General features: G+C 35.7%; 1 pseudogene; it reads right to left on the bottom strand.

The window, feature by feature from the left end:
• Positions 1-39,073: 39,073 nt before the first annotated feature.
• Positions 39,074-50,739, bottom strand: LOC149538621 (putative formamidase C869.04 pseudogene; annotated as a pseudogene).
• Positions 50,740-72,089: the final 21,350 nt, after the last annotated feature.

Here is a 72,089-nt window from a genome sequence, read left to right as displayed (position 1 = left end):
TCAAGAATAGAGTATCAGAGTTTTGAACAGTGACATATCAGATCAAGAAAGGATCAGAACAGACAGAGCAGAACAAGGATCTAGAATCAACAATTAAGGATTGCAAGTCATCAGGTCAAGACATTCTACCATACTTTCTAACCATCGTATTGTGAGAATAAAAATCCTATGATGATAGGTTGGCTTAGCAACTATGTTGGTTTAGTAGCCATATTGTAGATCCTTAATAGGATTGTAAATCCTTTAACAAGGTAACATTCCAAGTGAACGTTTGTAAATCCTTTAACTAGGTCACTTTTAACAGGGTGTAAAGTCTTTAATAGGACAAGCCTTTCATAGGGCAGAGCATTGGAAATGGTTAAACTTTGTAACCTTAAATAGTTACATATTGTTGCAGTGATACTTTGTGGGTGTCATCCCCACCCTAGTTTTACCTTCTCATTTTGGAGGGTTTCTAGGTTATCAAATTCTTGTGTTATCTATTTTCATGCATGTCTCTTTACTTTCATGTTTATTAGATGGATTAGATTCATGTGAATGTTTTTAGTTAAAAGGTTTTGAAAAGGTTAAAGTTAGTTACTTCTGATTCAACCCCCCCCCCTCTTAGAAGTAAATCTTCACACTTGTAAATTTCAACAATTGGTATTAGAGCCAAGTTCTGACAAGGAGGAGCCTTACAACTTGGAGAAAATATCTAGAAATGGAAGTCTACAAACTTGGGAAGATCATAGAGAATCAGACAATTGATATACAACTTGCTTTATATGCTTTGGAAGAAGCTAGGGAGGAACTGAGAAAATCCTTAAAGAGAAGAAGAGAGATTGCCATAGCTGAGAATGATACACAATACAAGGAGATTAACACCTCAAAACTATTTACAAATAGAGATTCCAAAGAGTTTGATGTAGCAATAGCAGACCTGATGGAGAATAATAGAGCCCAAGTAGAAGAAATTAGAACACTCAAGATTGAACAAGAGTCACAAGCCATGATGCTTTGTGAGGTGTCTGAATAGAAGAAAAGAGCCATTGAAGATAAGGCTATGCTAGAAGAAGACAAGAGAAACCTTAAGAAAAGTTAATTGAGCTTTCAAGAATTTCAAACATGTAGCTAGACACCCTACGCCAGATGATGAATGCACACTATGAATTGAATATCAAGGACATTGAGATCTCTACATTGAAGATGAAAAATGAACAACTGCAAAATGACTTGAAAAGAGAGAATGAAATTTCAAAGAGCTTCAACAAATCTAATGAGGCCATCAAGTACTTTAAGTAGCTAATGAAATCACCAAGGGCTAGCAATGATACTTTAGGACTAGGATACATCAACACTAAACAAGGAGAGTCATCCAAGACTGCAGAAGAAAGAAGTAACAAAGGTAAGAACACTAAACCTACTTGTCATTTCTATGATAAAAAGGGACATACCTCTAATGTATGCAGGAGCAAGAATGCTCATCAACATGACAAACCTAAGAATGTGAGTCACTATCATAAGTGCAAAAAGCAGGGACATCAAGCACATAACTGCAAGACTAGGACTGTCAGAACACCAAGATTTGAAGGTCACTGCTACAATTGCAATAAGTATGGACATAGAGCTTTAGAGTGCAGATCAAAGCCTATGTAGATACCTAATCAGCCAGTAAGGGGAAATAACCATGGACATCATTACAATTGGGACTACAACACCAGGTATAATTGCCATTACTAATAGGAATATGGACACATTCCTAAAAATTGCATAAGAACACATTTCAGAGGAAACTACAATATATGGTTGAGCCAAACCACATGTTTCAGTTGCTTGAAGACTGGTCATATCAGCAGGAATTGCCCAACAAGGTCAAAGGGACCCAACTCAAAGAACAACAAAGGTAAAGAGAAACTAGATGTTGAACACATCAAAGAAGAAATGAATAAGACATGGAAGGAGAAAGATGGAAGTAGCACAACAAATGAAGGGATCACTTCACCTAACAGGTCAAGTGGTCACACCTCATCAAACTAAAGCAAAGAGAAGGCATGAGGGACTGATTTAAAAAGTTTCACCATACATCAATTCCTAATTAAGTAAGTATTGAAAAGAAGAGATCAACATGAATAGAGATGCAAAGTTAAAATTTCAAGTTTTCATTAGTGTTACCGAGTAATAAAAAGTTTCCCTCAGGAGTAGAATTCCAGTACAAGTTGAGTTGATTGTCAAAACAGTAGAAGCCAAATGAATAGTTGGAGCTAAGTTGGTAGTGGAAGTCGAGTGGAGAAGAATATTTAGTTGAAGCCAAGTAAAGGATACTCTTGTGGATGTCGAGTGTTGAAAAGCCAATGGAAGTTGAGTAATGTAGAAATCCTTAAGAAGCTGAGTGGATAGCTATAAATGCACTAAGCATTAAATGCTATAAAAATAAGGTATATTATCATGTTTTCAATCATTTTTCTTCATCACGAACGAAGAGCAAAGATGAAAAAGAGTGTAGAGCAACTTCAAAGCAAAGAATCCAATGTTTAAGCTAATTTTAACAACATTTCAACACGATTTCATCAATTTTGAGGTATTTACATTTGTGCTGAGTTACGCAGTTTCATATTTTCTTTGTGTACAAACCCTAGATCACACAATGGCTTCTAGCTCTAGGAAAACTCAGGAGAAGGAACCATTTGAAGTTTAGCTAGTGTCCAATGAAGTAAAACAACCAGATTTCTAGCCAATACCAGAGGTAGCATACAAAAATGACCCAGCCGGAGCCTTATCTATCATACCCCCTAAGGTAGTTATGGTTCAAGACATTAGGAGATGTTACAATTGCAAAATTGGAGCCATAGGAGACATCGGTAGCTATAACTACACTACTAACAAAAGAAGTGGACAAAAGTGCACCATATTTTGGAACTTATGATGTGGTCAGGTCAAAGGTGGACATGGAACTAAAGATTTTCTCCACTCTGAAGAAGAAAGATAAACTTGTTAAGAAGTTAAAGGCCAAATTTGGTGAGGGAACAATATAAGAAGAAGAAGAAGGTGAAGAAGATGATGGAGAGGAACAAGGATAGGAAAAACTTGCATTAACCCAAGGTATGGGGGAGGATATAGAAGAAGAGGAAGGTGTCGAGCAAGAAGTATCCAAGGCTGAGCCAAAGAAAAGAAAGGCACAAAAACAACCAGTTGCACAACCAAAAGAGAAGAAGAAGGCAACAAAGCCAAGCCTAGCCAAACTAACTACAAGGGCAGATACTAGGGCAACAACCCAAGTGGCAAAGAAATAAGGGAAACAAAAAGCCACAAAGCAAGGAGGGCCAACAAAACAAAAGAAGAGAAGAAAATATGTTGCACCTCCTAAATCAGACAAAGAAAAGATAGAGTCTGATGAAGATCAATTCAGATTGGTAAGGCATTCTACCAAGTCTAAATTGGAAAATGTTTGTAATAACATTAGATATAATGCAGATCTAACTGGTTTAAAGACCATTGATTTTAATAAGTTGTAAAAGGAAGAACAAAACATAGTGGAAGAGTCCATCTACACTATGATGACTAAGTTCAAGACCACCCCACTTGAACTAGACAACTCAATGCCTAAGGAGCTAAGCTCCATTGTAGAGAATAAATGACACTACTGCCTTAAAATGGAAAAGGAAATAAGGGAGTCAACATTAGCTCATGTAATGCTAGACCTAACTAAAGGTCAAATAAGCAAGGCTAACAAGAAACATGGGAGAAAATTTGCACCTAAATATAGAGCCTTTAGAATTCTGCAAAAGCAAATTGAACATGTTGTGCAGAAATCCACACAAATGTGGAAATTAATTTATGGATTGATTAAAATAAAGGAAGGGTAGGAAGACCCCTTTGAAGGAAGAAATGATGAAGAAGAAGAGGAGAATGAAAAAGATGAGGAAGGAGAGAAACAAAAAGAAGAGGAAACAGTGGAGAAGACACAACAAGGTGAAGAGGCAACAACCAGAACAGAGTGTCCAAGACACCCAAATGCCACCACCAAGTCCTCCACATACAACACCTGTAGCAACAGTAATTATCAAGGATGTTCTTGACACCTCAGGTCAAAACATCAATCCTTTGATTGTAGAGGATCTCCAAAAGATCCTTCACCAAACTATATTGCAATCACAACTATGCACAAATCCTATTTTGGTGAGTGTGGAAGAGTTGCACAAGGCTATAGCAGAAATTACAAGGAAGAAGGTGAACACACAAGAACCACCTTCACAACTTCCTGTAGCTATAGAAAACCAACCTAAAGAGCAAGAAGCACAAGGTTGATCATATAGTCATAGCAACAACAACTGATGAGGAGCCAACAAAGGAAAAAATAGGATAGGATGTTCCTATAGCACAAAGCCAAGGTGCACCTCCTCAAATCATCATTATTGATCAAGGTAGTAGAGAAGAGGAGAAAGAAGAGGATAAGAAAGAAGAGGAGAAGGAAGAGGAGAAAACCCATAAGGGAAGAGAACAAGAGGCAATATAGACATTGGTGAATTTGCCTACCTCAGGGACTCCTACCAAGCAGCCGAGCACTGATGCAGTACCATAGTAGATTTCAACACCAAGCTCGAGCTTCACCCAAAATCACAAGGGTGCTTCACTATGGAGACCCTACACTTCATGAGAAAATAGTCCTACCTAGTCATGGCTCTAGAACAATGAACCTAGCATAGATAAATGAAGTGCAAGAGGCACTGGAAAGAAGGAAGAAGTAGAAGATATTCAGAAATGAGTATAGATAGAAGCAAGCACTTGTAGAAATCAAAGACATATTCCTTGATTCATTTAGATTGCCAATACTTGATGAAACCCAACCCATCATGGAAAAATTGTCCAACATAGTGGACCGGGTACAAAATGAAGACCTTGATACAAACGTTAAATTATTAGAGTGGTCAGAAAATAAATTTCAAATGAAAGTTAATGAGAAAATATCTAGTGAGATAGCACTTTCACAAGTTGAATTGGCTAAGAAAGTTGAAAAAGTGAAAACGGTACTTGAGAATATATTCTCATTGTACTCCAAATTGTGTGACTCATCATACTTCACAGAAGAAACTAGCCAAAGGATTATGAGGTTGGAATGAAATCTCAAGATATCTAGCACACGGCTACCCAAAGACCCAACTCAAAGTGAGAAGCATTTTGCAACAACGCTTCACACTCAAAAGGAGTTAGCTGTATTAATAGTAGAAGAGGCCAATGTCAAGGCCAAATTGATATAGATTCAATCTGCCATTACCCCACATATAGAAGTACTCCATAAGAAAATGGCCTATGCAGAAAATGTATTAAAGAAAGACCCCAATATTTCTACTTTATAAGGCCTTGTACATCTTGCAGCAGAGATAGCCATCTAGCACAAATCACTAGAAATTTCCTTAGACAATTGGGATGCTTCTCTGAAGATGATCATGGAGGTAAATAAAACTTTTTTGGCTAAATATTCTATTCATCCTTAGGACCCTTTGACATAAGTGTCAAAAAGGGGGAGACAAAATGTTTTGGGGGAGATAATGCATCATGTAAATAAGAATGGAGGAATAATACATTATGTAGATATGGGGGAGATTTGCCCAAAGGGGGAGACAACACAATTTTGAACCTTGGAGAGATAAGGTAATAAAGTCAAAAGGGATGCAAGCACTATAAGAAGATGTGAAAAGGGGAGTAGAAGCAAAGGGAGAGTACAATACAAACAAAGTAGAAATAGGGTACATAAAAACAGAGGCAAATAGTATCAGGTACATCAACATAAGACAAATTCAACACAAGAGTCTTTGGTTATAGGAATGGAATTTTGGTTACAAAATTGGCACATCAGCTTAGGGGGAGTTATAAGATTTTGAGGTATATAGAATTTTGAACAAGTTTTTGAAGTTTTATACATATTCCAAATATAATGTGTAGTATACTCATAGAGATATGATTTACAATGCTTAGTTAAGTGTTTTTGCCACTCATGTCAAAGGGGGCGATTATTGGTCTCAGAGTAGTTTTGACAATTGAGTGTCAACACACAACCAATTTTCAAGGTGATGCCGAGTATAAAACAGAAGCCAAGCTATAGTGTGTGCCGAGCTAGAGAATTCAATAGGTGTCGAGTGAACTTCAGGTGTTGAGTGAACTTTAGGTGTTGAGTGAAGTTCAAGTGCCGAGTGATAAGTGATGTCGAGCAAAGTATAAATGCTGAGTCACTATATGTGCCAAGAATAGTATAGATTCTGAGTGAAACATAATTGCTATAGGAGCTCAGTGAGACAAAATTCTTATATGTGCCGAGCATCAACGACTAGTAAGTGTCGAGTGACATAGAATCAACATATGAGTTTGTGCCTTCACAAACTTAGATGTAAACCATTTTTTGAGCTGACATCGAATGAATCTCAAAGGATCTTGAAGATAAGATTGAATCTTTTGTATTACCTATGTAATCAACATGCAACCAATAAGAAAAATGGAGAAGGCATGCAACCAATAGGAAAAGTGCAAGAATTGAGTGAGAAATGAAGAGTAAATATTGATCATAGATTCATACCTAACCCTAAGTCTTTGAAGCCTTTAAAAAGAGGACAAAACCCCATTGTATGTGTGTATGAGGAAGAGTGTATGGGTGAATTATAGCAAAGTGCAGAAGGCTGTAAAGACTTAGAGAAGAGCAGAGCAACATTGTAGAATTCAGTTGATCAAGAATAGAGTATCAGAGTTTTGAAGAGTGACATATCAGATCAAGCAAGGATCAGAATAGATAGTAGAATAAGGATATGGAATCAACAATTAAGGATTGCAAGTCATCAGATCAAGACAATATACCATACTTTCTAACCATTGTATTGTGAGAATGAAAATCCTATGATGATAGGTTGGCTTAGTAGCTATATTGGTTTAGCAGCCATATTGTAGATCCTTAATAGGATTGTAAATCCTTTAACAAGATAACATTCCAAGTGAATGTTTGTAAATCCTTTAACCAGGTCACTTTTAATAGGATGTAAAGTCTTTAATAGGACAAGGCTTTCACAAGGCAGACCATTGGAAGTGGTCAAACTTTGTAAGCTTAAACAGTTACATATTGCTACAGTGATACTTTGTGGGTGTCATCCCCACCCCAATTTAACCTTCTCATTTTGGAGGGTTTCTGGGTTACCAAATTCTTGTGTTATCTGTTTTCATGCATGTCTTTAATTTCATGTTTATTAGATGGATTAGATGCATGTGAATGTTTTCAGTTAAAAGGTTTTGAAAAGGTTAAAGTTAGTTACTTTTGATTCACCCCCCCCTCTCAGAAGTAAATCTTCCCACTTGTAAATTCCAATAGATGGAGGCAACATTTACCTTTTAGACAAAGCAACAAAAGAAGGCCCTTTTTAGGCTGGTGCAGGATAAATGACTTAAACTGTTGGTGAAATGCCCAACACTGGAATTTATAGCGGTTGTGAAAGAGATAGTTGGAGAACTTTTCCAAAACTCCACGCATCATTGGAAAATTAACATGGATATTGTGGCCATTATAATGGCACGGGGATTTTGCAAGTCTAGTTGAGGAAGTAGAGTAGGTGATGAAAATTTTGTTCCATGATGATTTAATAGTGGGGATTGAGTCCCTTTTAGAGTGAGCTTGGCTAGGCAAAGGATTTGACCATAGTGAATGCTATGAAGACTATGAGGAATGTTTGAAGAAAGAGAGAGTGGGTTTCCTATGGTGGTCGAATGGAGTTTATAAGGAAATGTATAAAGAGAAAGAAAAATAGGCATGGACCACATTGATGATGGAAATTGAACGCTTCCTGGAGGAGAACGGGCAGAGAGTAAGAGGTTTCTTTATAAATCACCCTAGGAAGAGGAGTGTTGGTGCAAGAACGACGAGGGGAATGGTCAAGGAAAAATTTGGGGTAAGGATGGAAGAGTGTTGAAGCAGAAGAGGAAGAAGATTTTTGTCTAAACTTTGGGGTGATTAATTGACAAATGCGAATATGGGCACAGGAAAGGTTTTTTGTGTGATGAGGAAAGAAACCAAATAGGGAAGCTAAACAACAAGGAGGAATTTGAAAATTCGAGGGCAATTCAGTGTAGGCAGGGGAATGAAGAAATGAAATATTTGCAGATGAGGGTCATGAAGACAAGATCAATCGATAGAGAAAAAGTGAATTTTTGGAATAGTAAATGATGATTTTTTTGTTTTATGTATCCTATGGTGTCTTTTTGATGTATTCGATAAAGCCAAATTCTAAAAGGCTATGATGGTTTTGGGGTGGTCTTATTATGTTATAGGGGAGGAGGGATAAAAGATAAGAGACTTAAAATGTAAAGGGATCTAGTAAGATAGCAAGTATGTAGAGAGGGTGGCTTTAATGAAGCTTGTAAATATTAATCTAATGTTGATATTTCAATAATAAATAAATAAAACTTATTACCGACAAAAAAATTAAAATAAATATATTATTAAAGATGTATTGTGATTTAATAAAAGAGAGAAAATAAACTTAATAAAGTTTATTTTAATTAAAATGTAAAAAGTTTGCATATGAAATTAAAATTAAATAAAATAATAAAGAAAAATGTTTCGTGTGATTGCAAAACTTAAACCCTAAAGGGAGAAAGCTCTTTATTAAGAAATTAGAGCTCATTTCTCCACACCCAGGTTTGGAGGAGCCAATTTATGAGAAAGAGGGTTTTTCGAAAGGAAGGGAATTTTCTTGCAAGCTTTGAGCATCCAATCGGTTAGCATTAGATCAAGGTAGGATCTTGTGAGTTTTGTACAGTAATTTCCTCTTTGAAATCTCTCTATCTTCTTCATGTTTGAATGGATCTATTTCTAGAACTTAATTCGGGTTGAAACCCTTATGATGTAATTTATCGTTCTTGAAAACATCTGTGAATAAAATTGATATTGGAAACCCTTGTTTGATAGTTTTGGAGATTTGTAATTTAATTGTTTGGATTTGGGTTGAGGTTTGAAAAAGGAATACCAATAAATTAAATTTTACAATTTGGCAGTTTCTATTTATTTTCCTATCAGATCTGCGAGTGAGAAAACTTTAAAAAAAAATATTTGATATATAATACTAATTACCACAGTAATTGAAAATTACTGTGGTAATTGTATTATGATATTTATGTGTTTTGTTGTCAATGAATATATTCTTTTAAAAAATAAAATTTATCATTTTGTACGAGGGGGTTTCGGTTTTGATTTTTTTTAAAAAATTGAAAAGGGGAAATCGGGGGTCATGACCTCCCCCATCTCCCCTCCCATGTTGCAACCATAACTAACTACAAAGGTAGTCAAGGCTATTGACAACAGTCGTAGTTGCTGCAACAACTGAGGCTACCTAAGCAATCGAAGCTATTGCTATAGCAAGGCCGACAAGCCATAAACATTTTTTCATTAGGTTTTATTATAATCATTTTATTAATATATTTAATATAGTTTGTTTATTATTAATTAATTAAATTAAATTTAAATTATATTTTAAAAAATTAAATAATTTGTATTATATTATTAAATAGTAAATTTTATTTATTTATTTGATTGGTAAATGATCGAAACCTTATATTATATTAAGAAAATAATAAATAATTACAAGATTCTCCATTCTAATGGGCACTGGTAGGAAAGAACGGAGTAAGAAAACCTCCAGTCTAGCCCGAGACCGAAGTCCTTTATTATACAATAAATAAAAGGGGCATGCCCCAGTAAGAAAATTGATCAAATAATTCGAATAATGTTCTGCATAAATTTATACATTAGTAATTTTTAGTGTAAATAATCCACCAACACTTTGAGGAATGCAACCTTGTGTTTTGAGAAAGAGACCTAATTAAATAGGAAACAACACAAACTAACCACCAAACAATGTTAATTGTTAATCCAAAATAAAATGTATTCAAAATCCAGGATAAAATAATCTAAAAAGGGAATAAACTACTAAATAGCCAAACAGATCCGATGGATAATCCTCAAATTGAAAGTAAGAGTGACAAAAGATGAAGCAAAAAAACTACTCTCATAAGTCTGATAATAATATTTTTAGATTTTGCAAAGTGTTCTTGCAAGTAATTATTGTATCGGTGTTAGTTTTATTATAATGTTACCCAAATTCAATTTCAACCTTTGAGATCTTTGTATGTTATTAAATAATCTTATTCACCTGTGCCAAATTTTAACCTTGTAATTTAGGTTTAGGATTAAAGTGTGGAGATTATATAAAAGAAAGAGGATTGAATGCAAAATAATAGAGGACAAACCAGTCAAAAGCCAAACTAGACCTAATCAAACTTGAGTCAAGATAAACTAAATAAGGAAATTATATTAATATTGTCAGGTTTATGCAAAAATAGCCTATCCAACCCTGTTTTTAAAAAACTATCTTGGCTGTCTAGGTAGAGTGCAACAAGTCAACATCTACTAAACTTTATACATTACATAAGTCGCCAAGGAAAAATGTAGCCAAGCCATGCCTAGAAAACCTTAAACTAACTACATAAATATCAACTTGTAGTTATAGTGATGGGAGAGAGAAAAGACCAGAGCGAAGATGTGGGTTTCACCTGCAATCCTGATTATGCTTCCTGGTTCATTTCTTGAAGACCATGATAATCTCAATGGCTTCGTGGAGGTTTTTCACCCTAGAACACAGAGGAATTCATAGGCGTTCCTAGTTCTACTTGACTTGTCATAGTTGGGTAGGCAAAATTCAATTGCTTCCAAGTGAGAGAAATTCACCTTCGGGTGAATGTAGGTGTCAAAATCCAGCAAGTAGTTTGTGAGCCAATCCCTTGCTAGGTCCTCTATAATGGCTCGCCAGCGCAATAAAAATTGTACGCTAGCCTCCATTCTTGGCCATTCTCTGAAGAAGAGGATGTTGTCTCAGATAACCAAGCTAGGGCATTTAGGGCTTCTTGCTAATTCAAAGTTTCCTAACCGATACTACATATAAGCCTCAGGAAAAAGGATTTTTAGTTTATCGTCAATGTTGAAAACTACTTCCTCCAAACCTATCAACCAACTAAGGTCAATATAATTTTGGATGAAATGTAGAATTAAATTTTAACTCAATATCCAACCTCTTCCAAGGTACTAGTAAAATTAGTATCTCTGTTAAAAACAATAGTATTAGGAAATCCATGTAATCTCACAATCTCTTTGAAGAACAAATTTCCACATGTATTGTATATGATATCTTTCTACACAGTATGAAATGAGTCATTTTATAAAATCTATCAACAACAACAAAGATAGAATCATCACCCCCTTGAGTCTTAGGTAACCCAAGAACAAAATCCATATTGATGTCTTCCCAAGGTTCATAAGGAGCTTTGAATTATTCCCTTTGCAACTTGACAAAATTTGTAACCTCTCACAAATTTTTAAACCTCCTCATACATATGCGGCCAAAAGTATATTTCAAATATTAAACTTATTATCTTATCAATTTCAAACTGTCATGTAAGTCCTCTAATATGCTTTTCTTTTATAATGGTATCCCTCATCAACCCTCTACTTATATACAACTAAATTCCTTTGAATAACATGTCTTCTTAAATGAACTAGTCAACCCACTTACTCCAATTACTTGCCATGACTATTTTACAAGGTTTCCAAGGTTCTACAAAATCAATATTAGTTTCATACAAAGTCTTCAAACCATCAAAATCAAATACCTCAATCTTCATCTCTTTTAGCAAGTTTCTTCTTTTGCTCAATGCATTTGAAACTTTGTTTGACTATCCACTCCTAGATATTAGTACAAATGTGAAATTCTACATTTACTTAACCCACTTCATATGTCTCTGATTCAACTTATTTTGACTACCTAAGTATTGCAATGCTTAAGGATCAATGTATAGTACAAATTCCTTAGGCATCAAATAATGTATCCATTTCTATAAGGCTTGAACAATAGCATAAAACTCTTGGTCATAACCTAGATATTTCCTTTTAGCATCATTAAACTTTTCAGTGTAAACTGTAATAGGTTTACCTTCCTAACTCAAATTAGTTCCAATTGTATCCTGAATAACATCATAATCATTTTGGAAAACTTTAGTAAAACTAGGCAAAGCCAAATTGACAAATTTTCAACCCTTTTTTTTCAAAATTTTAAAGCTCTTATCGGCTCCATGTGTCCACTTGAATTCCTTTTTGTCACCTCTCATTATCTCTATCATCACATTACAAAGTGAACTAAAACTTCTAATGAACTTTCTATAGTAACTAGCCAATCTATTGAAAGATCTAACTTTACCAATATTCTTAGTTGTAGGCCAATCCAAAATAACTTTTACCTCTTCAACCTAGTTACAATACCCCTAGAGCATGGTGACATCATGAGAATCATTCTAGAACAATTACCACCAAGTCAACTTGTTCTCTGCTCCTTGGTCGGGAAAATATATTTTTGGGTTTTCCATTTTATTTAGGGAAGCATAGACATCTAGATCTACACTTTTTGGAGCAAAAACACACTTTCCTCTATACATTTCAAGGTGAGTACTCTGTCTTTTATTTCCATTTTCAATTTTAGCATAAATTCATACCATAATTGGGTTGTTTTCATACATTTAACATCTAGATTTACATTACATATCTTACTTAGTCAATTAGTTCAATCTTGCATTTACATGTACACAAATCACACATGAAATAAAGAAGTATTATTTTGCATCATATTCCTTTTAGTAATTCAAATTTAGCATTTGCACACTTCCCTATATTTGGGTCTTGCTAATCTAATTTGAATTCAATAAGGATTGTGTTTAGAAATCTTCCTTCTCCCCACACATGTATATTTAATGCTTTAGTGTGAAAAGTGGAGATCTACATCCTGTTAAAGTGCTTTCATTTCTCCCCTAAAGAATAAGTGTAATAGATTATGTAATGATTTGATTTTATCGATTAGACTTATATGACTGAAGCTAAAAATCAATAACATTTTGTACTTATATGTACGTATCTAGTCTATCCTTTGTACTCAAATTTATGTACTAGTCTATCTTGCCTCTATTCTTCTTGTTGTCATTTAATTCGATGTTTATGTGTATGCAATCCTAGTTCAATCAACTTATATGTTTAGTTACAATCATTAATCCAATTTTTATCCATAAATTATCCTATAGAATACATATTCAACTTGGTTGTATAACCTATTTTGTGTCTACTTGTTTGATTTTGTTCTCATAACTATGATTTATGTTTTTACTTGCAAATTTCAAACGAAACATTAAGCTGACTTAATATATCTTACACTTCGATGTCAATGTAGTTTTGTACAATTCTTTGTAATTTGGTGTTAAGTTCATGCATAATAAGATATCAACTTACGCTTATTTATACAATAAGAGTTATTGAATACCATCAATTTTCACAAAAAATAATTGTAACTCTACTAAATTAAACAAATAATTAACATATCTAATCACACCCCTATCACCTTGCAATTATTCTAGACTTTTCACACATGCTTGAAGTTTTTTATTTGTCTAGGTATACTTAAATATCATTAGATTGCTAGAAAGTTCATGAATGTAACAAATAATATTGCTGCCTAAAAGTTTGTTTATTTGGGAATTCATAAGATGGAATCTAAAAGACAATATATATCAAGTGTAGTTTTGTAATGATGTTGGAATTTTAAACTTGACCCAAAATAGGAAACTTGACCCAACATAGAGGAAAATAAACTAATTTATTTGAGACCATATAAAAACTCGATGTAAAATGTTGCTACATAAATTGGAACTTATGATATAAACAATACTTTCTTATTTTTCTATTTCATTAGAATATGCAATAATATAGTGTCGAGATTAAAGGAAAAGGTGCATGTAATATGATGCACTGAAAATTGGTGTAATCTAAGAAATGATAATTAATGGTAAGAGTAGCTAGATCTTGAACCCTACATACATTGGAATAAAAAATCACAAACAAAGTGAACCTGATTGACACAACCAAAGGAGAAAGGGTACCAATGTGGGATCTACACAAGGTAGGCTTTGAATTCCTTATGTAGAAATGATAAGGAAATACAAATTTGATCTATGAAAGTAGGTGCAAAGGAAATGAATAGAATGAACTCGCCTCGAGGTTAAAAGAGTAAAAGTAACCTTAAGACTTGAATTTGAATACCACCAAGATGTTAGAATTAGGTATAACTCTATATTTGGGACTTTGATGTATGTAACTATCTATTGTATGATTTTCAGCCAAAAAGTGCATGATGAGGTTCACTAGGTCGATCTATTTCTAGACAATGTTACAAAATTTGACCTCTTATCTATAGGTCCAAATTTGATAAAAAATTGTGAGGTCTTGCAATTATATCTAAAGATCCTAAATCCAAATACACAACTCTACAACATATTCATGTGCAAAAAAGTGAATGACAATTTCGACTAGGTCAACCTAGTTTTGGACAATGTTACCGAATTTGACCTATTCCTTGTATGTCCAAAGTTGATGATTTTTTTGAGGGATTGCAATTATATCTAAATCTCATTAATATAGATATACAACTCCACAACCTATCTTGCACAAATAAAAGAAGGAAAGAGGGTTGAGGAGATGGGGTTGCCTTAGTCAAACCCATATTTAAGAATCAACCTTGAAATGAAATAAATGTAGTGGAAAGAGTATTATCACGTAACCGAGATTAGATCCAAACAATGACATATATCATTCCATGTAGATGCAATTGTCTCTTAGAATGTTATCAAGTATGTTGATACAATAGCTTTAACTCAACACAAAAGCTAAAAGTAAATCATGTAAGATAAAACTTGATGTAATAGATGTTGTAATTTGTCATAGTGTTGAATTTAAAGAGAAGAAGTTTTGGGTGATGATTTTAGATCTTCTTCCTTGAATGAAAAATTATTTTCTTGACCTCTACTGAGGGAAAGAAGCTAGATCTATGGAAGGAAATTACTTGAATTCATGACATAGATGAAGTCTTGAATGCTTAATGGCTCTTGATGACTTCATTGCCCTTGAATGCTTAATTTTCTTGATAATTTTTTATTAATAGATGCTTGGTTGCACTTGGATCACTTGAACACACAATGTATATATTTCTTGCTTCTTGATTGTGAGATATAATTGTGGATGCATGGATGTGAAAAATTAGAGGATGTCTCCTTTTATACATATTTCAAGGCTCAAATTTCATTAAGGTCAACTATCATTTTAAACCTTTTAAAAAAAACTCACCATCAAGCTATGAGCTAGGTTTAAGCTCAAAAACCTAAGACAAGATTGACTTGGTCATTCTAGTCTATGAAAAGATTGACCTAGTAAGCCTAGTCAAGGTTAATTTTCCTTTAAATTTGTTAAGGTGTTGGGGAATATGATAAAAAATAGTGGCAAAAAACACATCTTTCTAGGAAATTAGAGAAATATTCAAAATCCAAAAATGAATGCATAGGTCCTATGTGGAAATGACTCATGTGTTATGATAAAAAAAGAGAAGCCATGCATACAAGTTATATCCCACCTTGAATTTAAACAATATTGATGGAGTGGCGAGACCTATATTCAAATTAAATATGCATTTAACAGTTATTTGACATCCTACCATGAGAAATACACTAAACTAGGCTCAAAATGGCCCCAAAATGAGCACAAATTAAGTGCTTACTTTTTAGGATGATACATTTAGCCCCCACTTTAGTGGGAGTATGGGACAAGCTCATGCTCTTGGTAAAGAAAAAGATAGAAGAAATAAAAAATAATGAAATAAAGATAATCATGATATGTAAATTACAAAGAGGTGAGATAACACTAAGTTTAATGACATAAGCCACCAAACCAAGGATCTTAACTCCACATCCATGCACAAAGGAAGGAAAAGAAAAAGGAAAAGAAAAGACACAAAACACAAAATGGGTTAGTACTAAAAGAGAAACTCCATATAACTAGTAAAAGATGTCTTGATAAAAAACTGCCCAATCCACTAATATCATAGTCGAAAAGTGATTGCAAATGCACAAGTGATTACACGAGAAGAACAAGATCATTACCAAATATGATACAAATTCCATGGTCTAACCAACTAGTATAACCACTAGAGCATAGAGAAAGATACCATGAATCCAAAATACTGGCAAATCATGTTATGCTAGGTTATTTATAGCTAGAGAAGGGACATGAAGGATAATTGATAGTCTAGAAAATCCTTGAAAATTTTGCACATCGCACAACTTAAAAATGTCTTGTATATTGGGTAGCTTAAAATGTTTTGCTCAGAGGGGCAACTTAAAATTATTTTTTGCACAGAGTGGCTTAAAATGTTTTGTGCATAGGGACATCTTAAAAATGTTTTGCACATGGGGGGAGTGGGACAGGGGGATTAGTCTTAAAATTTTATTTCCATGTATATCTATTTTGCATTTAATGTACAAGAGAAGTTGTATGCATGCCCTCTCCTTATGATAAGAACTCATAAGACATTACGATGAAGAGAATCAATGATACATACTTTCAAAAAAGAGAAGATATCCTTAAAGAAATAATGTATGTCGTTAAATTAGCTAGGAGTGTTGACTCTTATGAGATAGGAAAAGTAAAAGTCATTAAAGGATATTCCACTTATGGGAAGATATGCTAGAATGGAAGATATATTGGTTGCAAGACCTCAACCTTCAAGAGGAATTCTTGAAGAAAGATAACATTTACAAGGCAAGTGAGGAAGAAGAGAAGAATTCACCTCTTTAGGCCCATATTTCTAAGTGAAAATTGAATGAACGATGACATACTAAATGAAATTCATAGCAAGCTAATATTATAATGTACATAGTTTTACAATTAAAAATAGGTTGGGATTAGGGATGTGCACCACTTGTATAAGAGAGAATCCCATATCAAATGGACAATTCTTTATAGGAAAAGAATGCCACATGATTTAAAATACCACTGTACTAAGGAAAGAAAATCCTTAAGAAAGAGAGAGGAAAATAATATACACAAAACATTTTCCCCCAAGTGTCAAAGAAAGGTATAATTATTTGAAAGTAAAGCCTACCAATACAAATGAGAGTAGGTTGGTGGGGGGGGGGGGGGGGGGAGGGAATTAATTGTGCACTTAAACCAACTTTAATATGTATTATCAAATCTAAAACATATAACTAACAGATGCCAAAACCACAAGATAACAACCATGCACAATGACACTATATTTTTTTAACTAGGGAAAACCCTGGTGGGAATGATGCCCACAAGATGATGTACTAATATATAAGTTCCTTGTGAAAGGGTAAGACTCTATTAGGAGCTAATTATATATAATCTATATATATAGTCCTTTTTAGGAGACTTTGAATCCCTACTAGAAGGTTCTATTCCTATTAGGAGCTACTTTAACCCTATTAGGAGTTGATATGAAGTCAATTGAACCCACTGTCCAAATTGCTTTAGAACTATTATTTGCAAAATAATTCTCAGGATAACATATCTAAGGGTGATGTAACTGATACAAAAACTCTCTTTTCCAATAAAGTTTCTTTGAAGTTCTTAACACATCATCCTCATCATCCTCTGCTTCAATCTCATCAAATTTGCATCCTCAGTTCATATACAAACACAATTATACAATAAGGTAATTACAACCAAGGAAAACATTTTTCCTTTATACCAAGTCTTAAAATAACTAATTTAGTTAGCCTTGAGGCTTCCCTAATGTATAATAAATAGTACATGACCTCAATAAGCTATTACTATTGAAACCTACAATTGGAACAATTTTTATGTTGTCATTGATGTCAAACCTCATTGGTAAGACATTTGCTAGCAACATAGAGTGCCATGTCAATTGATTGGTGAAGACAATTTGCAAAGAAGAGATAACAAGGTAAGCTAGTAAAGTTTTTGAGAAAAGAGGAGTAAGTATGATGGAACTAAAATGGGCACTTGATTAGTTAGTATTTGATAAGATAATGTGTTGTTTGATCTTTGTATGAAATATGGAAGAGATGAGAAAAATACTAATCTTGACCAAGTATTAGTTTACTAGGTCAATGAAGAAGTTGAAGTAGAAGATTGGGGAACTTTAATGATAGACAAGAATAACAAAGTTAGCTGAGTGATGGTAATGGTCAAGCAAAGTGAAGAGAAAAATCAAGTAGCGATCAAGCATAGTGAACATCAAGCGAGCTAGTGTAAACTGAGTGAGACAAATCAGTAGAGACCGAGCTACCCAGTGATGACCAAGCTGAAGAACACAATGATGACTGAGTGTCATCATTTTAATAATTTGTGACAGAATTAAGAGTTGAGGCCAACATAGTTGACTTTATTAATTGATCAAAATGTGTAAATAATAAGAATTGATGAGCTACTATATTTAATGCATGAATTGAGTTTGTTAAGTAATCTATGGTGGGAATTTATTGAGAAGTTTTTGGGAAATGAGAAGTAGGACAAATTGATGAACAGATTCATGATTTCAATCAAACCCTAAGATTTGTGGTTATGTTTAAGTATAAAATATCAAAATCATCTATTTAAGGAGGCACAAGAGATGTTTTATGGTTGTTGATTGACAAATTTGTGAAGGACAAGTGAAGAAAAGAGTTGTAGAGGAAAAGTGAGAAGTTGGTGAAGAGTGATTGGTTGAAGGGTTGCCAAGTAGATTAGAGTTTGAGAATGTGATGAAGTCTAGTCAATGAGCTAGGAATGAACCGAATGAAGATTTGAATTTGAAAAGTGAGTTGTACTTTATTAGGTAAAACCTAGTTGGAACTTTCTAACCATTGTGGTAGTAAAATCCTTTAATCAAGGTTGACCTAACAATCATATTGTAAATCCTTTAATCAATGTGTCATTCTAATGGAATGATCTAAAGACCTCTTACAAGGCCACTCCTAATAGGGTGATTAAATTCTTTGACAATATCACTCCTAACAGTGTATTGTGTAACCTTTAATAGGGTTGGCTCTTAACTAAGCTCACTTCAGAATAGTGAAAAGTGGTAATAGGTTACTTGGTGGTTTTTCCCAAATTGGTTTTCTATGTTAAATACTAGTGTCATACTTGTGTGAATTTTGATTTCATGTTTCATGTTATTTATTGTTACATATCTATGTTATTCAACATATACTAAATAGAGAGTTAAGTGTTGGATGAATAAGTTAAGTTGTTGAAGAATTGTTACATTGGTCGAGTGGATTTATGAGTTTGAATAAGTTGTTAAAAGTTGGATTGGTGCATCTAAACATGAGGATAACTGATTCACCTCCCCCCCTCTCAATTATTCTAATCATTATAACAATTGGTATTAGAGCTTTTGGTGCTTGTAAGGAAAGTTTGAAGGGACTTAAGCTAGAGATCAAGATGTACAAGAGAGAGGTACCCAAGCTGAACAAAGATAACTTTCTAGCATGACAATGCTTGATGAGATTGCATATATCTGGAGTTGGATTATGCACTATATTACTTAGACAATGAATACATTGAAGTTCTTAGACCCTTGAAAATTTAGCAACTCAAAGAGAAGTAGGAGCATGATCAAATGATGATAGATTTGACATCTTCCTTGCATTATGCTAAGTTTGATGATGTGAAGGATTGTACTATTGCAAAGAAAATGTGAGATAATTTGGCACAAATCCATGGAAGATACAAAAATATATTGAAGGAAAAATTTGAGAGTTTGAGAGGCAATTTTGATGACATGAGAATGAAAGAAGGAGAAACCATTGCACAATATTGTTGCTAAATCAAAGAGGTGTTAAATGCAATTAGAGGAGTTGGAGCAAACATATTTGAAGAGATTGTGATAAGCAAGGTAATGAGGACTTTACTTCCTACCTATGCAATTAGAGTATTTGCAATACAAGAACTGAGATGTACACATGGTAATGATCTGACCTTAATTGGTAGATTCACTACATTTTGTTGTGGTTTCACAACATACACCCCATTTTGAGTCACAAAATGGGGACCCCCTAGTATATTTTTTAGTTTTTCAGACCCGTAGTCTAGGGTTTGAGTCTTTTTTAGGGTCCTATTCGGTGTCCAAGCCTAGTCTAGCTCACTATTTGAAAAATCTAGTTGACAGAAATAAGAGGTTTTTAGGGAAAAGTGAATTTTGGTGTTGAGGTGCACACTATCACACCTAGTGCACCCTTAAGGTACGCGAGATGTGCCTAATTCTTCCCGTAGGAGCTAGAAGTAGGGTTTTTTGAGTGTTTCTGATAGGGTTTGCATTCTAGTTTTGATTTTTTAGTATTTAGGGTTTGTTTAAATTAATTGTTTCAACTTTCTGGACTAATGTTTGCTTCTTGGTGTAGATAAAAAGGCATCCTTAACTTATCAGGGTCATAACTTTTGACCTAGGAAAGAAGAACTAAAAATCTAATTTTAGTCCCTAAAATAGAGAGCCTTTAGCTATCCAATTTTAGGGACCGATGAAAGTTTCAACTTGAAATTTTGAGCAAAAGACTTCTAAAAAAGCTAGTTAAAAATGCCTAGAAAATCTTGTAAAAAAAGGTAATGAAAAGTTTCAAACATTTGATTGTTTTGGATAATCTAGATCACTTGGTCTCTAATTGGGAAGGATCGAGTAGTCAAAGAGAAGAAAAAAATAAGAAGTGGACTTTACAGTGCACGAAGATGTGGCACATAATGCACATGTGCACAAATCATCATAACATCTTCATTATCAACATCAATAGAGATCTCACCTAAGTTGGTAACCTTCACCTTCAAAGGAGTCACATGTAAGTTTTGATTCATGAATTTGCACTAAAGATTAAAGATATAGAGGTTGGAAAAATGAACCAGAACAGGTTTATCATCTTATGCAACTATTAATGACAAGATTCAACATGGGTGCCTTGAAATTTTAGACAGAAGAAGCAGAAGGAGTTCAAATGTATGAAAGTGTTTGGCTATAAAGAGGGTATAAATCATCAAAAGGGGAAAAATAAGTACACTTGAGTTCTCCTAGACCTCGTCTAAGAGAAACCCAAAATCCATTTTCAAAATTGAGAACTTTGATCTTTTGGCAAACTGAGCACCTTGCACAAATTTCATAGCTATCAACATTCAACATAGCTATCAACATTGGTGGAGTAGTGGCATACACTAATTTTGAGCTTTCATTAGCCTATAAGAGAGGTGATAATTGTCCTATTGGACGTGTGGCAGATACTTCAAGTTCTGATCCATGAGAGATATCCAGAGTACATTCTGGAGGGTGCACATCCATATTTGTAGGAGTGTTTTGGGCAATGGAGATAATGACTACTGATTCATTGGTCATAGTTGACATGGAGAGAGGTGCTAGATTAAAGATTGTCGCTGCTAGCCCTTTATTTGACCTCTTTGATATGGAGGATGGTAATAGACCATGCTAGGCATGGATTTTTGGTTGGATGGGTGTGAGTGCTTAGCACTCTATTGTAGGATGATGGAGCAATTTTTTGTTGGGGCCATACCATCTTGGCCCATCTATACTATGACTTATACATGTGCACCTATAAGACATAGAGGACCATAGGCCCAAGGTTGACTCTACTCATGGTATGGTCATGGGAGCACATAGGCCTGACATGACGTATTACTTGATGGGAAACATGATAGTCTGGGGAGCCATACATATGTCGATACAGGCCATCCATCCAGTATACCTCCATTGAGTTGATAGGATTTTGGTGACGGTGTCTAGATGAGATTATTACGTTCAATTGGACACCATATGTATATGGTAAGCATTAGAAAGCCATACTACCTGTAGGTGGAGAGGATGATTTAGAGGATTAGATCTACTTGCAGTATGCACAATCAAACTATTAGTTGATTAGATGAACTTTGCAATTTGTGATGTATTACATGCCCTCTAGGGTACAGAGACAGTTCAAATGAGTGCAGGATGTTGTAGTAGATAGGTTCATGTATCCAGTGGTGTTCTGGGAGTACGAAATACTGTGGGGATTTGGGACCATGGTTAGATTGGCTAAGGCTTCATGTCGTGGCATATATCTAGTTCCATGGGTTCACAGGTAGGATCAAGGAGATGCTAGGATGAAACTAACACACACAATGGTGGGCAACACATCATCCACTGAGACTGATAGTACTGGGAGCACCTCTACTAGTAGAGTAGGTACAAGGCATGGGAGATGGGGCTAGAGGGGGAGAGGAGGGAAATGCACCCTAGTTACCAGGGCCACAGGGATGATGAGTTCATCGGCAGGGAGGGAAGGTACTAGCAAGGTCACTACAAGTGCAAGGACTACAATAGGGTCCATAAGTACAAGAATCAGATCCATAGAGAGTGCTTATATAGGTAGTACAAGGGCCACCACTAGCATAGTAGGATGAGGTGGATATAGTTAGGGAAGAGAAAGATGGCCTCTAGACAAAGGTTGTTTGATTATAGGGGGAGGTACAGGCAAAGTAGGCTAGGGAAAATAGTGCATAGGAGGCCTTAAAAATATTAAAGGTGAGGATAAATGTTGGGAAGTTTAATGATCTTATTGAGCATGTAAATGCAAAGGAGCTAGTAGAGCTGGACACTCCGCGACAGGATGTGGCTTCCCTTCGGGTGAATAGAGAGACCTTGCAATGCTGAGTAGATTAGTATCATGGTCAGCAAGACATCACGATGTAGATGACTCAAGATAGGGGGATGGTCACTATGATGTAGGAGGCCCTAACTACATTCTAGCATGAGGTACAAGCTCTGTAAGAGGAAGGCTACCACCAAAACTTGTATCATGATGTCATGCTAGTGGAGTAGTGACAACTAGAGTTCTAGGAGACATCTAGCTCATGGGCCATAGATGGTAGTCAAAGATTAGAGTCATTGATTGGGAAGGGGAGGCCTACATGAGGAGGGGGTATAGGAGGGGCATGACCCTCCTAGCCAGGCATATGATCCTAGAGCAATCAAATTTTTTTTTGACACAGTGATGTATATGTAGATACAACAAGTTTTTTTTGATGTATCTTGCATGATGTACTACATGATTTTTTTGTATATGGACTCTACATGGACACTTATTTTTTGATGTATATGATGACATGATTCGATGATCCTAAATGTGTATGTATGATGGTGTTTTATGGATGCATATGATGTTTATTTTTATGAGGTTTTTATGAGTACTATATGTGATGCATGATGTTATGATACTGCCACTAACATTGGTGATGCAAGACGTGTGTGATGTAATGTAGTATTTCCTATGATGCATATATGATGGCTAATGTGTGGATGATGTAGGTCCTATATGATGGCAATGTATAAGATGTATGCATTTTGTTGTTTTATATGTATGGACTCACTATATGATTTGTGTCAATAAAATAGATGTATTATGATGTGTATGTGACTAAATGTAATGATTGTGATGATGATACCTAATGGATTAATGTAATGAATAAATAATATAAGCTAATGATGAATAACAAATGATATGTATAATGTAGGTGTAATGAATGCAATATATGAAAAATGAATGTATCCTAAATGAAAATGTCAGTAACATAATAAGTCACACTAATCATGAATGAGATTAAAAATGAAAAATGAAAAGTGTAAATATGAAACATGAAGATGCAATATGAATGAGACCTAATGGATGGACTTGTGTCAGACTGTAGCTCATAGGAATCAAGTAGCCTAGCATAGGAGAGGGGTGGGATAAATAGAACCCTTATCTCAAGTAGAGTGTAATGAAACCCTATAATACATGAAACCTAACTACATGATATCAAGGGATTCAGTTGTGTTTGTATGGGAGAGCACACCCTAGTTTGATTTTGTAAAAGGAATTATGCACCAAATGTTATAGAAGCATAGATGAAAATATTCCTTTGTGTAGACTAGACTCTCAACAAAATAAAGACTTTAGGACAATATATGTAGTTTTCATAGTTGTAATGGAATAAATGACATATACATACTAGAGAGGTCTAGGCATACCCAAATTCTTTTGAGGGATTTTGGTAAAGTGTGCTAACCCGGTGCCCCTAGTGAGTAATGCATAGTTATAACTTAGAAACTGACATAGATGTACTAAAGCATAAAAAAACAAATCATACCACAAATGACACGTGTAGTCAGTCGGATCCATTCAGGTGATACTAAGATATGGAAGATCAAGGCACACCGTAAAAGGCTACCATTAACACACACAGCTGAAATCAACCAAAAGAGACCACATAAACAAGTAGTTCAATCCATATTTCCTACTAGGAACATTAGTCTGAGAGAGAAGGTTGTGGTGCCATGTGTAGGAAGGAGTCATCCTATGAAATTTTATTTGTCTAAGCTGTTGTTGTGAGTGTTCATTGGCAATAGCTATGAAAAGAACAAGTTTCTCCAATTGTTAAGTCTCAATGGTGATATTGTTTTGGGTTTTGTTGTAGTCGCTGCTATGGGAAAAAGCTTAGGATAATTGGAGTAGGGAAAACATTCAATGGGAAAGTGTCTCATGGACTAGAGGTCTTTTGAAAAATGAAAGATGGATGGAGGCCTTGCAGACAAGAGGTCTTTTATTGGATGCAAAAAAAGGGCAAGCTAGATAGGACTTCTCCACAAAGATGGGATGAAAGGGGGGAAATGTGGTGAAGTGAGATGAGTCTTATAGATAATGGACCTTATTGACAACAATTTTTTTTTTTCTCTTTTTAGTCTTTTCTTCTAGAATGTTTTATAAATGTTTTTGGAGTTTCTGATTTTCTTATTTTTTTGAATTTTTTGTGGAACTTTAACAACATTGTACAATAACTATGGAACTCAAGAATAGAACTGCTTAAGGTGCTAAATATTTAGAGGCTCGGGGAGTGGATCTCCCTCTGAAGTGGCAATTTGATATACCCTAGAACCATACTTGTGTGTAATGATAAATAGACCAAGCCAATTAGCTTCAAACTTTCCTTTCTTTTCTTAGTTTTGGAGATTCCTCATGTTATGTTACAACACTAAGTCACCCATATGAAACTAGAGTTGAAGGTGATTTTGATACACACAAAGGTGGTTTAAGGAAGTGAGGCATTTATCATCAAGGAGTTGGAACTCTTGCAAGTGAGCAACTTAGTATTCTTCTTCGGACATTAGATTCTTGAGAGAGATTCTGAGGGAAGGGAGCTCAATTTTGATGGGTAACATAGCTTCAGAGCCATAAACAAGGGAAAATGGAGTGGCTCCTATGTGGGTACAAATGGAGGTGCAATAGGCTCAAAGGATGAGAGCAATTTGGAGGTGCCAATCAGGGCTAGTTGCATCAATGATTTTCTTTAAGATTTTCAAAATGGTTTTATTAGTGGCTTCAACTTGGCCATTGCCTTGGGGGAAGTATTTGGTAGAGAAATGCTGGGTGATTCTGAATTTCCTACACAATGTGGTGACTTCCTAATTTTTGATAGGAGTCACATTATCAATTATGATGTCTTGGGACATATCAAAATGATAGATGATGTAGTTCAAGATGAATTTCGAAACCTATTTTTCAGTAGTGTAGGTTAAAGGGATAGCCTTGACCCACTTTTTGAAGTACTTAGTGTGACAATAATATACTTGTGGTCATTTGAAAAATTTGAATATATTTGATCGACAAGATCAAAACCCTAGCAGGAAAAGGGCCATGGTGTGATGGTAGGTTGAAGGTCTTGTAAGAATATATCAAAACTCCATGTTGCTAACAAGGAACACATTGTTTCACAAAATGATAAGCATCAACTTCCATAGTAGGCCAATAATAACCCATTTTGAGGAGCTTTTTTGATAACATAAGTCCACTAGAATGGGCACCACAAATTCCTTGGTGAATCTCTTCTAATGTCATTCTGGCTTCATCTGAACTGAGATATCGGAGGAGGGTTCTGTCGAAGTGTTTTCTAAAAAGTGTGTCACCTAGAATAGTGTATCATACAATGCGACGAATGAAGGTTTTACTTTGGTTTGTGGAAAGGGCTACGAGGATTGGTTTATGATAAAGGTAGGAAAAAATTTCAAATTACCATGGAGATTTAGGACCAATAATCTCACACACCAGCTCTAATTCAGGTTGCTAATAGGTAGGAAGAAAAAATTCTCAACACAAAATTTAGACTTAGGATTGTATTTAGACATGGCGATCATGGAGGCTATGGTGGTCATAACATCTAATACTTTGTTATTTTTCCTTGGTATCTATTGAAAAACTATCTCATTAAATTTTTATTTAAGATCTTCTACTATCTGGCGATATGGCAATAACTTTTCATCCTTTGTTTGATATTTAACTATAACTTGTCTAATGACCAATTGGAGGTCTCTAAATACAAGTAGGCTCTTTTCCACCATATAGCTTGACATAGCCCTATTACTAGTCCTTCATACTTAGCTATGTTGTTTGTGCAAGGGAATAAAATTTTGTAAGACTTAGGGATAAGGTCTCGTTGAGGTGTAGTAAACAAAATACCTGCCCCTGATCCTTTCTGTGTGAAAGAACCATCAAAATATAGTTTCCATTGTGTACTAGGGTTAACAATCATAATTGTGTCATCTGAAAAATTTGCTATGATAGGATGGTCTCCTTGAAGAGGAGCTTATGCAAGTTGCTTGGTAATGACTTATCCCTTAATGGCCTTGCAGTCTTTGTAGACAATGTCTAATTCACTTAAAACCAAGACCCATTTTGTAGCACAACCAATGAGGGAAGCTTTTGATAGAAAATACTTAAGGGGGTCTATATTATCAATGAGGGGTGTAGTATGATTAAGCATGTAATGGCATAGTTTTTATGTGCAAAAGACCACAACCAAACAAGCTTGCTCAATAGTAGTGTAGTTCAACTCATAGCCAACTAATGTTTGACTAAGATAGTAGATAGCTTTCTCATTACCATTGTCATCTAGCTATGATAAAAGAGCACCTAGGGAAACTAAAGTGGTAGAAATGTAGAGAATTAATGGTCTACCTACGATTGGAGGGACTAGTACTGGTGGATTAACCAAGTATACCTTAACTTGCTCAAATGTTTTCTGACATAGGCAATCCCATTGAAACTTGGTGGATTTTCAAAGAAAGTGTTGGAGTGGATGAACTTTATCTACTAATTGGGACACAAACCATTTGATGGATTGTAACCACCCTTGAAAGCTATAGAGTTGTTTCAATGTAGTAGGTGGAGGCATTTCCATGATGACTTTTACTTTTGTAGGATCTACCTCAATGCCTCTTCTTGACACTATGTAACCTAAAAACTTTCTGGATTGGACCCCAAAAACACACTTCTTGGGATTAAGGTGAACTTTATATTTCTCCAATCTTTCAAATATGATGGCAAGAACAACAATGTGGGAATCACATGTCTTAGATTTTCCTAGGATGACATTAGCATAGTCTTCCATGATTACATGTAGAAGATCATGGAAGATTGTTGTCATTGTGAGTTGATAGGTAGCATCAACATTCTTTAAGCCAAAATACATGAATTGATAATAGAAAGTTCCCCATGGGGTAGTAAATGTCATTTTGTGTTGGTCTTCTTATGTAATTTTGATTTGATTGTAACCAGAGAAACCATCCACTAGAGATGACATTTCATGTCTGACTGTCAAATCCACTATAACATCTATTTTAGGTAGTGGAAAATCATCCTTAGGACATGCGATATTCAAGTCTCAAAAATATGAACATATGCGGATGCCCCTAGAGGCTTTTCCTACAGGAACAATGTTGAAAAAACCCACTCAGGATAATCAATAGGTCGGATGAACTTTGCTTCTAACATTTTCTGCAATTCTTCTTTTACCAAGAGTGCTACCTTAGGATGCATCTTGTGTAGTTTTTTCTTAATAGGTTTAATCTTGGGATCCACTGCTAGGTGATGCACAACTAAGTCTATGTCTAAGCTAGACATGTCTTTGTATGTCCATGCGAAATTGATTTTTCCTTTTTGTAGATACTGAGTCATCACTTCTAATTCTTCTGGACTTAGGGTAGTAGCAATGTAGGTGATTTGTGGATTATCTATCGTACCCAAGTTAACTAGAATTGTGTCTTCATTAAATATATATGACTTTTATAGTGGTAGAATTTTGAATGACAAGCCAATCTCCCCCTCTTCTAGCACCTCTAGAAGGTTTGCACCAGAAGATGCATCCTTTATTTTATCTTTTTCTTCTTCCAAGAGTGCTCCAAAAAAGTTTTCACTAGCGGATGTTTCTTTGATTTTTTGGTTTTTGTTTTCTTTGTCACTTTTGTGACTAAGAGAATTGACTTGGCTACCAAAGTAGGATTTCTCATTGTATTAGATCGCATGCTTGTAATCTTGGAGATTCTTGAGGCCAAAAAGATCCATCACTACTTCATCAAAGTTACAAAAATTGAGAGTTGGTGGTGTGTCTTGAAGGTTCCAGCCTATCATGTTAGGGTTAGTGAGGGGTAGGTCGATGGAGGAGAGGTTAACTATGGTGATGGCATGGACATAGTTATCTAGGTCATCCTCAATGTATTAGAAAGGTACTTCAAAGAATTCCTCCTCTTCAGTTTTAGAATCAAGTTCAACCATACAATAGTTGTCAGCAAAGGACACCTTGGGTTTAATGGTATCCAAACCTCATCCTTTAGGATAGCTAGATGCCTCAAGGGGTTGTCTAATTCCATCTTCTTTAGGTCCAAGGCCTGTGTCATGATATCCCATATTTTTAGTTATGGGAGGAGCCTTGATATACTTGTCTTTAGGGAATTCCACAGAATCATCTTTTCTATCATAATATAGCCAATCTAAGATATTAGACTCCATGTGTTCATCACTAAGCGAGTCCCAACATTCAAAGGTTTTTTTATTAACATGCATATTACCCTTATTTGTAGAGTGAGGTATTTGGGAAGGCTTACCAAAGGATCAGGAGGAGAGTGGTAGTTGTCCAACGCACAAGGCATTCTCAACCTTATACTTTCGCATTCCTTGATCAACAAAGGTAACATTCTTCATTACAATATTGACCTTGATAGCTTCAACCTTGTCTTTTCCTTTAAAGGAACTAGAATCAATATTGGGTGACTCTAGAATTGTGGTGGAAGGTGTTTTTGTTATGGTGAGAGATCTAGGTATAACCTTAGCAAACTCACTAACTAAACAAAAAATCATTGGGGCACTTTCCAATTTCTTACAAAAAGAAAAAGGCAAAGGATCTCCTAGAATTGTGACCCCTCTTCCCTGGTGGGGAAATTTTAAGCACCGATGATAAGTAGATGGGATTTCTTTTAGTGTATGTATCCAGGGTCGACTGAGCAAGATGTTATATGGTAAGTCCAAATCTAGGACATGACATTTAGTGTTGATTACAACTAGTTTGACTAATAGTGGTAGCATGATAGCCCCTTTTGATTGTCTTTTTCTTTCATCATATGTTTTAATGGTTGTCCTTTTTGTTGATGTATAGGAGGTCTTCTGGAAGCCCCAAGAAGAGGATCATCTTCAATTTACAGAGGTTTAAGCCAGATCCATTATCTATAAGGACTCATTTTATTTTGTATCATTGTATAAGGACCTTAATGTGGAACAACAAATTGTGGTGGTGATTAGGACCTTGAAAATATTTGTCTGTGAAGACAAGGTGCGGTAAGACTTCTAATCATGGTAGTGAATTAAGATGCATTGATGTTTTCAAGGACACAAGACTCTAAAAGAGTAGTCTCAAGGATTTCTTCATGGATAGGTGAGGTGGTGAGGAGCTCTAGAATGGATATTTGTGTAGTAGTCTTCCCTAACTAAGATAGGACATCATAGAGAGAAGTGAGTCTCTACAAAGTGGATCACGCATTAGGCGCATGTGGAATTAATGGATTAGTGGGATTGGGAGTGGAATCTTGCAAAGTAATTCTTCCTCGCCGAGTGGTTGCACCACAATCAAGTACTTGTAAGACAAGGCTATTTATATGAGTGTCTACTTCTTCAATGTGGTCACACATGGAGTCAAAACCACACATATCATTTGTTTCTATTTTGACCACACAAGGATTCAAATCATGATATGTGGTTAGTAGAATATTCATAATAGAGTGCATTAGATAAGGAAGTTCAGTTGATATTATTTATATTGTTGTTCCCATTGTTGTTGTCATTGTTGTGGTCAAGGAATGAATTTTGAAAAATCTTCAGTTTAGCATTTTTAGAGGGTGGTCCTCCTTCAACCTCAATTTCCCCATCATCTACAAGGTTTTGGATGAATATTTTGAGCTTGATACAATTCTTAGTGTCATATCCTTTGATGTAGTGGTAATTACAATACTCATTTTCTCTATACCACTTGGAGTTGGGTTGATTTTCATCAAAAGGTCATGTGTTGGGAAAAACCATCAAATTGTGATCCACTAGTTTCTAGAATATAACATCTAAGGGTTCATGAAAGCTAGTGAACTTTCTATTTCAATCATAGTCATGATTATAGTTGTTATTGGTATTGTTGTTATTATGAGGAAAGAATTGTGTTTGATTGCGAGATTGTTGGTTGTTTTGATTTTGATTCTAAGTATCACAATTTGACGATAGTTTTTGTTGTTGTTATTATCTCCACCTTAAAGATTTTGCACGCTTTTGACATCAGTGACACCATCATGGGTAACACCTTTATTTTTGGACCAAAATTTTGGTTTGCCATTGTTTTTCATTTCATTAGCTAATGATGATGAGTTATAGTGTTTAATGGAACCCTTGTTTAAAAGTCCATTTTCAATGTTCTTGCCTTTCTTGACTAATGTGGAAAAGTCTTCAGGACTAGCCATCTTTATTTGGAAAGGCATCTCTAGAATAGAATTTTTGATGAATATGTCTACAAGGTGGGAATCTTCAATTTTTTAGGGCATGAGATTGGCAAGGCACTGCCACCGTTGTAGAAAATGAGCAAATGTTTCACCAGTTCTTTGTTTGTGTTGCACAAATCACTTTTGGAGGCATGATGTTCAATATTGTATGAGTATTATGCTATAAATTTTTTTATCAATTCATTGAAGGAGGTGATGGAACCTATGGACAAGTTCATTAGCCTTTCAAGTGCAGGGCATCCAAGGCTTCTTGTCAAAATTTAAGTGTGAAAAAGGGACAAGTCCCACCGGGTGTGCCAAAATGTATACATGAAAAATCTACCTATTGGGAGCATGTAACAAGGCAAAAATTAGCTTTACATATTCATATATCAATATTCAAATAATGAAAACAACTAAAACTACTTGCATTTTACTAAGCTAATCAACCAATAGATATGAGTCCCACGCAACCTTGAAGTAACTCAACAATAACACCCGTGTGAACCTTTTTGGTGTGCTTTAGTTGGAGGGATGTGGATGTGCTCTCCTAAAAACAACAATTGAATCTCAAGATGATTGAAATGAAGTGCAAGATGCATGAAGCTAACTAGATGTGAGGAGAATGCTTCAAACAATGGTTATGGATGCAACCATGCTCAAATCATTCAAGGATGGTGAAGATGGATGCAAGAAAATAAACTAAGTTAACCATGCAAATTAAATGAATCTAGCAATTACCAAACGTTAGCAAAATGCATAAAACTTACTAAGAGCTCTAGAATTATACTAGCATGATAACAATGCAAATGAGGGAAATGAAAAATGCTTGAGACAAGGAATCTATTATAGGCTTGAGGGAGACTTTGAGGAGGTGGCATCTATGTGGCATCCACATAGGTGCCACAAGGGAGACACATGGGCTAAGAGGAAAAGCCATGCAAAGTTCAACATAAGTCTTTTTGTGATTAAGATGCCTCAAGGTATGCTCACACATGTGTGAGCAACCTTAGAGAAAGGAATGAGGGACAAGGGTGTAAGAGGCTTTTGGAGGAATTAATGAATGGGGGGATTTCTTGGGATTTGAGTTGCTCACACATGTGTGAGCAACCACTTAGGGGCTAAAAGGTGTTTAAGAGGGTATTTAGGATAATAAAGTGGGATTAACTAGTGGGTAAGCTTAGAAGGATGAGAGTGATGGGTGGTAGGCTAGGTTTTAGGTGGGATTAAATAAGATTTAATTTGATCATAGGATTATAGAATTTAATAAAGTGGAGGGAAATTAAATAAATTGAAATTTATTTAAAAGGGGATTTATGGAGCACTATGTATTAAATAAATTTAACACATTGGAATAAGTTTATTTAGACCAACACCAACTTTTCCAACATCTTCTTTCACCTTTCGTCTTGTGTTAGAACCTCCTTTCGATGTTCCAAATATTTCTTCATTATTGGTCCCATTATTTCTCCCTCCATTCTTCTTAGAGAATGAGTGAGTCCATTCATTTAGTGTTTCTTCATCAGGATTTAGAATCTCCTCTGACTAGACCACAATTTGTGATTCATTCATTTATATCAAAGCTTGGGATTTCCTCCCATTCTCACTAGGTGAGATATGGATTTCATGGCTTTGAAGTTTACACTTCTAGTAATTAACATTACTCTTAGGTCCATTAACATCATCTATAGCTTTTAAATTAATATTGACCTCACTTTCCTCAATTACTAGTTTTATGGGGTTGTTTTCCTTCATTTACCCTTCCTCATGATGTTGTTCATTCTCTTGACTCATCTATTCTACTGCTAGATCCTTCTCTTGAGTCACTTGTTCTAATGTTAAATCTCTCCCTTGGATCAATTCTTCTATCATTTTTTCCATCACTTTAACATCTTCCTTAGGTTGTTTTTTCTACCATATTTTGTCCTCTTCCTTTCTCTTTGTTTTGAGTTTTTCATTAGCCAATCTTTGAGGACACTATTTTTCCTAGTGGCTTGCTTTTTTTCCATAAAAATAGGAAAATGAGATGGTTTCATAATTAAATTCTTGTGCCTATTTTCAAAGTTTCAAGTGAAAGAAAATAACTTGAGGCAGTTCTGAGTCTTCTTCAATGTTGACACATATTCTTGCATAAACTCTTCTAGATCTAGAGGTTGTCATTAGGTCAATAGATAAAAGTTCCCCAAATGAGCTCACCACCCCTTTAAAGATGTCCTCATTCCAATATTCTAATGGGAGGCCTGGGAGTCTAACCCATACAAGGACAGAAGAAAAGATGGATTTATTCATATCCATGTTGGTAGACCATTTAACTAAAGCAAGAGATACTTTTCCCATCATCTAAGGTCGCCCACAGAGAACATTTGATAAATATTCCTCATTTGTAAACTCAAAGGAGAAGAAACCCTTGGTCATAACTACTATTTAAACTTGAATATTTAAAGACCACTTTCTCTTAGTAAAGTTTCTCACAACACCAATATTAGGTCTAGATCTAGCAAACTTACCCACTAGGGTTAGTTCCATAATTTTAACTGAATGATCTATCAATGAATCATGAATTTTAATGACATATATGCATTTAGAAGAGTTAAAGATATTGTTAACCTCAAAAAAGGTTGATTTACTTGAAGGTTTAACCCCGAACAATGAGCTCCACTTGGTACCACCTAGGTTAATCTTTGGATTATGTAACAACACATTCTTCGTAGGACTTTTCAACCCTAAGGATTCAACCAAAATATTCCCTATCACAACCCCCATGTTTCCTTGCCAGTTCAAGTTGGTGCTAATCATGTGCTCTATGGACACTAGAAGATTGCCAGAATCCCCATGACACAAGCTTTGATACTTACCATTGATTCCATCTACTACAGGGCCCACATCTAGGCCAGGATCTAAGCCAACCCCATTCCCACAAAAACCAAACCCACAAAAAATGCCTCTTCCTCGCCTCACTCCTCTCTCACTCTTATTACTTGCATATGTTTCTTACAAAGGCTTCAAGGTATATCAAATGGATGTCAAATCTGCATTTTTTTATGGAATCTTGGAAGAAGAAGTCTAGACTGAACAACCTAAAGGATTTGTTGATCCTAGGAAGAAGAAAATGGTATGTACATTGCACAAAGAATTGTATGGTTTGAAAAAAAAAACTCCTAGAGCATGGTATGAAAGGTTACACACATATTTGGTAAAAATTGGTTTTGCAATAACAAATGATAATAGCAATATGTACTTGAAGAGTAAATCTGTGAATAAGATATTGTTAGCTAAAGTTTTTGTTGATGATATCATATTTGGAGGACATGATGTATTGTGCAAATCATTTTCTAATTACATGAAGAAAGAATTTGAGATGTCAATGTTTAGAGAGATAAAATTCTTTGCTGGTTTGCAAGTCTATCAAATGAAAGGAGGTATATACATTACAAAATCAAAGTATTTGAAGGAGATATTGAAGACCTTTGGAATGGAATATTTGGCACTAGTTGGAGCAACTATGGCTACTAGACATAAAATTTGAAAGAATGATGATTTTTTTGAAGTAAATCAGACATTGTACATGTCAATGATTGGAAAATTGCATTATGTTTTTCATAACATACCTGACATTGCATTAGTTGTTCGTATTATTGCAAGATTTTTTGCTAATCCTAAGGAGAATCACGTGATGGATGTGAAAAGGATATTGAGATATCTGAAAGGTACATAAGACTGTGGTTTATGGTAAAAGAAAAATGACAAGTTTGAGCTAAAAGTTCACAAAGATATTGATTGGACTAGTAACATTGATGATAGAAAGAGTACAAGTGGATGTGTTTTATTCTTGGAAAGAGATTAATTTCATGGACAAGCAAGAAGCAAAATTGTATTTGTCAATCCACAATAGAAGCTAAATATGTTGTTGCAGCAGTTAATTGTTCAAATATTGTTTGGATCAAGCAATTGTTGGAAGGTACAAAGGAAGAGATTATTGAACTTGTGGTGATATATTGTGATAACACAAGTGTTATAGACATGTCCAAGAATCCTGTGATGCACACAAAAACTAAGCATATTTCAATTAAGTATCATTACTTGAGGGAATTAGTGTAAGCCAAAGAAGTGAGATTGAAATACGTAAACACAAAGGAACATATCACTGACATATTCACTAAGGAATTACCTAAGGATGCATTTATGTATCTAAGAGGTAACTTAGGGGTCATTCTCCTATCTGAAGCAAACTAAGAAGAGATGCAAGATTATATCAATTGTTATGACTAGAATATCTTATAGATTAATGCATGAGGTCACACTTTAGGAGTTGCCTAAAGTTGTGAAAAGAAGGACAAGAATATGAGTTGATACAGTCTAGGACATAGATGAAAGAATGGGTGATGTTTCAAAGATTGGTCAGTACAAAAGTGGTAAAGAAAGAGATGTGCACGTGGTGTATATAAGTGGATGATGTATTTGGCATTGTTGTCAAAGAGGGAGAAGTATGATAGTTACCATCCCATCTATGAAATAATATTAGGGATATATGTGTTAAGCTGCCATCTAGTTATAAATCAAGAGGGAGAATATGAATATATGAAGATGTGTGAGGAAGAAGATATGTGCTAAGTTACTATCATGGAGATATGTAAAAGAGAGAGCTAATACAATTGGCACTATAATGAAGAATCATAATTGGTATCATAGAGGGAGAAGTGTAAAGAACCAATGAAGATAACATATCAAAGTTTGTATGGATGAGAATCAGAATGAAAATAAGGATATTAATGAAGATCTAATACAGATCATAGAGGGTGTTGACAGGGAAAATCTAGAGAAAGATTTTGTCATTGCATGGATACTAAAGGTGTTTTCATCAATGCCAAAGAGGGAGATTGTTGGAAACTACAATTGGAAATATTATTATGTTGTTATTGATGTCAAACCTTACTAGTAATACATTAGCTAACAATATAGAGTGCCATACCAATTGATTGATGAAGAGGATTTGAAAAGAAGAGATAGCTAGGGAAGCTAGAAAAGTTGTTGAGAAAAGAGGAGTAAGTATGATGGACTTACAATGGGAACTTAATGAGTTAGTATTTGACAAGATAATGTGTTGTTTCATATTTGTGTGAAATACGGAAGAGATGAGAAAATAACTAAGCTTAACCAAGTATGAATTTACTAGGTTAATGAAGTAGTTGAAGTAGAAGATTAAGGAGCTTAATAATAGCCAAGCAGAACAATGTTAGTAGAGTGATGGTAATGGTCGAGTGAAGTGAAGAGAAAACTCAAGTAGCAACCAAGTATGGTGAAGGTCGAGTGAGCCAATGTAAGATGAGAAAGATAGATCAATAGAGACCGAGCTACCTAGTGATGACCGAGTTGAAGAACATAGTGATGATCGAGTGTCAACATTTTTATAGTTTGTGAAAGAATTAAGATTTGAGGCTGACACAATTGAATTTACAAATTGATAAAAATGCATAAATGATAAGGATCAATAAGCTAGCATATTTAATGCATAAAATGTGTTTGTTAAGAAAACTATGGTGGGGATTTATTGAGATTTTTCTATAAAATTCAAGAAAGGAGAAGTAGGACAAATCAATGAATATGATCAAACCCTAAGATCTGTGGTTATGTTTAAGTGAAAAAAGATCAAACCCATTTATTTAAGGAGGTACAAGATGTTTTATGGTTGTTAATTGGAAAATTTGTGAAGGACAAGTGAAGAATAGAGTTGTTGAGGAAAAGTGAGAAGTTGGTGAAGAGTGATTGCTTGAAGGGTTGCTAAGCAGATCAAAGATTGAGAATGTGATGAAGTCTAGTGAATAAACTAGGAATGAGAAAAATAGATATTGGAATTTTCATAGTGAGTTGTATTTTATTAGATCAAACCTAGCTGTTACTTTCTTACCATTGTGGCAATAAAATCCTCTAATCAAGGTTGACCTAACAGTCATATTGTAAATCCTTTAATCAAGGCATCATTCTAATGGAATGATCTAAAGATCTCTAACAAGGTCACTTCTAAAAGGGTGATTAAACCCTTTAAAACGCCACACCTAACAATATATTTTGTAACCTTTAATAGGGTTGGCTCTTAACTGAGCTCACTTCAAAAGAGTGAAAAGTGGCAGCATGTTACTTGGCAATTTTTACCTAATTGGGTTTCTACGTCAAATACTGGTGTCATACTTGTGTGAATGTTGTTTTCATGTTTCATGCTATTTACTATTATATATTTATGTTATTCAACATATAATAAATAGAGAGTTAAGTGTTGGATGAATAAGTTAAGTTGCTGAAGAATTGTTACATTGATCAAGTGGATTTATGAGTTTGAATAAGTTGTTTGAAGTTGTTAAAAGTTGGATTGGTATATCTAGACCTAATGGTAACAGATTCACTCCCCTCTCAATTATTCTAATCATTCTTACAATTACATTACACATTATGTTATAATTATTCATGCAAAATAATTTCCAACGCTCAATCATTGTGACAGTGAACATATGACACACTACACTTTAGTGACCATCACAAAATGATAAAAAGATTATGCTACCTCAAATATATCACCAAAAAAATGCCTTTAATTAAAATCCAAGCCTGCTGAATAAGCTTCAACCTCATTGAAAAGATACAACTAAAATACTAGTACTCAGTTCTCTACACACTTGTCTATAACCAGTGTTCAACAAATCTGTCATAACTCAAATGAAACTTTGAATTACTTTTTAGATGCTTAGCTACATCATAGAGACATATCTAGAAACCTGCTCCTAATTCTATTAAGTACCAAAATTTGTACCCAGTTCAATAATTTTGACTTAACATGGGAATCAATTCTTCATGGGACATGTAATTGAATTGAGACCTTCAGATTCTAGGCCAGCTCCTATTGGGTATTCAGTGAAATCTCTATGAACTTAATTTAAACTTGTAGGGAAAAGGAAAGAAATTGCTGAAAGTAAACCTAAAACCTCTAGCCTAAATTAATAAAAAGGTGATACACCAAAAGTGATGATGGAAATTTAGATACACTTGATGGAGAGGATTACACAACTATTTGAAGTGCAAGCAAAACACATCTTCCTATAAAGATTTGCATAAATAATTTATAATAAGGTTTTGAAAAGTAAATAAACAAAAGGAGGACTACGCATAGATGCCTCTCTTTAACTAATTTCACTTTTAAAAAACACAAATTATAACCTACAAATAAACTTACTCTCCTACAATTAGGTGCTGGAATGAGACATAATGACAAGGAATAATGGAATGTCACAAGTTATTCTATCAAATCACTCAAATACACACATAGAAAATTAGGAAGAAAGAAGACTTAACAGTTAACACAAAATTATAGCATAATCACACTTGTTGTCACTTGTATTGTATCTCCAAAAATGAATTACAAATTTTGCAAATATAGTCCAGGACTCAAAGAAGTAGTCACAAAAACCCTATGCATAAATTCAGAACTCCTCCAAAAATGAGTTGCAAAACTCATTAAGTACAAACCTAACATTAGGGGAAAATGCAGAAAGAAAGCCCAAAAAGGACTTAGAAACTTCCAAAAATGAAGTCTCCTCCCTCATTTGACTCCACTAACTCATAATGAACCCCATGATTCACTCAAAACTGCCCCAAAAATGCTCTAACAGGTCACAAAGACACTTAAACTACCAAGATGAAGTTAAATTTGACCCCAAAAGCCCTATATTCCCTCCAGATGTTTCCAAAATATCTCTCCCATAAAGACCATGACATGAATATAAAATGACTCATCTGATTCTCTTTTGCATTAATGATAGAAAACATTAAGTGATTTATAATTATATCACTTTAATAATTTTCTTGACAATGATATATTATGCAAAAAGAGTTAAATAATCTACACATAGATTTTAAGCAAGGAACCCCCCCCCTTACATAATACAAATATAAATATCTAAAAACACAATGCAAATATAAATATTTGCAAGGGATTAGAAATCCCACACATAAACCCTGTGGACTTCAAAAATTATGTAAATGAAATAGGACACATTATATGTTGTTGAATACCCTAAAAAGTTTTCATTTTCGCATTTGGCATTGTCAGTGAAGAGGAAGAATGAGGGTTTGTAGAGTTTTCCTGGCCGCTATTGAAGAATTCACTAGTCCTCACGTGCAATGCCATGGGCATTTGATAGAATTTTCTTTGTTCTACTGGAGGTAAGGTTTTATTTGATTTCTTGCTACTGTTGGAACCATCAAGTCTACTGGAATTTGGAGCTTTTTGTTAAAATATTTGTCATTTTTGCTATCATTGTGATTTTGTTGGGTTTTTACTTGCTAGAAGTTTTTTGTTGTGCCATTGGCGTAAGGTATTTCTCAAACCTACCTTGTACAATCTCACATTTAAGCTCAATAAATCCACTCATTTCAATAGCCCCACAAAAAAAGAGTTAGCCATCACCTTGGGAGAAATGCATGTCATCCATACTAAGATTTGCACCATCTACAAATATAGGAAAGTATATCTTTGATCCCCTGCTGAGATTTTTTATGTCACAACTGCCACCATTTTCTCTACCTGGAATAGTTCTTGCAGCCTTAGTAGAAATTCTTTCCCATTCTAATGTGTGCATTTTTACCAATCCATAGAGGGTAACATTTGCCTTGGGTAAATTTGCTAGAGGTTGTGTGTGAAGAACACTACATAACTTGATTGATTTTGTATCATATTTTTCCAGGGTTTCCTCCCTTGCATTCCATATGTCAAGTAATTCTTTCGATGGTGCTATCCCAATGAGGCCAAGATGAGTTAAACTTGGGAACTGAACACCTAGAATATGTGGAGACTTTGCATATATTCCATCGAAGTGCCAAATAACTTTAGTTGTAGATGGAAAATGATCAGTTAAGAAACCACCACCATTGTTTATATGATTTGAGCCTCTTCCTTTCAATGACAATTTGAAACCCTTCATATCATTGGAATAATGAACTTGAGGATTTTTGTGTTGTTTGGTTTTGACTGAAAACTTTATATTATGACAACCCAAATGGGATTTTCTTTGCAGATTTAATGGTTAAACTCGCTAGAAAATATGAGTTTTTAATCACATTTATAGGGTTGATTCTAACAACATTCATAGTCCACACTAAATGCAATCCTGAGGTTAAGTATTCATTCATAAGGCTTTTCTCAGTAGTTCCAGCATGATTCCTAATTGGTTGCTAACCATTAGCCAATCTTAGAAATGTGTTTTTCGTACATTTAAATCCTTTAGCTTGGTAAATGATTCTTTAAACTTGTTGCTGAATGTAACCTTCTAAACTATGATGTTGAATAAGATGGAATCCTTCATTAATAAATCTTCAAGTTGGTCCATTTCAGCCTTAAGATTTCTTATTACTTTCACCATTTCACTATCTATATTCGGATCTAGGAAACATTTCCTCTCAATTGCATTCTTTGCTATCTATTTTTATATAAATTCAGTTTTAACAAGCATGGAGCATTTTGTTGGTTCTCACAATGGAAACTATGATGACATCCTTTTCACCACTTCGAAAGCCATTCATAGATTTGACCTCTAATTGGAAATGAAGTTTGTTTCTAGCTACCAAACATTGGAGAGGTTTGTAATACATTTGAAGCCAACTTTCTCTCACCCCCTTGTCACAATAGCAAATGAATTACCCCCCTTTTTTCCTCTTAGATTTCCTACAGGAAGAGCTAAATCATGAACAAATGGAGGGTTACAATTCTGATTTGTGTTTGTCTTACCATTTGTGCTGTAGCTGTCCATATTTTAAAATACATCTGCATCTGCATCTTGAGGTTTTTTGAAGACATTTTCTTGTAGCATGCTTTACATTTGCAATGAAAACTCCTTAACTTTCAGCATTGCTTGAAGTATTTCTTGTTGGTTATCTTTCATGCTTTCTTGTAGTAAGCTATGCATTTTCAATTTGCAATGTCAATCATTATTTATTTGCTGTAGCCTTTTGTGTATCCTGTAGCATATCATCCTATAACATATCATCTATGAGGTTCGAGCATGGGCTTGTGACACCCATTAATAACTTTTATTTCTGTTTCTTTGAAAGGCTTACTGCAAAATATCTTTCAACATTGCATTAAATATAGCTTACTTTCTTTTGTAATGAAATACATTAACAGATAGATTATGTGTAGTAGTAGAGACATCTAGTCATTGCTTAGATCCTTCGGGATCTAATACCATTTCTCTTTCATTTTTTGCAGCTATTGAAGAATGCAAAGCTTAGAGTTGGATGATGAACACACCAAGGATTTTATAACCAGTCAAAGCAAAAGGCAATGATTGGTTATCTCTAACCTCATTTCTTTCTTTCAAACATATTTATCTGTTTGTGTATTCCTTTATGAAAGAAAATTAGTAAATTCAATTATACTCATGGCTTGTGTGAGATCTTTTCCTTTCAGCATATCAATTCATTTCATTTTTTTAAAACATTAGTTGTATATTTGAAATGAATAATACAAAGACATTTCTATTTTTTGTGAAATGAATGGCATTTATGTACTTTCCTTGTATGAATACTTAAATTTTATAGTTGTGCAAAATTTCAGTAACAAATCCTATGGAACAAAACTCTGCATCTTCTGATAGTACTGGCCAAAACTCTCTTTACAACTCTAATTGTTCCAACCAAAAAACCAATACGATGACATCAATGAAAAATCAAGTCATGAATGCAAAACATAAGCACTTAATCACCTGTCCAACATGACAAAAGACTCCTCCAAAGGAATACTATGATAATTCATTCCACTAAGAATATGTGATGAATACCTAATGATAAATACTTCATTATAAATATACAATTCCAAGAAAAATCGGTTGCAAACTAGATAGAAATATTAATGTAAACATGCATATATATGCTATAAAATGCATCAAATATAAGTATCAAATATAAGTAAACAAGTCATCAAGGAAAAATATGAATGTTATAAATTATATTAATTATTATTAAGTCATGATCATTAAGGCATGAAAATATTTGTGAAACAAAGTATCTCTTATTCAAAAGGATGTACGAATATGAAATAATGAGACGTAAAAAAAAGAAAAAGGATATAATGGATCATATGAAAGAAGAAGATAGAAAGAATAACCCAATATATACCCAAAGTGGTAGATCTTTTGTAATAGATAACATTATCAAGCATAAGGTCTAAACTTTTGTGAAGGAAAAAAAATTCATTCAAGTCCATAAAGGATATTAGATGCATTGTAAAAAAAGGGAAGACACATTAAAATCCGTAAGTGGTTTCTTATATAGAAAATATATGTGCTTTCTAGAAAGCATAAGGTTTCAACTCAAGATGTCAATATCATTATGTAAAACCATAAATGAATGTTGAAAAGGATATCATTGTATAAATGAAACATTCAACCAAGGGATAAAATAGATCTTGAAAACAAGGAAGAAATCATTATCCCTTTCCCCTAGTTTAGAGAGCAAGAGAGATTTCTTCCAATTATGATGCTCCTTGTCCACATTATGAAAATCACTTTACATAATGGAAAGCAATATAATAGGAAAAGAATGCTAAGGTATTTATTTGATATGAATAAGATGTATGATATATATATATATATAGTCAAAAGAAGACTTTTATCAACTAGATCTTGAACAAATTTGTTTGAACTCAACACATTATAAAGAGAATGCTTGTTGTTACAATGAAAGAAGTGTGAAATTTTACTAGTTATAGGTTTTTGGTATTTTAGAAAGTTCCTATAATGGAATTTTATTCTAAATATATATTCTAAATATATATTTGGTACTCCAATATATTCTTTTGGTCAAAAATAAGAGTTTGTCAAATGGTGATGTATTATTAGAGGGGGTTAGCAAGAGAATATACAGATGATTCATTGGAGAATATGAGAATGGTAAGAGATTAACACGAGTGATGAAACATAGACCACCTTTAGGATTTTGTTTTATGGGACCCATAAGATAATCAATGTTATTTTCATTAATACCTAATCCTAAACCTTTGTATCCTTGTTGAGTGGTGATATCATATTATATGTTTTAATTACCCTTTAATATATTTTGAGAAGGTGATTCATCTTGAGCTTTCTGAGTGTGTATGCTATAAGTATAAATATATGTAAGAATGTTTACTTTAGGGAGGTAACCTTTCTTATTATCTTTATGTAGTGAGGAATAAGGATTATTATCAAACATTCTCAAAGATAAATCCTCTAAAAAATGTCTAAGAATCACAAAAATTATCTATCATGAGATCACAAGGAGATATATCTTGAGTGAGTAGAATAGGGTTAGGAGGATTATGATTACCATTAGGTTCATTAACAAAGATTATTATGCTATCTATATATTGCATGCATATTTTTAAAATTTGAAGAAGAAAAATACATGAAATATTGATATTAGTCTTGAAATATGCATTATAAGGAATAGTTATATTAGTTTATTTCATTATGTCATTTGCAAGAATACCATGGAAGAATACAAACATAATAAAATTAAATAATCTATACTTCACTCCATGTGTTTGATAAAGATAACTAATAAGAAATGTACTCACATAAGTGGTTGTACACCAATCCAATTTAGAGAGTTCCATGTTAACAAACACACAACCGAAACTCAAAATATGAATGTGATAAGGATAAGATATAACATGATACAAGAGAAGATAAATGTAACACCAACATGTAATTCCCACAAAATATACACAATAAATAATATTATATAAAAATATTTGAGCTAACCAAAATATAATGCAAGAAATGGTGATTAATGTTAAGAGTAGCTAGATTCAAAATCCTACATACATTAGAATAAAAAACCTCCAACAAAGTGAATCTAATTATCACAACCAAAAGAGTAAGGGTGCCAATTTGAGATATACACAATGTAGGGTTTTAAATTCCTTATGTAGAAATGATAAGGAGATGTAAATCTGATCTATGAAAGTAAGTGCAAAAGATTGAGATTAAAAGAGGAAAAGTGAACCACAAACCTAGATTTGACTTCCACTAGAATGTTGAAATCAAGTATAACTTAGAATATTTGACTTTGATGGTGTGGTTTTCATCCAAAAAATGCAATATGAGGTCAGCTTGGTCAACCTAGTATTGGATAGGAGTTGCAAAATTCATCCTAGTCATTGTGGGTCCAAATCTTATTTTTGAGGGACTACAACTATAGCTAAAGCTCATGAATCCAGATCTACAACTCTGTAACCTATTCCTACACACATAAAATAAGGGGAAGAAGGTTTATGGGAAGGGTATGCCTTATTCAAACCCCTATTTAGGAATCAACCTTGAAATGTAATAAATATAATGGAAAGAGTATTTGCATGCAATAAATATTAGATCTAACTAATGACTATATAATACCATGTACATGTAGTAATCTCTTAAAATGTGATCAAGTATGTTCATGCGATAGCTTTGACTCAACACAAAAATCAAAAGGAGATCATTTAAGAAAAACTCCATGTAGTATAGGTTATAATTCACCACTTGCATGCCATTGATCCATGGTCTTCCTAGAAAAATGATGCAAGCAAGAAGGATATAATACTTGAAAGACCACATATGTATCCACAAGTCCAACTTGAATAGGCAAAACCATAAGACCTTTAGATGATCTTTCTTCTTTGTTATACGATTTGATTGTGATTTTTTGCCTAGGGTCAATAGTGAATTCAGAGAGACCTAATTGCTTGAATAAGTTGAAAGAACATATATTTAACCCCATGCCTCCATCTATTAACACATGTTTGACACAAGTTGGATAAATTTGAACTTCAATATATGAGGCAAGACTGTGTGGATGGTTTAATGACTTGTCTTCTTCTTTAGAGAAAGTAAAGTAATGAGGAGAAACCATGTGACTAACCATAGTGTGGAATTGATCAATATAAATTTTTTTGGGGACACTTCATGCACATATTTTTTTTGCTACGGTTTCCTTGTGTGTAGATGACAATTCTAGCAAGTCAAATATAGAAATTAAGTAGGATTTCTTTGCAATTGATCCACAATATTATAACTTGACTTAGAGGAAGTTGATGCTTTTTTGGAGGAGGTCCCTACTTTCTTCAATGTTGACTACATAGAAGAATTATGACCCTTGAGAATGACCTTTTGCTGAATTCTTGTGACAACATTCAAGTTTTCAACATGTGAAGGTGAGTTGACACCTCTAATAATAATCAAAGGTTTTTGTTCATGTTTGCCTCTAGTGTCATCATTGTAGGATTGTGATCATGTGGAAGAAGAGCCAAACCCTCTTAAGATTACCTTAGGTGGCTCATCAATGTTTGAATCATAGTTATCTTTGTCAGCCTTGGTTTAATCATGTGGATGCTTTCCTCAACAAGTTCAAGCATGTACATGACATTGTTATTGGTTGTATATGTGTAGTTGAATTTGGCATTTCCATCGTTCTTCTTAGATGCTTCGCCTTTCTCATACTCAGGTAGAGGCTTCTTGAAAACTATATGATCCTTGTTTATCATAAATCCATCCACTCTAACCTTTTCGTTGTCAATGAGGTCTTGAATGATGTGTTTCAATCTCATGCAACTTTTAATTTTATGACCCTTCTTCCTATGGTAATCACAATAGTAATCATCATCCAACCACTTGGGTTTTACTTCAACCTCATATGGTCTAGACTTGTCTAGTAATTTGATGATCTTATTTGTAACTACGGTCTTAAGCACCACATCATAAGTGTCTCCCAAAGGTGTGAAGTTACACTTGGCTTTTGATACCCATGAGAGTTTTCCTCTAGAGTCATTAGATTTTCTCAAGTCACTAGCCTTGGAGGACTCCTATTGCTTTGTTGTTTGGATAACACTAGTCAAATTGAGAATAAGTTCCTTAGGTTTCGGTGTATCAAAAATACCATCACTAACCACATTCTTACTATTGTTCCAAGGTTTTTTCTTGATGTTGTAAGAGTTGTTTCCATTATTGGATTTTTCCTTGTTTAATGTGATCTCACCCTTTTCTACCAAAACATCCTCTATGCAAAGACAAATTTATATCATGGCATCAAATGTATCAAAGAGTTGTTTCCTAAGGTCATAATGTAGTTCAAGTATGAAATTATTGAAAAAGATATCAATATTCGCATTCTCAGGAAATTGTCATGGATAGTGTAAGTGTAGTTTCCTCCATCTTTGTAAGAGTATGGCAAGAGGTTATCCTGATATATATATTTTTATCTTGCACAAGTCAAGCATAATAATTGAATGTTGAATGTTGTAAAAGTAATTTTGGACAATCCTTTGTGCAATATCAACAAATGACTTTAGTAAAGGTATAATATTATACTAATCAAGTATGTAGCCAAGAAATTAAGTAATATCTTCAACTAATAATAATCTCTAGCCCACTCATTTTAAACTAAGAGACCAAAAAAGTTAAGTGTAAGCTGCCCTAACCAACTAAGAACATGTTTTAAGCTACCAGATTTAGCAATTATAGTTAGGCGATACTTCACAGTGAACCAAGTGACAAAGAGACAACCAGGTGGTATTACCCCTAAAGCTAAATGATGTTTCAGTACTATACAATATATTAGAAAATAACCAAGTGACAGATAATTAGAAAGCAGATGATACTTCATAGAACTACCAGACAACACTGATTGTATGATACTTTCTACAACTATAGGTGGCACTCTAAATTGTCGTACAATTTTTCACAGAACAACAAGCGACTGAGAAAATTGGTATTGTAAAATGACTTAAATTTTTCCCAAAGACATAAATTTTTTTTTTTTTTTGATAAGTTTTACAATGTTAGACATTTTGACAATATTTTAGCTCAATTATAGCAGAAAATTGCTATTCAAAAAGAAAGTTTTATCATGCAATATGTGACACATAGAGTAGTCTTCAAACAATCAAGAAATGGACAAAGAAAACTTGCATGATATAAAAACTTGTGAGGTCTCAAGAGGAAATCCCTAAAGCTACCATCTTTTGTATGTTCAATAGATTTCTGCGGATCTAGCATAAATTGGAGACACACCAAACAAATTCTACCTAGACATCACAACTTTTACTCAATACCTTTGCCCACAACTTGATGTCCCCTTGCCTCATACAAAGTGATTGCTCACAATAGATATTGAATTTTTCATGGAGTGCTACTAACACATAAAAAGGGACACATATGGCAAGTCAAATTTTTGAGTGACTCATGTAATCCAGTTGGGTCAATCTTGCAAAATAATATTGAGCGACTAAAATAGATTGATCTCTAATTCAAGGTTCTTAGTAAGGGATCCATTGATAGCATCCCCCTTTCATCCAATATAAAACTAGGGCCTTGCAACCACAAGAGTATTCACACTATCAATTTTCCCATGGTCTCAATCCTATGAGTGTCCTCACTAGAATGAATGAAGATACTATGTCTCTTAAAGACTTTAGTCTTTGCCAAGGGCTTTCTGATTATAGTGGGTTGGATTAGCTGAGATTCACTTGTTCCCACGTGGGTTGTTCCTATGAGATTTTCCCTTCGATGATGGGCCATCTAAAGAAAAATAATCTCACAAAGAGATAAACACAAAATGGGTAACACAAGGAGGTCAAGATTTATGATTTTTCCTCAAAGAGGATAAGAGCATACTCTCCTACTCCAAATTATTCTCCCAAACACACCAAAAAAGGTTTAATTAAGGCCCCTAAAGAATGACCTCTCCTCTCACTTTCTTGATCCAAACTAGTGGGTGAAGATTTGTGATTGTCTTGGAAAGAAAAGAGCTTACTCTCCTACCTTCAATATTAACCCTTACCCATGAGTTATTAAGTGCCAAGGAAATGAAATGAAAGCTAAAGAACAAACACAAAGTTTATTTATATCTCCAAAGTAACCTACAAAAGTACTTGTTACCAGTGCAAATCCTTTGTCAAGTGAATCCTACAAAACCACAAGTTAGAGCACAAAATATGTAATCAAAACCTACAAAAACACTTGTTAGGATGTTGTCAAAAACCACAAAACCCAAAGTTTAAGTTAAATGAAAGAAAACTAAGTTACTAAACTCAAAATGTGCAAATTAACAAGTTTTTACAATAGACTATAGTTCACCAGAATATCGTACAATATTCCTCCAAAAGTTGGGCAACACTTTAATCCTAGGTGATAGAGGAACCAAACCAAAATGATAGACTAGGAGACTGGAGGTGATACTTCATAGAAAATGTAGGTGATCATATAGAAATTGTATCATCTTAAAATAGATATACTTTCCTTTTAAGACCTTTTAGCACCCTTTCCATAATGCCTTTCTTGGACCATAGATGTACTTGTGCCCAATGCCTTATTCTCCCTATGCTCTTCCATTTTCTACTGTATTTCTTCTAGTAACTGTCTATTCTTTTTGTGGCACCTTTGACTTGATCTTTGAGACCAAGTTGACTTGGCCAACTCTAGACTAGGTCAACCTAGTCCATGACTATGTCGACCTAGTTGACCTAATCCCTAGTGATTTTGGGGCTTAGGGCCCAAAAGGCCTCAAGGATTTGATTAGTTATTTTGCCTCAAGGAGTTCAAACATTCAAGACAATCACACATTTTCAAACATTCAAGCAAGAAAGAAGATTTCTATCTCGCATTGAAGGATCCTTTGCGAGCATTTCCTCTTGAAGATCTAGCTTATTGTTGGCCATAAAAAAAGGAGACCCAAATTGAAGCATACATTATCTTATACATTGATGCACATTTACATCCATGGAAACATTATGTGATTATGGTAGATCCATTGTAAATTATGCAGATACCCTACATTCCTAATTCAAGTTCTACAACACATTAAAAACAAAATCCTTAATGACAAGGGTTTTAAGAAAGGTGAATCCTAACATTAATCTTGTTTTTGTAATGCCTCACCAGGGAACCCAAAAGAAATTAGCCTATTATGTCACTAAGTTTGCCAAACTTTTTTTTTTTTTTGAAAAGAGTAAAACAACAAGAGATAACATAGGGGAAGCAATAAATCATATAGATAGAAAGAAATACAATAACAATTACACCTCTCAAGGGTTCCATAATGTTGAATCACATACATAAGCTTTATAAAGATTAAATCTAATACAAAAGATCGACAAGGAGAACTAGGTGTTCTCCTTGTCCCCAATGAAAATCATCTCATAGAATGTCAAAGGTTTAAATGCCTCTGACAAGAGACAAAGAATCAAACAAGCCATTGATTCTTTGCAGGCGGATTATTTTATTGCAAGAAACCAAATTATCCCAAAACAATTTTGAGAAAACCATTGCAAGATGGAAAAAATGGAAGGCCTATCATATGCAAGGTTTGGGTGCCTCTAGAGGTTTAGCAGTTCTTTGGAATCCCTTTACAGTTAATTTTCAGCTCTTTTGACAAGAAAGTTGTAGACACTAAAAATTGTCCCAAATGACTTTATTAATTTAATTAATAATGGTCACATTCTTCTACTTATTTAATTAAAATTATTTTAATTAAATAGGTTCATTTTTGGCCTAAGTATTTAAATTTAATTTAAATACTTCCTAGCCTTAATGTGTTAAATTTAATTTAACACACGATTCTCCGTTTATTCTTTTTTTAAAATAAATTTTATTTATTTAAATCCTCCATATCCTATTAATTTCTTCTAGACCTTGATTAAATTAAATTTCATTTAATTTAATCTTTATCCTAATCTATATCCATAAGCCTAAGAGTATGTGTACTCTTATGAGTTGTCATCATAAGGGTTTACATTTCTTTTTAAGCACATGGTGTCTACAACTTGAGAACTTTCTACACACATGTGCCACCTCATCTTTATCCTCCCAACTAAGAATATGGGATAAGGTGCTTAATTGTTAATTCTTATCCTTATCTTTTAGACACCCTCTAGATGTTTCCTGAGAGTCTTTAAATAGAAGCCTTGTCTCGAAGCATTGCATATAGAGGATTATTGGATTACATTGACACGCCATCGCTTTGAGTCTAGAATCACCACATTGAGAGCTTGCATTATAGCTACATTTCCGTATGGAGTTCATAGGTTGCATATTAGTGATTTGATAGTTGGTAAGATTTACATTGTGTATTGCATCTTAGTTTTTTTTGTGCATTCATATTTAGTTTACATTCTAGTTTTAGTTTTCATTCTAATTATAGCTTGCATCCATAGATAGTTTTCATAATTTCATGTTCATTGCATCATAGAGTACCTTTGAGTGTGACTTTCTCCATAGTCATATCTTGAAAGTATTCTTCTTTTCATATAGCCTAGGATCATATTGCACATTCACTTTGCACTCACACTCACATTTGCACTTCCACACAAGGGATTTACTTATTTGTTGTGTTTGTGAGAGCATACCAAACACACCCTCTATCAAAGATACACCAACAATGACTACACATAGTTGCCCTTGTTGAGTATTAGAGGTGGTTGGAATTTTGGTTTGTTGGTTGCTTTTGTGAATTTTTTTAAAAATTAGCTTGATTCCTTAGGCTTCCAGCAATTTGTATATTTTTTTAGCACACATTTTGGCACGCCTAGTGGGACCCACGTCCCTGATCTCACTTCACTAGTCTGCCAATAAAACTTTCTGCAGTTCAGATTAGCGTTTTTTCATCTCTGATGGTCTCAGTGTCGTCTGCGTTGCGCTTCTACGCATATCAGCGACTCTATAGATCAGCGTCTCCAAGAACAAGCGTCTGCGCCACCGCCAAAAAAATCAGGTTCCTTTTTTGCGTCTCCGTCTAATTTGTTCTGTCGTCTAAGTTAGGGTTTTGTCGTTTGCGCTGATTTCTTTTTCGTTTGCACACTGTGATTTGTTGTCTGCGATCTGAAATTGGCATCTCCGCTTTGTATTCTAGCATCTGCGCTCTGCATTTTGACGTCTGTGCTCTGCATTTTGGCATCTGCACTCTGCATTTTGGTGTTTGCGTCTGCGCTCTGCATTTTGGCGTCTGCGCTCTACACTTTGGCGTCTGCACTCTGTACTTTTTCGTCTTCGAGTTTTAGCGTCTTCAAATATTAGCGTCTGCGACTGTTGAGGTTTAAACTAACGGTTAACTATTTCTTGAGCATTTTGTGAGTTTGCAGGTCGAGGATTTATGTTAGAGGATGAACTAGAGTGTAAAAGGTTCGGTCACATTTGAAATTGGAGCGTTTTAAACGAGTACATTTAGTATAGAGCACATTTGGATTTGGGCCTTAAAATGAAATCACATCCAAAGCCTTAAGGAAAATTAACTTCATTTTAGCATTTTCTTTTAGTATTTTATTTTCTGCTATTTAAAGTTGGAAAGAACCTTGTATGCTCTAAACACGCGTGTCTTCAATTAGAGTAGCAAACTTAAATTTTTGTGAATAATGAACAAGTGTCTTTTAAACCCCAAGTACACTTACGTATTCTCTCCCCTCGTGCCTTTGGGCGACCTTGGGTGCACAAGAAATAAGTGGATTTGTTTTTCATTTTATTAGGAGGCCTGCTTGGGGATTTCATCACCCCTTGGGACGACCTCAACTCTAGCGTTTTGGCGGAGTATAAGAATCGGGAGGTGAATTGAAAGACACCTCTCTTAGAAGTGTAAATATTGTCACTCTTGGCTAAGCCCCAAAGAACTTTATACCTTTGGGAAGTGAAGGAGGAGATTTGGGTTACCGTCTCCCCCCGGCTGTGTGGCAGTATTTCCTTTCATCTATAGAATTGGGCCTCACGTACCTAGTGTATATCGAGGATGCCCTTTAGCTAAGCCTTGTACAACCTAGTATCAGCCTTATTAGGATTGTTGTTGTGTTTGGTGTGTTTGTTCAAATAATAAAAAAAAAAACAAAAAAAAAAAAACAAAACAAAACAAAAACTTCAAACAAGCCAAAAAACGAGTGAAATTGTGAGGGAACCTTTGCAGTAAGATAGGTTAGGTGAGGTCTCTTTGACTCACAGTCATCTTTTGGAAGTTTTTGCATTAGAGTCACGTTTTGAGTTTTGGTTGAGTTTTTTTTTGATGTCAAAAGGTTTGAGTCTTGTTTTGTTCTTGCCATGACCAAAAAAGTCAACCAAACCAAGCATAAGAAAGTGAAACTGTCCAAACCACCTGTCTACAAAGAAAGGAAGAGACTAACACACGGTGACAAAAAATTCAGCTACGTGATCAAGGACATTCAAAAAGAGGAAGCTAGGCAAGACCGCTACGATAGGATCACCTATAACGAAAAACTTCAGAACTGGTCTGCTTTTCCAGGTGTAAACCCAAGGTTCTTATTTCCCGTAAACAAAAATTGAATCAACCGTATAAGTGGCCATCATACATTCGTCTTTCTTATTCATTTCCATTTCTTCCATCTTCAAACTTTCTTCTAAAGGAGCTAAAAACCTAAAAACATCTTTTTATCGTGACATTAGACCTTACATCCATAAGCAAACACCTTATCCTAATCACATTCTCTTATTTGGGACCACAAGTCAGTCTCCAAATAGCAAGAAATCCATTTAGTGTCCTATCTTGCCTATAAGATCATATTTGACTATCTTTGGTAAGAGAAAGATACTCAAGTCTTACTTATTTGGGATCACAAGTCAATCTCCAAATAGTAAGCAGTCCACTCAATACCTTACCTTGCTTATTTGGGACCACAAGCCAGTCTCCAAATAGTAAGTGATCCATTTGGTGTCTTATCTTGCCTACAAGATCATATTTGACTATCTTTGGTAAGAAAAGGATACTATTATCTTTCAATATCATTTTTTTTGCTAAACTAAGGTCTCTTGTTCAAATTTGGGAAGTTGACCCACTGATCATCTAAGATTAAGAGCTCTCATTTTCATTTGCTATTTCTCTCATAAGCCTTCATTCATAATTTGGCCATTCTTGTATGGTAAACACACGATCAGGAAGGTTTACATTCAACCCCAAAACACATTTGTGGGAATTGGCAAAGCAATCAGAAATGGGGAATCTTCCTCCCTCAGCTGCAACTTCATTAGGGGATGTGGGTCCCTCTAATCTGAATCTTCGTATGCCTAATATCCAAGAGCCACAACAACCTTTTCATAATAGCAATCCAGGTGTTAATGATGAAGAAGTATACCAAGATGAAGACCCTATTGATTTCGGTGATATTTCTAGTGAGGTTAAGACCTTCCTTGCAGACCCTTACAATGTAGAGATGATGGAGAAATCCATTAAGGCAAACAAGACCGACATATTCTTAAATCTGATCAAGGATGGTGTTAACATTCCTACAAGTTTTGATGAGAACATCCTATTTACTCAAGTCAAGAAAGGTGGTGCTCCCTTAGCACCTAATTCAAGTGCAATACCAACATCAAGCAAAGGAAAAGAACCTACGGTGACAACTAGTGCTTTGCCCACATCTAGCACTTTACCACAACCAACGCTTCAAGCCAACTCTGAAATCTTTCAACAATTCATCAATGCTCTATCTAATCTTGCCACATATGCTAATGCTCCACAAAACATCTCAACAACTTCAAATGTAGGAGGCCTTGGTATTAGTCAAGCACCAACTCAACCAATGGTCATTTCCACAGAGCCTACACCTTCACCTCAGTTGCATGTGCCTACGACCATGGTAACAACATCGGCGCCAAATGCAACAAGTGCATATCGACAGGGTGGTTCAAATGGAGCAACTCCACCACCCCAGCAGTCACAAGCACAAACGAACTCTGAAGTAACACATCTCGCTCAAATGTTTCATGAACTATGAAATGAGGTGCGCAACACAAACAATAAAGGGGTAAAACACTTGTCTCTTGATGAGATTTGTCCTTTTGATAAATCTGTTCCTGTTACTCCATTCCCGGTTGGTTTTGAGATTCCAAAGTTTGACAAATATATGGGAAAAACATGCCCTGTCGCACATGTAAGGGAGTTCTATATTTTGTGTCAAGAGGTGGCATACAGTGATGATTACCTTAAGAGACTCTTTCCACGAAGTCTCAAAGGCCCTGTATTTGAGTGGTTCATAAATCTACCTAAGGGTTCTCACACTACCTTCGATGAATTGGTAAATAAGTTCATAGCACAATACTCTTACAACACGGACAATCAGGTTTCATTAAGTGACTTGTGTAATACTAAGCAACGAAATGGAGAAACTTTTGCCAATTTCTTGCAAAGATGGAGACATCTTGCTAGTCGTATGCCATACAAAATTGAGGACTCTCATCCTATAGATATGTTCATAAAAAATTTGATACCTGAAATGTCCTTTCACTTGAAAATGGCGAGTCCTGAGGACTTTCCTACTCTAATAAAAAAGGGTAAAAACATTGAAAGTGGACTTTTAGAAAAAGGCACTATCAAACATTATAGTTCTTCATCTTCCCATAATGAATCGAACAATGATAACAAGCCTAGATCATGGTCTAAGAATAGGGGTGTTACGCACGATGGTGTTACGAATGTCAAAAGCCTTCGAGGAAGTAGCAACAATAATTACCGCAACCGTAACAACAATAACTCAAATCAAGACAACCAGAGTAATCAACAAACTCGATTCTTTTCGTGTAACAATTACAATCGTGATTACGATCGAAATAGGACATTCACCAACTTTCGTGAACCATTGGAAGCCATCTTTCAAAAGGTGGTAGATCATAATTTGATGGTGTTTCCTAATACACATCCTTTTGATGAAAATCAACCAAAACCTAGGTGGTATCAAGAAAATGAATATTGCAAATACCATCGCGTCAAAGGACATGATACCAATAAGTGTTTCAAACTCAAAGTGTTTATCCAAAACCTTGTTGATAATGGAGAAATTGAAGTGGAAGGAGGTCCTTCCTCTAAGAATGCTAAGTTGAAAATATTTCAAAAGCCATTTCCCGATCACAACGATGGTAACAATAATACGAATCAAGCCTCCACATCAAACGCTGTACCTTATGATTACTCTACTAACCACATATCGGGGTTTGACTCCTTGTGTGGTAAAATAGATACCAATGATATATGTGGTTTTGACTCCTTAAGTGGTCACATCGAAGGGGTAGACGCTCATGTGAATACCCTTGTCTTACAAGCAGCTGATTGTGATGCAACCACTCGACGTGGAAGACTCATTTTGCAAGCAGCTACTCCTAATAATAGTAATTCACCAGCTCCACACACGCCTGCTGTGCTGTCCACTCCACAAAGGCCCGCTTCACACTATGATGTATTATCCCAACTATGTAAGACTCCTGCACAAATATCCATACTTGAGCTTTTTACCACCTCGCCTGTACATAAGGAAATCTTGGAAAAGGCCCTTTTAGAGTCCTGTGTCCCTGATAATATTAATGCCGCCCAATTCATTGCCATGATTGGGAACCTTGCCGCTCAACAACATTTGGTCTTCATAGATAAAGATTTCCAAGCTCCCAATCCCAACCATAATATGTCGCTCCATATTGAAGTCCTTATACAACGACATAAAATAAAAAGAGTCCTCATAGCAATGGATCCAGTCTAAATCTTTGTACATTAAAGATGATTCATTTCCTGGGACTTCCAGAGGATCTCCTTGATTCTAGCAAAAGAATTACTATAAAGACATATGATGAAAGAGAAAGGGAATCAAAAGGAGTTATTATGTTGCCTCTCAAAGTTGGACCAGCCATTATCAATATTGAATGTCATGTCCTAGATTTAGATTTGCTATATAACATCTTGCTTGGTAGACCATGGATACATACTCTCAAAGCAGTGCCTTCCACATACCACCAATGTTTGAAATTCTCACACCAAGGAAGAGAAGTTACAATTCCAGGGGATCCTACACCCTTTGAATTTTGCAGAAGATTGGAAGGTACTCTGACAAATCTTTGTCCCATAAGTGAGTTTTCTGCAGTTATACCTAAGCCTCTTGTCATTAAAAAAATTGCTTCCCCTACAGTACCAGAAGCAGCCCATGAGAGTTCAAATTCCCGTAAAGGAAAAGAGAAAGTTGAAGATGCTAAAGTTAGCACTACAGGGAAAAAGACCACCTTTACTAACTTGGGAATGGGAGAGTATAAGTTCAAAAATGCCTTGTGTGTTGGACAATTACCACTCTCCCCTCGTTCCCTTGGAAAGCCTTCACAATTGCCATCCTCTACTAATAAGGAAACCATGCAATTTAAAAAAATGACATTTGAACATTGGGGTTCCCTTAGTGATGAACACATGGAAGATAATATTTTGGATTGGTTATATTATGATGGCAAAGATGAACCTGTGGAGTTTCCTAAGGACAGATATGTCAAAGCACTTCCCATTATTGAAAGCATGGGATATCATGGTACTGGTCTTGGCCCAAATGAAAATGGAATTAGACAACCCCTAGAAGCTAATAGCTATCTTAAAAGACGCGGTTTGGGTTCCCTCAAACCTAAGGTTACCTTTGCTGACAACTATTTGGCCGAACCTGAATCTGAGACTCAAGAGGAGGAATTCTTCGAAGTGCCTTTCCAATACGTCGAAGATGACCTAAATAATCGTGTCCATACCATTACTATAAATGACCTTTCATCCATTGATCTACCTCTCACTAACCCTGACATGATAGATTGGGGCCTTCAAGATACGCCACCAAGTTTGGACATTTGTAAGTATGATGAGGCAGTGATGGCACTCTTTGGCCTTAAGAATCTTTGAGATTACGAGCATGAGATCCAATATGATGAAAAAGCCTACTTTGGTAGCCAAATCAACTCTCTTAGTCGCAAAAATGAAAAGGAAAACAAAAATAAAAAAATCAAAGAAACATTCTCTAGTGAAAACCCTTCTAGGGTGCTTTTGGATGATGAAAAAGATAAAATAAAGGACGCATCCTCTGGTGAAAACCTCGTAGAGGCGCCAGAAGAGGGAGAGTTGAATTTTCCATTTAGATCCTTGCCACTAGAAAAGTCATCCATTTTGAATGAAGATACTATTCCAATAAACTTGGGAACAGAAGATAATCCACAGATTACCTACATTGCTGCCACCTTGAGTCCTGAAGAACAAAAAGCTATGACAATATTCTTGGAAAAAAGGAAAGATCAACTTTGCATGGACCTGTAAGGATATGCCTAGATTGGATACATATTTAGTGGTACATCATTTGACAGTTGATCCCAAAATCAAGCCAGTAAAACAAAAGTTGCGTAAAATGCATCCTAAGGTAGCACTTCTAGTCAAGGCAGAATTACAAAAGATGCTAGAAGCAAAGTTCATTCGACCCATTGACTATCCTGAGTGGATCTCCAATATTGTCCCTGTAGGAAAAGCCTCTGGGGGCATTCGTGTTTGTTCTAATTTTCGAGATTTGAATCTCGCATGTCCTAAGGATGATTTTCCACTACCCAACATAGATATCATAGTGGATCTGACAGTTGGACATGAGATGTTGTCTTTGATGGATGGATTTTCTGGTTATAACCAAATCAAGATTGCAGAAGACGATCAACATAAGATGGCATTTATCACACTTTGGGGAACCTTTTGTTATCAAGTCATGCCCTTTGGTTTGAAAAATGTTGGTGCCACATATCAACGTGCGATGACTACCATATTCCATGATCTTCTACACATCATAATGGAGGACTATGTTGATGACATCTTAGGAAAATCCAAGACTAGAGAAGCCCACATTAATGTCCTTACTACTATTTTTGAAAGATTGAAAAAGTACAAAGTGCGCCTTAATCCAAAAAAGTGTGTATTTGGGGTCAAATTTGGTAAATTATTAGATTACATTGTATCCAGAAGAGGAATTGAAGTAGACCCTGCAAAAGTAAAGGCCATCATGGATATGCCTCCTCCTACCACATTAAGAGAGCTTCGCAGTTTTCAAGGAAGATTACAATCAATCAGAAGATTTGTGTCATAGCTAGCTGATAAAGTTCATCCCCTTCAGCATTTGCTTCGTAAAGGAAATCAGTTTCAATGGGATTGCTTGTGCCAAAAAGCATTTGAACAAATCAAGGCATATTTGACTAATCCTCCAGTCTTAGTCCCTCCAGTAGCAGGACGACCATTGATCTTGTACATTTCAGCTACTTCAGTTGCCTTAGGAGCACTCCTGGCACAATTAGATGATAATGGAAATGAACAAGCCATATATTACCTCAGTCGAACACTAGTTGGTTATGAGTTGAATTACACTACTATTGAAAAAGCATGTTTGGCCGTGGTCTTTTGTACACAGAAACTACGCCATTATATGCTTAATCATACTATATTTCTCATTGCCAAAATTGATCCACTCAAATACCTATTGTCAAGAGCCACCCTCACTGGTCGAGCAACAAAGTGGGTCTTAATCCTAAGTGAATTTGACATTGTGTATAAGGAGCGTAAAGCTATTAAGGGACAAGTCATTGCAGATTAGTTAGCTGAAGCACCTCTTCCAGGCAGTCACCCTATTGTGGCAGACTTTCCAGATGATACCATTATGACTATAGCCCCTAGTATATCATGGAAACTATTTTTTGATGGATCCTTCACACAAAAGGGATCAGGGGCAGGATTTTTGTTTGTAACACCACAAGGGGATTTAATTCCTAAGTCCTACAAAATTTCATTCCCTTGCACAAATAACATAGCTGAGTATGAAGCATTAGTGATAGGAATGCGTCAAGCCATTAAATGGAATATTAAGAATCTTCTTGTCTTTAGAGACTCACAACTGGTTATTAAACAAGTGACTGATGAATATCACACCAAAGATGAGAAATTGTTGCCCTACCGCCGAATAGTTGAGAATCTTAAGCAACACTTTACAGAAATTGTCTTTCAACAAGTTCCAAGGGCTAACAATAAGGTAGCAGATGCCATGGCCACTATTGCTTCTATGATTGCCATGCCAGAATATAGTCCAAAATGTGAGTTTCTCGTTGAGAATCTTGTTACTCCTGCTTATGAGCAGAATGATTCTGAAGTGGTGTGCGAGATCGTTGGTCCCGAGTCTCCATGGTATATCGACATTTTTGCCTATCTACGTCATAAAACTATTCCCATAACCCTCACTCCAAACCAAAGTAAGACCTTTATTCGCCGAATCGCTCATTATACCATTATAGGTGATACCCTTTTCCAGAAACACTTTGATGGAACCCTCCTTCGATGCCTCAATTCAGATGAAGCTAAAACAGCGTTAGAAGAGGTTCACCAAGGGATTTGTGGTTCCCACTCTAGTGGCTTTACGTTAGCGAAAAAGCTTCTTAGGACAGGTTATTATTGGCCCACTATGGAAGCATATGCATATCATTTTGTGAAAAGATGTATCCCTTGTCAGCAGCATGGCGATTTGATACACGCTCCCGCCCAAGACTTGCAACCTACCATCACACCATGGCCCTTTTCCCGCTGGGGATTTGATCTTGTTGGTCAAGTGTATCCTAATTCTGCTAATGGCCACAAGTATATTATTGCCGCAACTGAGTATTTCACGAAATGGGTTGAGGCCATTCCCTTAACATACATCACCGGCAAGCAAATTTCTAAATTTATCCTAAACTATATTATTTGCCGCTTTGTTATACCTCAAGATATTATCACTGATAATGGAACCCCATTTAAAAATCAAGAGTAGCCACATTATGCCAAAAATTTGGAATAACCCATCATTTCTCCACCAGATACTACCCTCAAGGCAATGGCCAAGCTGAAGCCACAAATAAAACCCTCTTGAAAATCCTAAAGAAAACTGTTGATGCAGCTGGCCGTAATTGGCATCTCCAGATTGCTCCCGCACTTTGGGCCTATCGAACCTCCATTCGCACCCCCACAGGAGCCACTCCATTCTCCCTCGTCTATGGTTCTGAAGCCATTTTACCCATTGAGATTGAGTTACCCTCCCTTAGAGTCTCTCTACAAAACCTCATATCCGATGAAGAATACCGAGTTGCTCGCTTGCAAGAGTTGGCACTCCTTGATGAGAGACGCCTCCGCGCCCTTAACCACCTTCGCGTGTATCAACATCGCCTCCAACTATAATATAATAAGAGGGTCCAGCCAAGGGAATTTGAAGTGGGTGATCTAGTGCTACAACATAATATGAGGAATCTCCAGAACCGTGAAAGGAAAGGAAAATTTGAGGCAAATTGGCTAGGTCCATTCGTTGTTACAGCCAAATATGGTTCTGGGGCATATCAAATTGCTACACCTAAGGGGGATCCGCTCCTTGAACCTGTAAATATTCAGCATCTCAAGCACTTTTATGCTTGAGCATTTGTAGATCTTGTACAGTCTTTAAAAGTCCTGAAATTTTTTTTAAAAAAAAAAAAAAAAAAAAAAGCCAATCCATTGTCTATCCAAACCATTCCTTTCATGTCCTACCATCATTATTTTTTTCCCATTTGTGTAGAATAGTACTTAGTTTTTCGCTTGTTGCTAAATCCAACAAAAGACCTCTTGTCTACGAGGCCTCATTTTCATTTCCATTCTTGCATGCTTCCTGTCAAATGGTTGTTTAATCGCATTCTGTTGCACACTCTTACGATAGTGACCACACTTGGATACACATAAAATCACCTTTTGGAGGCTTAATGATTCAAGAAGTTTGTTCATTTCACCAACCCCTGCCTGAATAACACAATCATATTATCACAAAACACTTGACTCAACATTTCTCCGTAGGTTGAGTCCTTCCTGTAGGTGATATGGGGACTTTCACTTTTCCAGACTTAAGGCTCTTGGCAAGAACTCTGAGATAAATGACTACTTGGTCATGAAGTCTCTTTTGTTTGGGTTTGTCGTATTTTCTTTATGTCTTTTATGGTTTTACTGTGTGTGTGTCTCAGATATTAATGCCTGCCGCAATGGGGGCAATTACGCAAAGGAGCTTTAACATTTATGCTTCTATAGCATATAATGCATACACTCTTTTGCAAAATAAAAATAATGGTGTGCTCTCCACATAAACACAACATAATCCCTTGATTTCACTTAGTTAGGGTCCATGTAATATAGGGTTTCATTCGAGTTGTGCTTGAGACAAGGTTCTATTTATGTCCTCCTCCTATGCTATGCTCCTGGATCTTTATGGGTGATGATTTTGACAGATATTCATTAGGTTGCATCTTTAGATGGAGTTTTCATTTTTCATCCTTTTAAGTTACATTAATTGTTCAGTATAGATTGCATTAGTTTACTCGTCAAATTACATTTCTAAGTGCTCATTAGATAGTCTAGTTCATTTTAGCGTTAGCATTACATTTAGGGGCACATACATATCATAATGCATAAGTCTCATAATCGCTAGCCAATCTGCATCACACATGTTAAGCATTATATAGTATATAGAAAAGTTACATCACATCTTGCATCATAAACGTCAGTCTCATAAGAATCACATAAAATCCATACATATGCATCATAAACACTCATACACATATAGAATCATCGACTCATGTCATGTATATATATCACAAAAGAATCAATGTCTGTACAGTCCAAATACATATAGAATCATATAGTACAAAGGCTGCATCTGCACATATCTGTCAAAATATCGGATCTCTATACAAAATTCGGGAGCCATGCTATGAGGGTCCTACTCCTCCTGTGTCACCCCCTCGAGGTGGTCGGCTCTGCCCTACTGACTGCTCTGATCTAGCTCTGCCACCCATGGTCCAGGAACTAGCCCCTCTCTCAAAATCAGGCTGCCGCTGGTCGGTAGGTACAACATCATGATACAGTGACCTGTAATAGGCTGCCTCTCGTACTGCCCATGCCTCAGATCTCCTGGCTGAGATGACCTCTTGCATCACTGTCACATTGGCCCCCGGCGTAACCATTTGTCTCGCTATATCTTGCTGCCTGCAATACTCATCGATTTGAGCCTGATATGTCGCTCGCTCGACATGCAAGGTAGACACCTCTCCCCGTAACCTCGCTAGCTCCTCAGCATCAGCATGCACTGCCATACCCGCAAAATCCCCTGCATCTACTCGTGCCTGCAAAATTGCTAGTGCCTCCCGTGTGCTATCTGCTCTGACTCTTTGCAACTGTACCTCTGCTTGTAGCCTAGTAACCTCTGCCCGTAGGCTATCCCGCTCAGCCCTGACTATGTCCGGCTCCTCTCCCTATACCTGTCTTTGTAGAGGCACTTGTGGTGGTACCTGTGGAGGTGCCTGTGCCTGTGCCTGTACCTGAGGTCCCCTCTGTGGTGGCACCTGTGCTGCTACGACACCCCTCCTAGCAATTGTCCTACGACCATGTGGTCCATGCTGTGCTCCCTAAGCTGGCACTGCTACCATAGCAGCCTGTCCCCCATCTCCTGTGCCATCTCCCTCTCCCTGTGCCTACTCTGTTGGTGGAACCACTCCAGGCACTGCCAGTCTGACTGGCTGGTGTGCTGCCCACCACTGCGCATATGCCGGTGTCATACCAGCATCTCCCCTATCCTGACCATGAATCCATGACACTCTATCCATCGGTAACCATGATGCTCGGGAAAATCGTAGCGTCATCCCCTGACCCCACAACCAACCATACTCACGAGTCACTACAGGATACAAGAACCTGTCTGGAACCACATCTTGGATACGCCCAAACTGTCGTCGCACCCGAGAAGGCATATATCGCATGATCACGTGAATGAATCGACCAATAATCCAGAAATCGATTTGTGTAAATGGGAGATACATCTGATCCTCTATATCATCCTCACCCCCTGCTGCCTGTACTCTCCCCCAGTGCTCCACTCCATCATAAGGAGTCCAGTCAAACATGATAATCTCATCAAGGCACCTGCGCCAGAATCTCAATGACTCTATCGATGTATACTGGATAGGAGGTCGATATCTGCATGCATATGGCTCTCCAGGCTGCCTGGTCTCTCTTTGTGTGATGGGTCAAGTAACCCCGATGTGCTCTTAAGACCAGACCATCAATAGTGTCAGTCTTGGTCCCATCGTGCGCTGTGTCTGGTATGCACACATATGTAAGTCATGATACAACTCTGCTAGGATGGTCTGTCCCCAACAGTAAACCTCGCCATCCTCCTGTAATAGGGTGCTCAACACCCGTGCCCAGCCAATAGGCCACCCATGTCCTGTATGATCTGGTAGCATCCGCCATATCAAAGAGGCTAGGAATACTGCCAGTCTCGGTAGTCTCTGCTCCAAGGCTCCCCGCCAAGATAGCCAGGATTGCTGTACGAGTAGTCTTTGTCGTCGCCTACCAAAGCACTCTCTCAGGAAGGGATCAGCTCCCTCACCTACATACTCTGGATATGTGCCTCTGATAGGCACTCTAAGGATCCGCCATACATCCAAGAGAGTGACGGTAGCCTCTCTTGTCGGTAGATGGAAGCTCCCTGTGGGTGTATGCCATCACTCTATGAGAGCCGATAGCTGTGATGTGTGAGCTCTCAAGTCTAGCCACTCGTGGACATGCTCTAGTCTGCACAACCGCACGTGTCCCCAATCCGCGTCTGTGAGTCTCTCCTGTATAACCATGGTCGGTGGATAGTGCTCCCGTGACCTAAAAAGCACCGCGCCCTCCTGCAGCATGGACATGCGGTAAGTCAGTTATTTCATTCCTAGAAATGGGGCATTTCATGCTCACCATTTCTCATTTCTATTGCGTCAGGCGGAGACGTTGATCAGCGCAGACGCAATCCGCGGAGACGCTGGTCTGCGCTTATGCAAAAAATGTTTTATCGTCTCCGCTCTGCTTTCGAAGACGACATACCGCTATCCCTATTGCGCAGATGACAGACTATAGTCTGTCATCTTCGTTAGTTTTGTCATAGCCTTAACGTCTGCGCAAACGACAGAATGTTCCTTGTTGGCTCCGCAGGCGCCGGTATCCCTTCTTTGTCATTTGCGCAAACGACAATGTGGAGACTATCGTCTCCGCCTGAGATCGGTTTTCGTCGCATTTAGGGCATCATAAATGCCTCTAACTTAGTTTAGCTATCAAATTACCAGGAGGATCAAATGACTCACCGGTGCCCCCATCGCGGCTGGTCTCTGGTGCTCTCGAACGTGCTCACCAAGCTGCAATCTCTCTATCGAGTCCATAGCTGCTCTGGATGCTCTTCTCGTGTTGTGACAATGACCTTCCCATGGGTCCCTTGGAGGCTTATGTAGGTTCCGTGGACCCTGTTTGCACCCTTCTCCGCTCTGAGCCGTGTTTGTCTCATGATTTCTCCATATTTTTATCCTATTTTTCTCATTTCTTTCTTTCCCTTCTTTCCATTCCAAGACCTTTTCACGAAAATTGCCCAAATTTGTATTTCTTGCGCAATTTCCGTGAGGGGGCATCAGGATTCTCCTTCCTTCTCTGGGGTAACCTGCATTTTATTTTCTTTGATATGATGTCGTGCTGACACCACATCAAAGAGGGGCAAAATGTAGACACTAAAAATTGTCTCGAATGACTTTATTAATTTAATTAATAATGGTCACATTCTTCTACTTATTTAATTAAAATTATTTTAATTAAATAGGTTCATTTTTGGCCTAATTATTTAAATTTAATTTAAATACTTCCTAGCCTTAATGTGTTAAATTTAATTTAACACATGATTCTCCATTTATTCCCTTTTAAAAATAAATTTTATTTATTTAAATCCTCCATATCCTATTAATTTCTTCTAGACCTTGATTAAATTAAATTTCATTTAATTTAATCTTTATCCTAATCTATATCCATAAGCCTAAGAGTATGTGTACTCTTATGAGTTGTCATCATAAGGGTTTACATTTCTTTTTAAGCACATGGTGTCTACAACTTGAGAACTTTCTACACACATGTGCCACCTCATCTTTATCCTCCCAACTAAGAATATGAGATAAGGTGCTTAATTGTTAATTCTTATCCTTATCTTTTAGACACCCTCTAGATGTTTCCTGAGAGTCTTTAAACAGAAGCCTTGTCTCAAAGCATTGCATATAGAGGATTATTGGATTACATTGACACGCCGTCGCTTTGAGTCTAGAATCATCACATTGAGAGCTTGCATTATAGCTACATTTTTGTATGGAGTTCATAGGCTGCATATTAGTGATTCGATAGTTGGTAAGATTTACATTGTGTATTGCATCTTAGTTTTTGTTGTGCATTCATATTTAGTTTACATTCTAGTTTTAGTTTTCATTCTAATTATAGCTTGCATCCATAGATAGTTTTCATAATTTCATGTTCATTGCATCATAGAGTACCTTTGAGTGTGACTTTCTCCATAGTCATATCTTGAAAATATTCTTCTTTTCATATAGCTAGGATCATATTGCACATTCACTTTGCACTCACACTCACATTTGCACTTCCACACAAGGGATTTACTTATTTGTTGTGTTTGTGAGAGCATACCAAACACACCCTCTATCAAAGATACACCAACAATGGCTACACATAGCTGCCCTTGTTGAGTATTAGAGGTGGTTGGAATTTTGGTTTGTTGGTTGCTTTTGTGAATTTTTTTAAAAATTAGCTTGATTCCTTAGGCTTCCAACAATTTGTACATTTTTCCAGCACACAAAAGTAATTGGCAGTTGATACATATAACTGCATTTGATATTTCTTTTATCCTGATTAATGTATATGGACCTGCTTCAACTTTGGAAAAAGCATGTTTATGGGATTCTATCACACATTCTCTTCAAATGAAAGATCAACAACAAGTAGTTATTGGATGTGATTTTAATGCTTTATTAGCTCATTTAGAAAAAATTGGTGGTATTATCCCCCCCCAAAATGCTACAAGATTTTAATGCGTTTGTAGATAGTAACAATCTGATGGATGTTCATCCTAATAATGGATTATTTACCTAGACTAACAAGAGGTCTGTATTTGCTAATATTGCTGCTCGTCTTGACAAATTTTTCTTATCTAAAGATTGGAAGTTGAGTTGCTCAGATATTTCTTCAGAAATCCTTACCTTGCTAGGATCTGATCATTTTCCTATCTCGCTAATTCTCAATTGTAATAACAAATGTTCTGACCAACACTTTCATTCTTCTTTCAAATTTGAAAGCATGTGGCTCAGGCATCCAAAAATTTTACACAATATTCATCAATGGTGGAATGAAGTTCCAATGGAAGGACGCAAAATGCATTAGTTTGCAATGAAATTGAAATATATCAAGTCTCAAATTCAAATTTGGAATAATTTTTTTTCAAAAATGTGTTCCAATAAAAGGTTATAGTCAAAGATCAGCTAGAAGAAGTTTATAATCAGATCATCCAAAAGGGCATGAATGAAGAAACATACTCTTCTCAAAAGAATCTGCAGGAACAATAGGAGGAACTATGCTCTAGAGAAGAGATGTACTAGAGACAAAAATCCTGAGAATTATGGCTTCAGGATGGGGATAGAAATACTAAGTTTTTCCACAATTCAGCCAAGCAAAAAAGAACTAACAATACAATTTTTCATATGAAAGATGCCTCTGGTAACCTTCTATCTAATGAAAATCTTATCAGAACTGAAGGCATCAAATTCTTTAAGAATCTTCTTGCACCTGATGTCTTGCCTTCTCCTTCTGCATTACAACTTGTAGAACTCCTTGACTCCATTCCACAAGTGTTAACAGAATAGGATAATGATATTTTGATGGCTCCCTTTACCATTCAAGAAATATGTAAAGTTGTCTTTTCTTTTCTGCTTGACAAAGCTCCTAGGCCAGATGGTTTTATTGCATTGTTTTACAAAAGTTGTTGGAATATAATTGGATGGGATTTATTGTTGGTTGTGGAAGAATCTAGAAGATCCAAAACCATGCTGAAATATTTTAACACTACCAATATTTCCATCATTCCAAAAGTGAGGAGTCCCCAAAATTTTGCGAATTTTAGACCAATCTCCTTATGCAATTTATCCTATAAGATTATTACTAAAGCCATATATCTTAGGATTCAGCATCTTATTCCACGTATTATTTCCCCAGAGCAAGGTGGATTTGTCCCGGGAAGGGAAACCATGGAAGGGGCTCTTGTGGCTCATGAACTTCTCCACTTTATTAATTTAAATAAGACTTCAATTTTTTTTATCAAACTGGATATGATGAAAGCTTATGATAGAGTTTGTTGGAAATTCTTGCTGCAAGTACTTGCTAAAATGGGTTTTTCAAAAAGTTGGTGCAAATGGATTAAGGCTTGTATTTCAGGGGCTTGGTTTTTATTGGTCATTAATGGGAAGCCTGAGGGTTTTTTTCCTTCCACACATGGGATCTGACAAGGGGACCCTTTATCTCCAGTGTTGTTTATTATTATGGCTAAAGCTTTTAGTAGGGCCATCTCACATCAACATTTGTTAAATAAATGGAAAGGAGCTCTCATTTTAGGTACAAACATATCTATCACACACTCTCTTTTTGCGGATGATACTCTCCTGTTTGGTTTGTCAAATGTTTAGGAAGCTCACCATATTCTTCATACACTTGATCTTTATTCAGTAGTGTCTAGTTAGATTATCAATGCTCAGAAATCCAAGATCTATTTTTTCAACATTGTCAAAATGGTTTCCAATAAAATTAAACAGATCCTGGGTTTTTCAGCAGACTTCTTACCCTCAGTCTATTTGGGCATTCCTTTCTTCATGGGTTCAAATAAATCCTTCTATTGGTCTTCAGTTATTCAATGTATTTAGAGTCGAATTGCATCTTGGAAAGTTAGATGGTTGTCATTGGCGGGAAGAATTTTGTTGATCAAGTCAGGTTTAGCTGCAATCCCTAACTATTTTATTGCTATCCTTAAGATCCCACCCAAAGTACTAGTTACAATTCATAAATTGATTAAAGGTTTCCTATGGTCGGGTAATATGGAAGAGTCCCGAAAGATTCCACTCATCTCTTTGCAAGATATGTCATACGCTCCTAATGCTGGAGGGGCAGGAATCCATGATCTTTCCTATAGAAATGAAGCATTTGGTGGGAAATTGATTTGGCACATGTTTTCTAAGTCCTAGTCCATGTGGTGCAAAATTATGCAGTAAAAATATCTAGATAACAATGATCCTTCTAGAATCTTAACGATTTCTAATCCTCCAAAAGGCTCAGTTATTTGGGACATCATGATAGCTTCATGCAAAATCATAGTTGATTATATTTCATGGGAAGTCAATAATGGACTAAGTATTAATTTTTGGAATGATTCCTGGAATGGTCAAATTCCCCTATCTAAGAGTGGGATTTCTTTGAACATTATTCAAGTTGCTGAAACCCATTGGGGGACCCAGTTGAATCAATCTGCGGAATATGTTTCTAAATTTTCAAAGAAAATAGTTTAGAAAGATCCAAATGTTCTACCTCTTTCATCCCAGGAAATTAATCAATTTCAAAATATACTGAGTTCAAGGCAAGTCTACTTCTCTGAAGTCCAAGATCAGATTTTTTGGGCTCTAGCTAAGGATGGTAATTATTCAGTGAAAGAGGGGTACAAAATTTTGCAGTAGAATGGTTTGAATAAATATACTTCTAGAGCTTTTTCCTTTTGTTGGAATCTGGTAGTTCTTCCTAAAGCAGGTTGTTTCTTATGGCTGGCGCTAAAACACAAGATTTTAACTAGTGATAGATTGAATAGACTACAACTTGCTACACCATTTAAATGTGTTCTTTGTGGGGAACAGGATGAAACTGTGGATCAGTTGTTCGTTACATGTTCATTTTGTTATCAATGCAGGTTCTTTATTTTGAGTAAGCTTAAGTATTGTACTCCCTTGTCAAATAATCTCTGGGATCTTTTTCAAGCCTGGCTAGTTCTCTACCAAAAATCATTGTTTGAAAACCTCTAGAAATGTATCCTAGCCTTGGTAGTTTGGGCTATTTTGTGGGAAAGAAATAAGTGCATTTTCAGAAAGGAATTCCTTCCATTAAAAATTGTTTTGAATGGTATTGAAAGATCTATCTCGGAAGTGACTAATTCCAGCTTGAAAATGATTAAATTTAATTCGATTGTGACCCATTGGGATTCTCAAATTGTCCAAGAATGGAAATTACTATTTATTCCTAATGAGTGGAAAATAAGTCCTTCACCAGCACATATCTTACCCTGGAAGAACATTTGGAGACTCCCATCATTTGGTCTTTGGAAATTGAATTTTGATGGAGCATCTAGAGGAAATCCAGGTCCTTCGAGTTTAGGGGCATGTATTAGAAGTTCTTTTGGAGAGGTTGTAGCAATCATAGTATCCCCTTTGCCTATTGACACAAATAACATTGCTGAGGCTCATGCCTTGTTGGTTGGGCTTTTATTAGCTAAGCAAGGCTGTTTCAATAGGCTACATATAGAAGGGGACTCATCAGTTATTATTGATACTTTTATACAAAGGCACATCATTTCTTGGAAACTCAAATATGTATTGAATCAAATTTGAAGACTCCTTGATGAATATTTGGATGTTTGCATTTTGCATATTTATCCAGAAGGGAATAAAGTTGCAGATTTTTTTATCAAATTTGGGTTGTGATGGGGTTACTGTTTCTACTTTTCACTCTCTACCTTTTATTGAGAAACATAAGGCTTTAAAAAATCTTATTCATGATGACATGGAAGCCTCTACTAGTAATAATGTTTAAAGTGCCAAGCTTAGTAGGTAAAATTTGAATGTTGAGGTAAATTCCAAGTGCTGAGTTGAGCCAGTTTATTAAGATGTCGAGAAAAGTTCTTCAGGTGTCGAGTGTTTAGGTAATAGGTACCGAGTTCTTCAAGTGTCAAGTGTTTAGGCAACAAGTATTGAGTTCTTCAAGTGTTGAGTGTTTCAAAATTGCCGAGTTTATAAGAGAGTTTATTAAGATGCCGCTATTTCTACTTTTCACTCTCTACCTTTTATTGAGCAACATAAGGCTTTAAAAAAAATCTTATTCATGATGACATAGAAGTCTCTACTAGTAGTAATGTTTAAAGTGCCAAGCTTAGCAGGTAATATTTGAATGTTGAGGTACATTCCAAGTGCCGAGTTGAGCCAGTTTATTAAGATGCTGAGCAAAGTTCTTCAGGTGCCGAGTGTTCAGGCAACAAGTACCAAGTTTTTCAGGTGCCAAGTGTTCAGGCAGCAAGTACCAAGTTCTTTAGGTGCTGAGTGTTTCAGAATTGTTGAGTTAATAGGAGATTTTCAAGTGCTAAGTAGCCATAAAGGTAATTGGTGCTAAGTCACTCTACTTAGTACTAAGTGCCGAGTAACTGAGTCTTAAATCAGATGTCGAGTTATTTAAGGTGCCAAATCTATTAGATGTCGAGTTGTGTAGTAGAAAGGAGTGCTCAGGATTTTAAGGTTGGTCAAGTGTCGAGTTGAATAAGCTATTCTCTAGTGCTGAGTAAAGTAGCGGAGGTTGTCAGGTGCCAAGTTGTCCTGTCATCTTAAAGTGAATTTAATGCCAAATGTTTTTCTTAAGTGCATTTATAATGACACGACTTAGATAAAGTACATTTTGTATGCTCCAAATCTTTTATTCCTTGATGATATTCAATTTTGAAGTCCTATTTTTTGATTACCTCATGCGAATAAATCTGAGTCTTTAAGGAGTATCATCTTTAGTACCATTTCCAAGCATGATAAGGACAAAATTGGTGATAGTCTACATGGAAAATGACAAGTTGCACTATGATTATTTATTGAAGTTTCCTATATGTATCTTTCATTGCACACTTTCACAAACATCCTGCAAACGCTTAATTAGGCAAATTTATTTTGTGAGCTAAGATTGTGCTTCAAGATGAATTGTGGGTGGGATATTGCTTTGGCTTGCAAAATGTGTCATAAACAACATCGTCTCATCATGCCAAAAAAAATTCATATTTGGTTGCTGTCAGCATTAGAGGAATTTGTGTTACCTAGTCATGTTACAAATGAGGTGATGACCCAAATGTTCATAATGCATTCACAAATGATCACAACAGCCATCCGACATATCATTGGTGAAGAGCTTCTCTATCCATCAGCACATGTGTTTTTCTATCCTTCTCAGGTCATATCTATATTTCTATCCAATGCCATGGATTTTTTGCAATCTCTGGATAGGCTTCAAGCCTTGGCCCGAAAGGTAATCCTGTCACATTTCCTAGTGGATAATAAATTGACTATGGCTATGCAAAAGTATGATTTGTTGAATGGTATGGATTTAGTTGGTGGTCTATTTTCACATTCTCAACTTCTGCAAAAACATGAATTTTATGTTGTTTTTGAGGCTATGAAGAAATCTATAGATACTTGCAGTTTTATTTATTTGAAGCATACTTTGCCATCTGATCCAAGATTAATGGGTGTGCAATTGGTGGAAAGAGTTAAGTTAGTGGGCCTGGCCATGATTGAATTGCAAAAGGATTCTAATGTTTCAAAATCCATACAGCCGAATGCACCGTCAAAAAATTTACAACCAATTGAACAGAGTTTTTGGGATTCAATTGGTGCGATTAACTCTGATTGGCTGGTAGATAGTTCAAAATTTTGATTTGGCTTGGGAATTCTTTTTGATGGACTTGGATTTTCTGGTCATGGTCTGGTATTTTTTTGGGTAGGATTGAAAGGTAGTGTTTCTAAAGGTCCATTTCAAGTTATGTCATCATCAATTGGTGTTATCTCTTGTATGTTGCAGCTTTATGTCTAAGTACTTCATGCCAAAGCTATTGTATCCGAATTTTGTAGAAGTTTAGATTTGGTTATCTTCAGGGGTATACTACTGGGTGATAACCCTTTGTAATTGCTTGCTCATAATATCTAAATATATGTAAACATTAGGGATGATGTTGGGTTTTCTCCACTGATTCTTTCCCAGTTGACCTCGTTGAATCAGATTAATAAATATTATAGTGGCTAGCCACTTTTGCCTCTAAAAAAAAATATTAAATCTAATACATAACAAAGTCCACATCATAGAATGACCAGAAGTTCAAAATCAAATGAATTAATATAAGTACATAAGATGCCACAGGGCATAACCAAAATGCATAATCATCCTCTGTACAAGTCATAGGGTATGAAATGACAAAAGAATATACATCATGATAAGATAAAATATCTTAAAGGATTTCAAAATTAAAGTATGATAAATTAGAATAGAACATAATCACAAGATCAGAAGGGTAGAGCAACTACATAAAAACATCTAGCATCGACATCCAACTGTCAAAATCACAATGGTATAAGAAACATTGCCACCCAACCTCATGGAACCTAAATGGCCCACTCTGACCATGCTAAGGAAATAGTCTAAAGTCCCAAATAGATAACAATCCAAAAGTCAAACAAAGATCTAGGTTAAGGAATCCTGATAGAAATCTATCTCAAAGGTACCAAGTACACAAGTAACATCTAATCCTAGAGGCAACAAAGACACATAAGAAACCTAATACACATATGGAAAGTGTCATCACATGAGTCA

Source organism: Cupressus sempervirens, chromosome 9, assembly GCF_028749045.1.
Source record: "Cupressus sempervirens isolate cs-2001-9-10 chromosome 9, ASM2874904v1, whole genome shotgun sequence".
NCBI lineage: Eukaryota > Viridiplantae > Streptophyta > Pinopsida > Cupressales > Cupressaceae > Cupressus > Cupressus sempervirens.
The sequence above is the reverse complement of the archived record's forward strand: the minus strand, read 5'-3'. Positions and strand labels throughout refer to the sequence as shown.